The sequence below is a fragment of the Lathyrus oleraceus genome, chromosome 7, assembly GCF_024323335.1.
Source record: "Lathyrus oleraceus cultivar Zhongwan6 chromosome 7, CAAS_Psat_ZW6_1.0, whole genome shotgun sequence".
Taxonomy (NCBI): Eukaryota; Viridiplantae; Streptophyta; class Magnoliopsida; order Fabales; family Fabaceae; genus Lathyrus; species Lathyrus oleraceus.
The window spans coordinates 506,261,643-506,333,731 of record NC_066585.1 but is presented as its reverse complement, the minus strand read 5'-3'; the positions used below and the strand labels follow the sequence as shown (position 1 = coordinate 506,333,731).

At 37.1% G+C, this 72,089-nt stretch overlaps 2 protein-coding genes and 1 non-coding gene across 3 annotated transcripts; 1 reads left to right on the top strand and 2 right to left on the bottom strand.

Annotated features, from left to right (window-relative positions):
• Nucleotides 1–12,607: 12,607 nt before the first annotated feature.
• Nucleotides 12,608–12,714, bottom strand: LOC127108625 (small nucleolar RNA R71). Its single transcript, XR_007796151.1, has one exon. It is a non-coding gene; the product is annotated as a small nucleolar RNA R71 (small nucleolar RNA).
• Nucleotides 12,715–42,990: 30,276 nt separating this feature from the next.
• On the top strand, nt 42,991–43,716 carry LOC127104630 (uncharacterized). The gene is made up of 2 exons (XM_051041807.1): nt 42,991–43,361; nt 43,441–43,716. The coding sequence occupies exons 1-2, from the start codon at nt 43,221–43,223 to the stop codon at nt 43,714–43,716; spliced, it is 417 nt and encodes a 138-aa protein (XP_050897764.1). The 5' UTR covers nt 42,991–43,220.
• A 149-nt stretch (nt 43,717–43,865) lies between these two features.
• LOC127104629 (alpha,alpha-trehalose-phosphate synthase [UDP-forming] 6) lies at nt 43,866–46,856 on the bottom strand. Its single transcript, XM_051041806.1, has 5 exons — nt 46,779–46,856; nt 45,656–46,614; nt 45,158–45,431; nt 44,537–44,812; nt 43,866–43,931 (listed from the first exon to the last, which is right to left on the bottom strand). Exons 1-5 carry the CDS (start codon nt 46,854–46,856, stop codon nt 43,866–43,868), a joined length of 1,653 nt encoding a protein of 550 aa, XP_050897763.1.
• Between the last annotated feature and the right edge of the window lie 25,233 nt (nt 46,857–72,089).

Sequence of the window (72,089 nt, the reverse complement as noted above, 5' to 3'; positions counted from 1 at the left end):
ATGGTGATGTGCTTTATAAGAGGAATTTTGACATGGTTCTGCTCAGATGCGTGGATAGACACGAAGTAGACCTGTTAATGACTGAAGTCCATGAGGGTTCATTTCATACTCATTCCAATGGACATGCAGTCTGGCTGCTGCAAATATGTGAAGAAATGCCACAAGTGTCAGATTTATGCGGATAAGATTCATATTCCCCCGACACTTATGAATATTATTTCCTCACCATGGCCTTTCTCCATGTGGGGAATTGACATGATTGGCATGATAGAACCAAAGGCGTCAAACGGTCACCGTTTTATTCTCGTAGTTATTGATTACTTCACCAAATGGGTTGAAGCGGCATCGTATGCGAATGTGACCAGGTAGGTGGTTGTGAAGTTTATCAAGAACCAACTCATATGCCGATATGGTGTGTCAGACAAGATCATTACTGATACTGGATCTAACTTGAACAACAAGATGATGAAAGAGTTGTGTAGCGAGTTCAAGATTGCACACCATAATTCTTCTCCCTATAGACCCAAGATGAATGAGGTTGTTGAAGCTGCTTACAAGAACATCAAGAAGATTATTCAGAAGATGGTTGTTACGTACAAAGATTGGCATGAGATGCTTCCATTTGCTTTGCATGGTTATCGTACATTTGTCCGCACTTCAACAGAGGCAACCCCTTTCTCTCTTGTATATGGAATGGAGGTTGTGCTCCCCGTGGAGGTTGAGATCCCATCAATGAGGGTCTTGATGGAAGCCAAGTTGACTGAGACTGAATGGGTTCAGAGTCGTTGTGACCAAATGAATTTGATCGAAGAGAAAAGATTAACTGCCATATGTCATGGTCAGTTATATCAGCAAAGGATGAAGAAAGCCTTTGATAAGAAGGCCAAGCCTCATGCTTTCCGAGAAGGTGACCTCGTGCTCAAGAAAGTTTTGTCTTTCGCACCCGATTCCAGGGGCAAGTGGACTTCAAACTATTAAGGTGCATACGTTGTTAAGAGAGCCTTTTCAGGCGGTGCTTTGATGCTTACAACTATGGATGGGGAGGATTTCACCCGTCCTATGAATTCAGATGCAGTCAAGAAATACTTCACCTAAAATAAAAACAGAATAGCTCGCTAAGTTGAAAACCCAAAAGGGCGGCTTAGGCAAAAATGAGTGTCTCAGTGGATTGAAAACCCGAAAGGGCAATCCAGGCAAAAGTTAGAGACATAAAAAAAATGAATATATACATCCCGCTAGATTGAGTACCTCACCCTGGGGCAATCTAGGCAAAAATTAGGGATTTGGCAAGTAACTGCATCCTAACAAGACTTTGTTCTTCAACTGTCATCTATCAGAGATTCTCGCTCAGTCATCGTCAACTGAAGCGTCAAATACATTGGATTCAGAGTTGGTGGAGAAATGGTCATTACGTTCAATGTAGCCTTTTTTTCCAATATATATCACCAATTTCAAATTTGTAAAGATTCATGGAGTCTCGCCATTTGCGGGCTACCATTCTATTAAATAAATTTGAGCCTTTATCCAATTCTTGGAACTCTTGTTTGTTTCTGTTTAATAAATGTTTGCATGTTTTAATTGATAAATATCATTGTTTTAAACGAATAAAGTTTTTATAAACTGTTTTTAAACAATGTGAACATTCACAATGACTAAAAGGATAGTTGGAATGTCTTCAGTGCTCTCCCAAGGATAGTACGATCTCCAAAAGGTAAGACATTTGTTCATACTTCTAATATGTCTATATCCTCTTCATCAGCTTTTAGGTTGTCTCCCTAGCGAGTGCAGAAAGAACAAAACATTCTCAACTTCCCAGAGAGTTTGGAGTTTTTGCCTCGATCTTTTAGAGATGTGTATACCTCTACATCAGGCACTAGCCTTTGTGTTTTATCAATTATATGGTTGTCATCCCTTGTGTGGACTGACCTAAAATCCCTTATAGATTGGTAAAAGTTGATATGCTATCTATTCACGAGGAAGTTTGTCTTTCCCCAGTATGAGTAGAAGTCCTCGGTGGAGTAAGCATGTGTTCCCAGCATAGCTATCTTTCAGATATCTCCTCAGCAGTAGTTTCCTAGAGCAGTTGGTGAAAGGTTTGTTCCCCTTTTTCACCCCTAGCAGGGCACATGTTGATGAAGGATTCGTTTCCGATTCCCTCAGCCAGGGAAGTCTCCTTTGAGTTGTCTACAGTTCATCCCCAGTAGGGTTGTCAACAGACTATCCCCAGTGGAGTTTCCTGATCCTAGCTTGACATTTGTATCCCCTCCATGGTTGAAGATTTCTTTCAGTATTAGACGACGATGAGGAAGATGCGTTATTTCCTTCCCCAGCGGAGCAATGGTTCTTTCTTCCCTCAGCAGAGTTGGTACCTCCAGCAGTTAGAAGGGAGTGTTTGATTGATGAGTATCTGTTTGGCGGTTGTTCCCCATAGAGTTTCACCTCATCCCTTGATAAGATCCACAGTAGAGCTCTTCTACAACAGATCTTATTGGCATCCAGTCACCTGTTCCCGAAGATTGTTGGAAAATCCCTAGCAGTGACTCTGCATGTTCCCCACCTGAGACTTTGCCTATCCCCAGGGGTGGTCTGTGCCTCTTGGTTTTTTATGCATCCCCACCAGAATTGATTTCTCCTGTGGGCCTGGCCTTTCTCTTTTGAGATGTTATACCGGATGTCCGTTCATTGATTCTCGGACCTGTTTGTGTTAGATATGTTTGTCTATCATCATTAATCATACATAAGCCATCCATATACATGCATAATTATAACATTCAGATATTCATGTTGCATTCTTTGCCATATATCTTTGCTTGTTATCTCCTGCTATTGGTGAAATATTCTTCCCCAAGCAGATGTTTGTGTCTGATCTCTCCATATAGAGTCAGCCCCATAGGCATAAAGTGTCTATCTTTTCCTTCTTTATTCCCCACTGAGTTATGTCCTCGTGGATGATTATTGTTTCGGTTTCCTCCCTAGTTGTGTATCAGGATGGAATTACTCTCCTGAGTTATATCCTCATTGGGTTGAGTCTTGTTTGATCATGTCTTTCTAGTTTGTTCCTGGATTGACTTTCCTTTCTTGTTATTCCCCTGCAGTTTCCTGTGGTTTAGTTGTTCAATTGCTTAGTAACCAGTGATTGCTCATCCTTTTCCCCAGTGGATCTTTGTGGCTTTCTACCCAGTAATCGGTAGTTGTAAGTCCTATTTTTGTGGTTTTCTACCCAGTAATCGGTAGATGTAATCCCCTCTTTGTTGGTTATCTTTATCCAATATTCGGTATTGATATTCCTCCGTTTTTGAGTATACCACCCAGTAGCTGGTGATATATCTCCTGGATGATTGCTCTTATCAAGCAATTTATCCCCTGCCGAGTCATCTTTTAATTACCTTTGTTTGGTAATGATTGTTTCTCCTTTTGATTGGTCATCATTTTATACCCAGTAACCGGTATCCCGATATCCTTTCTTTTTGGTCGATTTATCCTTCATTAACCCAGTAACGGTTGTGGATAATCTTCCATGCAAGTATGTTATCTACGTTTTGAGGGTAATAGATAATATATTTCATGCGCTCTTCAGTCAAAGTCTTTTTCTTCCCCAGTTAAGTAAGATTCGTATTTCCTCGTGGAATTAAATGTCCATCCTGTAAGTCGAGTTTGCTTTTTCAGCCCTCTTTTCGGATGATGAGTGTCTTGGATTTGTTCCTAATTCACGCCTGGTTAGCCACCTATTATATGCTCAGTAACCGGTATCCCTGGTGTTCCTTCCTTCTGCTCCCTATTATGACTTTTTGTCCCCTGTGGAGTAAGATTTTCCTGAGTTGAGATGTGCATTTTAGGTCCTCCTCAGATGTTTCGGATGATTGATATCTCTCACACTTATACCGGTCTTAGATATTCGTTCTCCCTGAGCTTGTTGTTCTCTAACCCAGTAACCGGTGTTTTGATAACATGTCTCCCTTTGAGTTTATTACCCAGTAACCGGTAATATCTCGTTGTTTCTTCCTCAGCTGAGTCCTTTGTGAACATCTCCGTCTGAGTCCGGATTTTTATCCAAAGTATCCTTTATGGATAGTTTTAAGGGTATTGGCATATTCCCCAATACATGCATCTTTGCGTCAGCTCGAGTCTTTCCATCGATTTATTTCGTGGAATCCCTTCGTGTCTCCCAGCAAGTTTTCAAGTCGTGACCTGCTCACGCATTTTACCTTATTTTCCCCAGAGTCTTTGTCTCCCTAGTGAGTCTGTGTTACTCCTATGGATTTTTCAGTTTCTCCTGATTTCTTTTCCTTCGTGGGAATATTTCACCAGGAAGATTTTATTTTGCATGCATACATTTGTATCATGAGGTCTCTTAGGGACCAAAATTCATCTCTTTGTTATTATTTAAGCCCATTCTACCTCGTCGAGACGAAGATTTTAACCTTCATATCTCCGGCTAGAATGACCTTAAATAGGGGCATCTGTAAGACCCTAATTTTGACCCTAAGATCCCTCATGGCATCATATCATTTTCTCATTGCATTGCCTCAAGGATCATAGCATGTGTGGCTCCTTTACCCTAGGGGTGGGACTTGTGTGAGTTGTTTTGAGACCACCAAGCATGCTTGTATTGTATATTATTGCTTTTCTTATTCGTTTACTAACCAAAAGCACAAAAATATGTCACTAACTCTTTTTGTTTTGAAGCTCAAGTGGTCATGTGTGCCCTTGCTCCTATGAGGCTCATAAGCTCATTGAAGTGGCTAGATGAAGATGAGAGCAAGCATGACAATGGTCCACAAAGTTCCCAATCATCATATATGTCTCCCAAGTATCTCAATTTTCCAATTTGATCAAGATAACCCGAAGGGGCTTTAGGATTGTTTCCCAAGGAAACCCTAATTCAACTGTACATTAATTATGCCTTGCTCATGAAGCAACCTCAACCTATGATCAAATTAAATCAAGGAAAGTTCTTTGTTTCATTATTTTATGCATATATGAGCCTATGTGAGTATACTCAATCATTAATTCATCAAGATTTGAAGTTTGGCCTTGAGAAGTTGACCAATCAAGTCATCTAACTAAACTAAGGATCCCTGAGACCTAACGTCTGATGTGTTTGTCAAATGAAGATGACACCAAGAGAAAAAATGTTCTTAGGAACCATATGCACAACTTTAATGTTCATTAAAAATCCATTTTAAACTTGGAAGGTCATCATTCATTTCAAAACATTATAGGTCATTTTGACTGAAACCCTAATTTTGGGTCAACTTCCCAAGGACCTAACTATTTTATTTTTTATGATTTTTAGGTGAGATCAATTTAATTGGAAATATTAAGATGTCTACTTAAAATGTTATGTTGGACAAAATTTCATAATCCTAAAAGAAACACATGTGATAATACAAAACATTATGGGTCACTTTGGACCAAAACCATTGAATTTGAAAATGTTCAACTTCAAGTGCCCATAACTTTCTCATAAAAAATCCAAATGATGCAAACTTTAAGTCCAAATTGATCCTCTTGAAACGATATACAACGTTTATGTTGGAGATTTTTCCATTTGAGGCTTGCATAATTGAAATAGAGGGGCTTGAAGTGGCTTACTTTTGGCAAAAAAATTCAAAGGGTACCTAAACATGTTTTGTACCCTAAACTTCACCGCCAATTTTCATAAATTTCCAAACTCCAAATGAATTGTTTCCCAACATAACTTTTTTTCCTTATTCTACGAGCTTTCCAACCATTACTTACATGACCATTTTTGGATTTTCCATGTGGGAGTTTCGAAGAGATGAATGTTTATGGTCATTTTTGCAATTCACATCATAACTTGAAATGCAAGCAAATGCCAAGCCAGCTGCACGTCCAAATCACTTCCATATGACTTCAGCATGCATTTCCATTCATTCTTAGGCTTTGCAAGTGCCTGTACAAGCCCATGCATGAAAGGTCCAATTTTCATGCACACGAGCAAGATACCTCATTGCATCAGGTTCAACTATAAATAGAAGTGCAAGCTCATTCAAAACCAGCCTGAAGGAGATCTGGAACGCTGCTGAAGTGAAAACCCAACCCTCACCTAAAGGAATTTCAGTTTTCATTTTCAAATTCAATCTTGAATTTCAACATCATTAGTTGATCTTCAAGTCTTAATTCCTTAGCCTTGCATCATCATCACATCTCCAGATCAAATTTGGATCAAAAGCTTGGAGAGATTGTGTTGTTCAAAGCTGCATTTCAAAGGTATATCACCAAACTATTTTGATCTGGATCTTTCTATACAATGTGAATTGCTTGAGTTTGAACTGTTTTCTGAAGTCCTCGAGCAAGAGGCAGGCCAGTGGTGGTCTTAATTTCATGAATTGTGACATTTCAAATCAAACACCATGATCTTCAAGCTCTTGTTTCTCTCTAAATAGAAACATTGAGGAAGATCCAAGGTTACAGGGGTAATGTACATCACCCCAGCTTCATTTTGATAACCTACTTTTTTCATTTTCATTAACTTTTGAATCCCTGCGCGTGGTGGCCGGAAACAGTTAGCTGGCCGGAGAAGATGGTGGTTTCCACCACCATCCCCACGTGGATGCTTCAGGTCCCTTGGATCTCTTTCAAATGTTATAATCGTGGCCTTGCATTTGTTTGACTTATTTTAAAACAATGTGTGATGCGCTTGACCAAAGAACATGGTATGACCGCGTCTCTGAGCCGTGTGATAATGTCACGTCAATTAATGAGACAAATCCAATGGCAGCGCATTTTTGCTATTTTTCTATTTTCTGATTAAGTTCACAAAAATATGAGACCAATGCCAAAATTTCTCTTGAAAAATCTAGTTTCATATTTTGATTTTTAATTATTTTTGTGACTTCATTTAATATTTTTTGTGAATTATTTGGTTTTTGATGATTTTTAATTCATTTTAAATACTTTTTGATATCTGAAAATTCCAAAAATATTTTTTTAACACATATGGATCATGATAAGTCAATGAAAAATAGTCTCATCAATTTCTTAATTGGTTTGAGATTTATTTGAGATTTTAATTCATATTGTGTTATTTTTATTGTTTTTAATGGTTTTAAAATAGTTTCTGATTTCAAAAATTATTGAGAAAATTTGTCAAACCTTGTTTGACCATGTTAGACCTATGAGAATTTAATTGGACTTGTTAAAGTTGATTTGAATTGAATTTGAGGTTTGACCATATTTTGTCCATTTTATTTTTGCATTTATTTTTAATTCAAAAATACCAAAAAAATATGTTTGACTTGTTGACTACTAATCTTCATTTCTCTTCTGTTTAGCATTAGTTGATGATGATTTGATTCACTTTTGACCAATTGTGTTTGACACTTTATTTCTTTTTCCATTCATTTCATCTTCATCTCATTTCTTTTTTTTATTTTGGCCAAGGAGTTAATGTCTCATGGTTGGTATTGACATATGAGAGGTTTAACCTTCTTTGATCCAAATCAAACTCAACTTGATCCATGATCAAGTGAGTTGCTTTGTGTCCAAGATATGTTGCTTCTTGGTCAAGCAAAAAACCTAAAGTCCATACAAGGCATTTCTTCTTTTCTTTTGGCATGGCAAGTTGTAGGAGCTTGGCTTACTAGTCATGATCTCTAACTTGTATTTATTTGCCTATAGTTTTAATGACCGGCCTCAGATAGGTGTGACTACTACATTAGTCCACTTACGATTGCTTAACATAGCGCTAAGTTGTCTTATGACCAACTAACATAACCACTAATTACTAACTTTAATTCAAGCATTTAATTTCTTGCAATTTACTTTAATGCAATTTACTTTCTTGCTCATTTGTTCATATTGCTTTTCCCTTTGCTCACTTGAGCACATATTTTATGTTTATGTCATTTTCCTTTTGCTCATTTGAGCTCATTATTGTATATAAATATATTGTTGCTTTGTGGTTGTTTTGTCTTTGTTTGTGTGAACCCAATGCATAAAGGAGAAAGGACTTAGAATTAGGACTTACCCATGCTTAAAGGAGTTCAAGAGCAACTAGGCATCATGCCTTTAGAGTGCTAAACTTGTTGAAGAGCAACTAGGCCTCATGCCTTTAGAATGCTAAATCTTAAAGTTGACTTCAAAGGACTTCCTTTCCAAACTCATTCTTTGTCCATTCCTCTTATTGTATTGTGAACTTTTTTATGTTTGCTCTTGTGTGATAGGGATTCCATCTTGAGATAGTAAGAAGGACCATTTTCATGAGTAGCCAAGTTAAGAGAGACAAGCCAAATGGAGATCCTAGGAGCTTGAATCTAAATATTGTGTGATTGCTTATTGTTTGCTAAGTCCAAAGGAAATGAGCATCTTGAATCATCTCTATGATCTCAAGAAAAGGAACTCCAAGGGTTTTATCTTCTCTCTTTATCTTTGTATGCTTTAGGACTAGCCCTTCTCTTCTTCTCTCCACTCTAACCCAAGCCAAACTCTTTATGTGCAAACTTTGACTTTGTTTTCAAACTAGAAACCTAGGCCTTATGCCTTTGACTTTTCAAAATCTTTTCATTAATACTCATTGTAAATGAATCTTAATTCAACTTTGACTTTATTTTGTAATAATCTAACTTGTAAATACAACTCACTTCAAGCTGTTTTTGTGGTTCCAATGGCCACCTTTGTTAAAACTTTTCATAAACATTAGCCATAGGTTTGAGTTATCATAGTGGTTGATGTAAACCTCACCTTATCCTTAGTGGTTGGATCATAAGTCTTCCATACTTATTATAGGGTTAACCCCTCACTAGTATGTTGAAGCCCTCCTCACATGGTGGATTGTTGGTTTAGGTTGAGTTTTCTCCCTTTGATAACAAAGGACCTTAAGGCTCTTGACAAATCAATTCACCAATATTTTGTAATTTTTACCCCGAACTACGAGGTTTTGATCCTACCTTTGTGATGGTACGTAGGCAATGGGTTCATCCATTCAAACAACAAATTTTTAAATATAATATATTCTCTTCTCATCCCCCCAATCTTTTGCACATATTTTCACAAATACCAACCTACAACATACATTTGCAAAAAGAGGTTCCCTTAGAGTACTAAGGATGTTTTGGGTGCGTAAAACCTTTCCATTTCATAACCACCCCCCTTACCTAGATCTCTGACATTTTTATTAGTTTTTGATTTGATAAAACTTCTTACTTGGATTTTGTTCGCTTTTTAGCCTTTCCTTTGGACAAATAAAAGTGCGGTGGCGACTCGAATTGTATGTTTACTTTTGGTTTAGTCAATAAACCATAAGGTAACGAATACCCCGCTACAAATACGATGAGCAACTGGGTCATCCGTCCCATACCCAAAGATATTCATAATGAGTTAATGGAATTATCCACTCTTATTCATTCTCTACTTCTTAAGGCTCGTGCCGCACAATCTGAATTATGATTAATAAGTATTGGCACCTTTGTTGTGCTTGAGAAGTAGTCCACTTTGTCAGCTATGCTTGATTGATGTTGACTTTGAAGTCTTGATCTTGCATTTGAACCTTGAGGTTTAGGGCTCCTAAGATTCAACATATCCAATATAGCTTGAGCACGATAGACTTACTGTATCAAGTGATCAAGGGACTTTTGATCACTTGACTAGGCTTGCGAGATAAACACAATCACAAAGGATTTGGTTGACCAAAATGACCTTTGGCCAACACTAACCAATGGGATTGAAAAATAACAATTTAACTAGGTGCACAATAAACCTAATGAATTAATCACTAAGTGAAATCAGACATCTCTAATTAAAACCCTAAGCTAAGGGATCATGCATTAAAACAGAATTTCTACCTAGGGGCAAAATGGTCAATATGCCAAAATGGATTAATTAATCAATATTTGATCAAAATTAATTAATTCTAATTACATCTATTATGAAAAAATCTAAGTATTCTAATTATTCTAATATGACCTAATTAAGATTCAAAACTAATTAAAATCCTAAAAATTAATTAAGACCTAAATTTCCATTTATCCTAATATGACATTCTAATTAAATTAATTAACATTATAATTAAACATGACTAACCCTAATCATAAATGTTAACTAATTAATTAATTTAAAATAATAAAAAAAGGCTTAGATGTGATCCAGGCCCATGAATTGTGATGTTTTGGCTAGCAAAAATAGATTTCGCTTGGGCCTAGGAATCTTGGCCCATTGCAGATCCAAAGCCCTCAGAGGGGAGTGGGGTAGGTTCAAGAACCAGGGTGCACATGCCAAACAATCTATTTGGGCCTAAGGCCCAAACCGGACCAATACATAACTGAAATGAAATAGCGTGTAGGCATCGCATTTCAAATCAGCCAAACCAAAAATCTATTTTACACAAGCCGAATGGAAGAACATTTCTTCAAAAATGGAATCGCATTTTTGCATTTGTGCATGTAAGACCCCAATTTTGTCCCTAAGATTGATAACATGAAATTATATCATATTTTATGACTTAATTCAATTAAATTATATTATTATTTATTTCAATTTATTGCATTTTATTAGATATTACGCGGTATTTCCTTTCTATTTGTCTCAGATGTCTTATTTGAAGCACAAGTAAAAAAAGGAAGAAAAGGAGGTGCAAAAAGGAATGAAAAGGCCCAAATAGCAAAAGCCAAGCCCAGCCCAAAGAAGACACAGGCGTCGTGCCTGTGACGACCGCCACGGATGCTGTGACGAACGTCACGCTGCATACACTTATGTGACGAGGATCACACATGGTGTGACGGACGTCACACCATCCCCCTACATTTCTGCCTTCAGAGACGTTGAGAGTCCACGTTTACACGCTGAATCCTATTTCCACGGCGATGCATCTGTTACGTGAAGACTCCTTGACGCGGACTGCTTTGAAAACCGTTACGGAAAGCATCATTATAAATAGCAACTTTGCAAACCCTGCAGAGGTTCCACACTTCCCCGTTTCCACGCTTTTTCCAGATTTCGGCATTTTCCAATTTTATTTTCTTCAGCAGTTTGAGCATACCTTTTACATACCGCTTTGGAAATTTTTATTGTTTTCTCTTGCAACTCTATTTTCCTCTCTAGCACTTAATTAATTTTCACATAATAGTTTCCACACCGGAAACTATTGTGTAACCTTTTCACCGGATCTAACCTTACGTTAGAATCTAGTTTTTTTATTCCTTCGTTTTAATTTGTTGGTTAGTTGAAGAATTCAAGAACAAATCCTACCGGCTTGTGGTGGAGTGTTCAAGACTACTGTTTAAATTATTCAGGTTCATTATTGTTTAATGCTTTGTTTTGTTATTTATTTATATTATTTGCTTGAGATGAGTCTGTTTATGCATGATAATTATTTAAGTTCTTTTAGCATGTCTGGCTAATTCGCCTAGATATCGGTATGTAGAGTAAGCGGAATAAGGGATCAAAACTAAGTCGGTTTAATTAAATTTGAAATTAAAATCACTCTTTTTACGGTCTCAGTTTACAGGTTTAATAACAAAGTTTTTATACGAGAGTTTGAGATAAGGGTATTTAAACGGTTAGTGTTTTCTTAAAAAGAGTTTCTACGGACTTTATTGCTTTCAAAAAATGGTTTTTGACTTAATTATAAGTGACAGCTACGTTAACATAAAATCATGGTTTATTCAACAGAGCGAGAGTTTGAGATAGAACTTTTAATCAATAAAGTCAACTGAAATGATTTATTTTAAAACCAAGAAACCGACAAAGAATTGATTCCCTAATTACGACGAACTACATACCGATATCCGTTTATTTGATATTTAATTTAGATTCTATTTTTTTAAGTTTTAGCTTTTCCCCAAACAATCAAACATTATCCACCTTAGCTTTACGAAGTAACCTTAGATAACGGTATATCGATTCATAAGTCCCTGTGGGATCGATATCTTTTAAAACTACGCGATAGAACTGTGCACTTGCAGTTTGTACCCCAAATTCGACTCATAAAGTCACGATCAAGTTTTTGGCGCCGTTGCCGGGGACTTTTGTTTAGTCGATATCGTAACTCTTCCGTTACGCTGTAGAGACTAAGGTTTCTTTTCTTTTCTTTCTATCGTCGATTTGTATGCCACGCACTCGCTCACAAGGCGAACCGCTCTATTTACGAATCAACGATATCGAACTATATCTCCGAGTCTTACGACGAATTCGGGAATATCGTGCTGCAAACAATCTCCCTCCTGTCGAACTTCCTGATTTCAAAAACATTTTCCCTTCGATACCCGAGATGGCAGAACCAGCTCGTGCTCTTAGAGATTACGCCGCTCCATCACAAGATGAGCCGCATTCAAGTATTGCTCCGCCCGCAATCGAAGCAAACAACTTCGAACTCAAACCTTCATTGTTGCAGGCAGTGCAACAGAATCAATTCTCTGGAAATCCTACCGAGGATCCAAACCTTCATTTATCCGTATTTGTCCAATACGCTGATACTGTTAAAGCTAATGGTGTCACTTCAGAGGCAATTCGACTTCGTCTTTTTCCTTTCTCATTAAGAGATAGCGCTAGAAGATGGCTTCAGTCTCTCCCTTCCAACTCTGTCACCACATGGAACGAGTTGAAGAAAGTTTTTCTTGCCCGATATTTTCCGCCAAGCAAAACAGCTATGTTAAGAGCCCAGATAAATGGATTTAAACAGAAAGATAACGAGTCTCTTTTCGAAGCATGGGAAAGATACAAAGACATGATGAGACTTTGTCCACACCATGGTTTAGAAGACTGGTTAGTAATTCACACATTCTATAATGGTCTCTTGTACAACACAAGGTTAACAATAGACGCCGCTGCAGGTGGTGCACTAATGAACAAACCTTATGCTGATGCTTACCAGCTTATCGAAAGCATGGCCCAAAACCACTATCAGTGGGGAACCGAACGAACAATGGTGGAAAAACCTCAAACGAAAACCGGCATGTACGAGATAAGTAACCTTGATCATGTTAATGCAAAAGTGGATGCTCTGGTCCAAAAAATTGAAAGTTTAAATGTATCACCTCCAACCGCTGTGGTTGCTATAACTCAGAATTGCGAAGTCTGTGGGATCCAAGGTCACACTCCTACAGATTGTCAACTCTTAACAGGAATCCAAGCAGAACAAGTAAACTATGCTCAAGGAAGCCCCTACTCGAATACCTATAACTCAAATTGGAAGAACCATCCAAACTTTTCATATAAGAGTAATAATGCTTTGTACGCACCTGGACAGTCTCCAAATCAAGCCCCAGCTATACCTCCGGGATATCAGAAGCCGAACCCATCTACACATAACAATAACGCCCCTAGGAAATCCAACTTGGAGATCATGATGGAAAACTTTATAGCTTCTCAACAACAAACCAATAAAGATTTCTTAAACCAGAATGTACACACTGGTGAACAAATTAAACAACTAGCAAGTAAAGTAGATGCCTTGGCTACCCATAACAAAATGCTGGAAACACAAATATCACAAGTAGCTCAACAACAAGCGCCTACTGCTGCCCCAACTGGTACATTTCCTGGACAGCCCCAACCTAACCCGAGAAGCCACGCTCATGCAATCATATTAAGAAGTGGAACGGAAGTGGAAGGACCATCTGATCCAAGGATAGGAAACCAAAACCCTAAAAAGCCAACTGAGGAAGAAAATAGACCTAAGGAAAAGGAAGAGAGTAATAAGGAAACCATAGAAAAGAAGGAACCTTATGTACCTCCACCACCTTATAAACCACCTGTCCCTTACCCTCAAAGGCTTGTTAAAACCAAAGATGCGGGCCAATTTAAAAAATTTGTTGACCTCCTTAAACAATTAAACGTTACAATCCCGTTTACAGAAGCTATTACGCAAATGCCCTCATACGCCAAGTTCTTAAAAGAAATTCTTTCTAATAAAAGGAAACTTGAAGATAGCGAAACCGTTACACTCGCCGAATGTAGCGCTATAATCCAGAACATGCCTCCTAAACTCAAGGATCCGGGTAGTTTCTCTATACCCTGTCACATAGGAAAATTTGTCATCGACAAAGCCTTATGCGATTTAGGAGTCGGAATTAGTGTTATGCCTTTATCCATATGCAAGAGACTGGAAATGGGAGAATTAAGACCAACCAAAATGTCTGTGCAACTAGCAGATCGTTCTGTTAGATATCCTGTAGGAATTCTTGAAAACGTTCCCGTACGCATAGGTCAATTCTACATCCCAACTGATTTTACAATTATGGACATTAGAGAAGATGATATTACACCCATTATACTGGGAAGACCGTTCTTAGCAACTGTCGGTGCAATCATAGACGTAAAATGAGGACGACTCACCTTCGAAGTAGGAGAAGAGAAAATTGAGTTCATTCTTTCCCAATTTTTGAAAGCACCTGCAATAGAAGATACATGTTACTTCATGGATATCATCGATGAATGCATAAAAGAAACAGAGTTAGAAAAGGACAAATCATCCGACTGTCCTGTAGAAGACAAACTTAACCAATGTTTAGCAATAACACCGGACCCTACGCAATGCCTTAAGAAACCAACCCTAGATCTGAAAACACTTCCCAAGAATCTGAGATATGAATTCCTAGACTTAGAACTTGAACGACCTGTGATAGTTAATGTTGACCTAGGAAGACTCGAAACAGAAAAACTCCTGCATATCTTAAGAAAATATCCAACCGCACTAGGTTACAACATCACCGATCTTAAAGGAATAAGTCCTTCTATTTGTATGCACCGCATCATGCTAGAAAAGACTGTAAAACTTCTAGAGAACACCAGAGGAGACTAAATCCGATCCTGAGTGAGGTAGTGAAGAAGGAAATAACCAAGTTATTAGAGACAGGTATTATATATCCTATATCTGATAGCAAATGGGTTAGTCCTGTACACGTAGTACCAAAGAAAGGTGGTATAACAGTCATTGAAAATGAAAAAGGAGAAACTATAACCAAACGAATCGAATCGGGATGGAGAATGTGCATTGACTATAGGAAACTAAACAAAGCAACCCGAAAAGATCACTTCCCTTTACCATTCATTGACCAGATGCTAGAGCGATTGGCAAAACATTCACATTTCTGTTATCTAGACGGTTATTCAGGCTTCTTTCAAATACCAATTCACCCTGATGACCAAGAAAAGACAACATTCACGTGCCCTTTTGGTACCTTCGCTTATAGACGAATGTCGTTTGGCTTGTGTAATGCTCCTGCAACTTTTCAAAGATGCATGATGGCAATTTTCGCCGATTTTCTCGAAAACATCATGGAAGTATTTATGGATGACTTTTCCGTATGAGGACAAAGTTTTGAAGAATGCCTTGAGAACCTAGAAAGAGTTCTTGAGCGATGTGTAAAAGTAAACTTAGTACTTAACTGGGAGAAATGCCACTTTATGGTACAAGAAGGAATTGTTTTAGGACACATTATATCAAATAGAGGAATTGAAGTAGACAAAGCCAAAATAGAAGTAATCGAAAACCTTCAACCCCCTAAAACCGTGAGAGAAGTACGAAGCTTCTTAGGACACGCCGGTTTTTACCGACGATTCATCAAAGACTTCTCTAAAATAACTAAACCTTTAACCGGACTATTGATGAAAGATGCTGAATTCATAGTCGACAATAACTGTTTAGAAGCATTTCAAACGCTTAAGCAAGCATTGATCTCCGCACCCATAATGCAGACACCCGACTGGAATGTACCATTCGAAATAATGTGCGATGCCAGCGATTACGCTGTAGGTGCTGTTTTAGGACAACGAAAGGATAAAAAGTTTCGTGTCATATATTACGCAAGTAGAACTCTAGATGAAGCACAGATGAATTACGCCACAACCGAGAAAGAACTCCTAGCAGTTGTGTTTGCGCTAGATAAATTTTGTTCTTACTTAGTCGGAGCCAAAATAATAGTTTACACTGACCACGCTGCTATCAAATACCTCTTAACAAAGAAGGATGCTAAACCTAGACTCCTAAGATGGATCTTGTTGCTACAAGAGTTCGATTTGGAAATCAAAGACAAGAAAGGAACTGAAAACGTAGTAGCAGACCACCTCTCTAGACTTGAGAACCTTGAACCGGAAAGAACATCAATTAATGATGATTTCTCGTACGATAAACTTATAGCTACTTTGGAAGAGAATAACTCTGACAAGCGAGTAGAAACCACCTTAGCTATATCTATTACGCCATGGTACGCTGATCTCGTCAACTATTTAGCTGTCGGAATAGTTCCACCTACTTTATCCTACCAGCAGAAGAAACGATTCTTCTATGATATAAAACACTATTACTGGGATGATCCCTTACTTTTCAAAAGAGGCCCCGATGGTATTTTCCGTCGATGTATACCCGAAGAAGAGGTAGAAAATATAATCTAACACTGCCACTCCGCTCCTTATGGTGGACACGCAAGTACATCCAAGACCTGCTCTAAAATCCTACAATCCGGTTTTTATTGGCCAAGTATATGGAAGGACGTACATGCGGCTATTAAGGAATGTGACAGATGTCAACGCACAGGAAACATATCTAGACGTGACGAGATGCCACAAAAAGGTATTTTGGAAGTAGATATTTTCGACGTGTGGGGAATAGACTTCATGGGACCTTTTCCATCCTCTTTCGGTAACAAATACATACTCGTGGCAGTAGACTACGTTTCAAAATGGATCGAAGCTATAGCTTCCCCAACAAATGACACCCGAGTAGTAACTAGACTCTTTAAGAATATAATATTTCCGAGATTTGGCATCCCAAGAATAGTAGTCAGTGATGGTGGATCACATTTCATATCCAAGGTACTCGAAAAACTACTGTTTAAGTATGGCGTAAGGCATAGAGTAGCGACACCTTACCACCCGCAAACCAGTGGGCAAGTGGAAGTGTCCAATAGAGAGATTAAACAAATATTAGAAAAAACAGTCGCCACCTCAAGGAAAGATTGGTCATTAAAACTACCAGAAGCTTTATGGGCGTATCGAACTGCTTATAAAACCCCCATAGGGACGACCCCATTTAAGCTCATTTATGGAAAATCCTGCCACCTCCCGGTAGAATTAGAACATAAAGCCTATTGGGCTATTAGAAATCTGAACCTAAACTATAAGGCCGCCGGCGAAAAGAGAATCCTTGACATAAACGAATTAGAGGAACTCAGAAGAGACGCCTATGAAAATGCCAGAATCTACAAAGAAAGAACAAAACAATGGCATGACAAGCGCATATCAAGGAAAATCTTCAAGCAAGGCGATACAGTCCTTTTATTTAACTCTAGGCTAAAGTTATTTCCGGGAAAACTACGATCCAGATGGTCAGGTCCTTTTCATATCACTAACATCTTTCCCAGTGGAGCGGTAGAAATTAAAGGAAAATCCATAGAACCGTTCACCGTAAACGGGCAACGTCTAAAACACTATCACTGTGCGGAAACCAACGAAGATTCGCAAATCCTACACTTAGACGAAATGCCTCCAGAAATTATAGATTGTAATTGATTATTTTTATGTCGAGCTTGCGACATTAAACAAAGCGCTTAGTGGGAGACAACCCACAAATATTTTATTATTTCCTTATTCTATTATTATTTTTCTATTTTTTTTCCTTAATCATTCTTTTAATTTCTGTTTAGTATTCATTCTTAATTTATATTAATTTATTAAAAACTTTTCTTTTCTTTCGGCATTTGGCCAAACCCTGACTAAAACTCATGTTTTCTTTTCTCTAGCTAACACTAACCAGATGGGACAAATCGACCGTATGGGTATCAAATTCAGAGGAATGGCTCACAAACTAAAATTTGAAGAACTAGCCACGAGAGAGATGCTACCTAGTTTATATGCTGATGACTGGGCTATGACTGCCCTTGGACTAAGAGAAAGTGTCCTGTATTTGCTGAATCAGATAGGGTGGGAAACATCTCCTATCCTACGACATTTCGTCACCTACCGGAGACTAACACTAGAATTCCTTAGCTCCCTAATCTATCTACCCAGCCATGGGAAAGGAATTAGCAGAGGTTTTATCCAGTTCAGAATGTTCAACATGGAGTACCAATTTAATATTAGAGACTTTACCAACCTTTTGGGTTTCCCTACCTCCCTTGATACATTCACAGTGAGCCAGGAAGAACTTTTTGAATATAGAGAACTCGAACACTTTTGGGGTAGCTTGACTGGAAATGACGATCCCGAGGAACATGAGTTTCTCTCTGGAAACATACATAACCCGGCCCTCCGCTACTTCCATAGGATCCTGACCCACACCTTATTTGGACAGAAGCCATACAGTACTTCAGTTTCACGTGATGAACTCTTCATCATATTCTGTGCTTCCCAGAACCGTCCAATAAACGGTGTCACCTTTATGCTAGCAAATTTAGACCACCTTATCCAAGATGAGCGAGCACCTATTAGAGTAGGCGGTTTGATAACCATGATTGGTAATGCTATTGGATTACGTCAGCCTATGCTTGACTTAAGCCCCTTCTGTGGCATTACTACTATGAGTATACCCTTCCTCTTCAATGCCATGTTTATAGCAAACCAAGGGTCTGACGAGTTCGAGCTTATAATTAATGACCAAGTTCTTTGCCTATTCACCTTACCCAATCCCAGGACTAATGTTCATAACCGCAGTAACTGGCTCTACAATCTGAACGCGACACCCTCTCCTGCTAGATCCACTGAATCCATCCAGGACTATGAGATTTGTGATGACCAGATCCCTTATGCTGAATCTGACCCTCAGACACCATCTGGCTATTATGATATTGACCCTCCTCCTCAGCCTGTTCAAACCGAAGAATCAGCAATATCCGACCTCCGACATCATATGCCCGGAACTGATTATAACACCGCCATTGAAGCTTTGATGTCAGAACAAGGCGCCCTAAGAGAAGAGTTTACTAAAATGAGACACGAAGTTCTAGGATATTTGAGCAGTATGACACATCAGTTTCACGAGTTGCTATACCATGTTAACTCTTTTGCTCCTCCGGCCAGAGATCGTGCAGATGGATAGAAATTATTTTCTTAGTTATTTAGTTTTAAGTTAGATTATTCATTAATGTTATTTGAATTCATGTTCGCATTTGTTTCCCTTTCGCATTTTTTTGTTTTTTCCAATATTACATTATGATCATTTTATTGAAGCTATTTAGTTAATTTTATTATGCAATAGCTATTATGTTCTCTACTGTTGCTACCTATGACTTATTATTATACAAGGTAGAATAAGCATGCAGGAGAAATTAAATTGCAGAATAAATCAATCAGTAGCATAACAAACAAACAAATAATAATATATAATAACTTACCTGAAGGACGCTAGCTGAACATTAGCCAAACAGACAGTGTGACGAGCGTCACACATTCTGTCACGGACGTCACGCTAAGTACCTGTGACGCCCGTCATGCACCTGTAACGAGCGTAACGCCCTTCAGACTAGGTGAACGTTAAGGAGCCGTTGGAGACGAACGTTACACCCCTTCAACTTTTTACCTTCCCCATTTATTCACATTTACCCACAATTATTCACTTTTCAACCACCTATTTTTCCAACTTCCAAAATTTTTCCTATAAATACCCACCAAACCTTTCTTCATTCACCACAAACCACTTTCTTCTATCAAACACTTTTCTTTTCTTTCCAATTTACCTCTTTCAGTTCATCCATCAGTATGGCGGGTAACCAGAATTTCGGAAACATCATCTTCCGAACCGCAGATGAAAATTATCAAAGGGAGCAATACGAGTGTTTCCAACAGCGAGGCGTCGCCTCCACCAGGTATCCTGATTTTACTTGTTTACAACAATTAGGATTACTCCAAGGCATCGAATGGATGCTCCATCAAGCCGACTTAACCTTTCTGTGCATGCATAATCAACCCATTTACCCCTCCCTAACCTTAGAATTCTTAAGTTCATACGCATACACCACTCCCGCCGGTGAAGACGAATTCTTAACCGGTACCACAACCTTCCGTATGTTCAACACCGAGTACTCCTTAACCCAAAACCAATTGAGTACCATGCTACAATTCTCCACAGAAGGCCAAGTCTACCCCAGAATCCCTCCCGACCTAAACTGGAACACAGTTGCCGTTTTCACCCTTTTTAAGAAAATATCCGGTCTAGATGCCTACAACTGGGAAGAACTCCTTCTTTCCCACATACATAATCCAACCATCCGATATTTTATCCGCATCTCACAGAACACAGTTTTTGGTAGACCAAACAACAGCAAGGTCAACGCAAAGGAACTTTTCTTCCTCGAGTGCGTCTTCGAACCGCAGGCTAAGGTAAACGCTGCCTCTTTTCTATTTCATCATATCCGCACCTTATGTGCTAGAGGCCGTCAACCCTTTGTCATTGGTGGATTAATAACCACCATAGCACTAGGCTTAAACCTAGGGGACCGCCTCCAAACTTTAGAAGCTTTATCTCCCCTATTTATGGATATAGCCTACTGTCGATCCAGCCGCCTGATTAAGAACAGAGTAGGCGGAGGATATTATCTTATGGTGAACAACCAGGCTATTCCAAGCGTTGTTCTCCCCAACATTTCCCTAACCGATGTCACCAATCCCAACCGCCACCTCTATGATCTGAATGCTCCCGAAGCTACCGAGCCTTCGCATACAAACCCGCCCGAAGACGAGTTTGAAGACATGGAACAAGGTGATCCTACTCCTGCACAACAATCTGGCCCATCCTCACGTCGTCGACGACGAAGGCCTGCAACCAACGACGACATCGTGGATGCTATTGATGGTATGCAAGCACATAATCTCGAAATGATGCAACTAATGCGCCAAATGCAACAACAGCAGGCAGAAAGGAATAACATAACCGATCAGCGGTTCATTGAGTTGTTTAGCAGGTTCGACAACTTAGACTTACGTCAGAGATCACCAGGCCCAAGAACAAGAGGCGGAAGGCAGCCTTAGTTGTAGTTTCTTTTCCCTCTCCCTATTGTATTTCATTTCCTTAAAACATTGGGGACAATGTTTAATTTAAGTATGGGGGGGAAACTTGTTCTTTCTACTTCCTTTTTTTTTTACTTCCATTTCTTTTTCAAGTATGTACTTTTCTTTTCATTGTTATTTCCCTAAAAAAAAAATTATTATAATATAGATCTATTTTAAGTTAAGTCCCGAGTGTGAACAATTTCTATTATCTATTCCCTCAAATTTTCACGAGCCACAACAAAAATTCAACACCCAATAAGTATAAAGGTTGCTCATTCTATCGAACTTGAGACGAATTAAGACGAAAAACTACTACCGCCAAACACTCCAAACAAACCTCAACACGTTAGATTAGGATAAGTACCTATTGTACCAATCCCTTGAACTTTTAGTTTTATAGTAACCCCGAGTAGTTTATACAAGAAGTCAGCACCATCTTAATAGCAAACTACGTGGAGGGCCGATGAATATAAGTGAATGATTCCCAAAGTAACATAAAAAATATAAATATATCAGGAAATGCACTAAGTAAGTTAGGTGATCCTTACCAGATCATTTAATCTAAAGGTTGCAGATCATACAAAATCATAAGATGAAAGATCCATTATGAGTTGGTTCAGCAGGTATCTGGTACTGAACTTGGTAGGGCAGACTATGGTCCGATCCCCCGCAATTTGCAATGGACTGAATAACGAAGTTATCCGACTTATGTACCAGAACTTCAAGCTAAAAAGGGAATCAGAATCACTAACCGGTTACTCCACTATGTGCGCGAAAAGATAAAGGGCTTAATGTGATTTCGCTAGAATGAAAACGGGTGAAATAAGAGTAAAGGAACTAGGATAGCTATCATAATGTACTTGAACTGATTTGCATAAGGCAGGGTTATCTAGGTTGTGACGGTGGTTGTTATGTCGAGATTTAACTCAAGTTACCTCTAAACAAAGTTTACATGCAACCTAATACGAATTGACGTGTGTTTTGAAATTTCATCCGGCTAAAACCTTTAACGAGTTCTATACTGAATTTTGCTTGAGGACAAGCAAAGATCTAAGTATGGGGGAGTTTGATAACATGAAATTATATCATATTTTAGGACTTAATTCAATTAAATTATATTATTATTTATTTCAATTTATTGCATTTTATTAGATATTACGCGGTATTTCCTTTCTATTTGTCTCAGGTGTCTTATTTGAAGCACAAGTAAAAAAGGAAGAAAAGGAGGTGCAAAAAGGAATGAAAAGGCCCAAATAGCAAAAGCCAAGCCCAGCCCAAAGAAGACACAGGCGTCGTGCCTGTGACGACCGCCACGGATGCTGTGACGAACGTCACGCTGCATACACTTATGTGACGAGCGTCACACATGGTGTGACGGACGTCACACCATCCCCCTACATTTCTGCCTTTAGAGACGTTGAGAGTCCACGTTTACACGCTGAATCCTATTTCCACGGCGATGCATCCGTTACGTGAAGACTCCTTGACGCGGACTGCTTTGAAAACCGTTACGGAAAGCATCATTATAAATAGCAACTTTGCAAACCCTGCAGAGGTTCCACACTTCCCCGTTTCCACGCTTTTTCCAGATTTCGGCATTTTCCAATTTTATTTTCTTCAGCAGTTTGAGCATACCTTTTACATACCGCTTTGGAATTTTTTATTGTTTTCTCTTGCAACTCTATTTTCCTCTCTAGCACTTAATTAATTTTCACATAATAGTTTCCACACCGGAAACTATTGTGTAACCTTTTCACCGGATCTAACCTTACGTTAGAATCTAGTTTTTTTATTCCTTCGTTTTAATTTGTTGGTTAGTTGAAGAATTCAAGAACAAATCCTACCGGCTTGTGGTGGAGTGTTCAAGACTACTGTTCAAATTATTCAGGTTCATTATTGTTTAATGCTTTATTTTATTATTTCTTTATATTATTTGCTTGAGATGAGTCTGTTTATGCATGATAATTATTTAAGTTCTTTTAGCATGTGTGGCTAATTCGCCTAGATATCGGTATGTAGAGTAAGCAGAATAAGGGATCAAAACTAAGTCGGTTTAATTAAATTTGAAATTAAAATCACTCTTTTTACGGTCTCAGTTTACAGGTTTAATAACAAAGTTTTTATACGAGAGTTTGAGATAAGGGTGTTTAAACGGTTAGTGTTTTCTTAAAAAGAGTTTCTACGGACTTTATTGCTTTCAAAAAATGGTTTTTGACTTAATTATAAGTGACAGCTACGTTAACATAAAATCATGGTTTATTCAACAGAGCGAGAGTTTGAGATAGAACTTTTAATCAATAAAGTCAACTGAAATGATTTATTTTAAAACCAAGAAACCGACAAAGAATTGATTCCCTAATTACGACGAACTACATACCGATATCCGTTTATTTGATATTTAATTTAGATTCTATTTTTTTTAGTTTTATCTTTTCCCCAAACAATCAAACATTATCCACCTTAGCTTTACGAAGTAACCTTAGATAACGGTATATCGATTCATAAGTCCCTGTGGGATCGATATCTTTTAAAACTACGCGATAGAACTGTGCACTTGCAGTTTGTACCCCAAATTCGACTCATAAAGTCGCGATCAAAGATCCCTCATGGCATCATAACATTGCACTTGCATTGCCTCAAGGATCATTAGCATCTTGGTTCCCTTGGCCTTTGGGTGGGACTTCTTGAGAGTGGTTTGAGATCACCAAGCATGCTTTAATTGTATATCATTGCTTTTCTTTTTTTATTTACTAACCAAAAGCACAAAAATATGTCACTAACATCCTTTGTTTGTAGCTTGAGCAATCACAAGGTCAAAAACTTCAAAGAGATCATTGGTACAAAGATATGGCCAAAAGGAGATGAAAGCAAGCATGGTAATGGTTCCCAAAGCTCTCATCCATCAGATATTCCTCCCTAGCATCTCAACTCATCATTTTGATCAAAGCAAGTCAAAGGTTTTGAGGTTTGTTCCCCAAAGAAACCCTAATTCATCTGTGCACCATAATGCCTTGCTCTTGAAGCAACCTCAACCCATGGTCAAATACAATCAAGGGAAGTTATTTAATTCTTAATTTCATACATATTTGAACTTATTTGAGTATCCTAAATCATCAATTCATCAAGATTTGAGTCATGGACTTGAGAAGTTGATCAGTCAATTCATCTGACTATTTTGAAATGCATTGAGACCTAACTTTTTATGTGTTGGTCAAATGGAGATGATTCCAAAATGAAAATTGTTCTTAACGACAATATGAACAACTTTCATGTTCATCAAAAATTTGTTTGAAGCATGGAAGGTCATCATCCATTCTAAGACATTATAGGTCATTTTGACTGAAACCCTAATTTTGGGTCAACTTCCCAAGGACATAACTCATTCATTTTTTATGATTTTGAGGTGGGATAAAAGGAATTGGAAATCTTAAGGTGTCTAATTCAAATGTTATGTTAAACAAAATTTCAAAATCTCAAAGGAAATACATGTGATAATGCAAGACATTATAGGTCCTTTTGGACCAAATGCATTGAAAGGCAAAAAAGTCCAACTTCAAGTGCCCATAACTCTTTCATCAAAAATCCGAATGATGCAAAATTTAAGTCCATTTTTATTTTCTTGAGAAGATCTACAACTTTTATGTTGAAGGTTTTTTCATTTAAGGCTTTCATCATCAAAACAGAGGGGCTTGAACATTGGCCAAATTTGGAAACCTTGCCTTGACATGTTTTGCACATTACACTTTAAACTCAAAATTCACCAATTTCCACACTTCAAATGGATTTTCGCCCAACATAACAATTGTTCCTTACATCAAGACCTTTCCAACCATTACCCACATGCTTATGTTTGGATTTTCTAATTGGCATTTTCGAAGAGGTGAATGTTTAGGTTCAATTATGAAATTCACATCATAACTTCATGCACAAGCCAATGCAGCTCTAATCACACATCCAAACCATTGGCATTTGAGTACAACTTGCATTTTCATGCATTTTTGGGCTTTGCACGCGCCTGTACAGGCCCATGCATGAAGAGTCCAAGTTCCATGCACACGAATTATCTCCTTGCTTGCATCAGTCTTGGCTATAAATAACATGCTTCATTCTCTTCAAAAACCAACCTAATGGCGCCTGAAGCTCTGCACAAGTGAAATCCCAACCTCCATTAAAGGAATTCTGAGTTTTCCATTTCAATTTTACAGTTCAGATTTCAACTTCATTTGTTGATCTCTGAATTTAAATTCCTAAGCCTTGCTTCCTTGTTACCTCAAGAACACATTGCACAAAAGATTTAGAGTGGATCAAGATCTGTAAAGCTGCACTTTAAAGGTTGTTGTTCAAACTTATTTGCTTCGAATCTCTCATTTCTTTGATCTATTTGCCTGGCCAAAGTGTTTTCTGAAGTCCTCACTTGAGAGGCAAGCTAGTGGTAGCTTCAATTTTGTTTTTCTTTGATCTGCATTTTTCATACCTGAATCTTCCACCTCAGATTTCTCAACCTATAGGAATCTTGAGTTTAATTCAAGGTTACAGGGGTGATGTACATCACCCCGGCTTCATTTTGGTATAAGGATCGTGCAAAATGGTGAAGGTTTGAAAACCTGCAAATCTGGTCGGAATTTGGAAGCTCACCGGAGAAGAAGGTGGCTCCGGTGGCCGTCCATTGCCAGTTTGAATCTGGATCGTTGGATCTCATCTCCAGATTCAATCTCAGCCTTTGGATGTTATGACCTTTTTTAATTCTTTGTGTGACGCGTTTGACCAAGGTTCACCATGAGCGCGCGCTTCAGGACCATCAGATTGGCCACGTCAATTAATGAACGTGATCCAACGCTTCCTGATTTTCCACATTTTTTAATTTCTGATTTTATTTTCTTTAATTCCTTTTTATTTCAAAAATTCATAACTCTCTCATTTTTAATCCAAAAAATATGGGACCAATTGCATTAGTTTCCAAATAATTTCTAGTTTGTTAAAATGATTTTTAATATTTTTTATTTTGTCATTTGATATTTTTTATGAATTTTCTCTTTTATGGTTGTTTTTAATTCATTTTAAATAGTTTTTGATGTTCAAAAAATACAAAAATATTTTTCTAACCTATTTGAATGATGATGAATCTATGAAAAATATTATCATCAATTTTTTAATTGATTTGAGATTTATTTGAGATTTTAGTTCAATTAGGTTATTTTTATTCATTTTTAATTGATTAAAAATAGTTTCTGGCTTTTAAAAATGCTGATTTTTTTTGTCAAACTTTGTTTGACCTTGTTGAACTTGGGATAAATTACTTGGACCTTTCAAGGTTGATTTGAAGTAATTTTAAAGTTTGACCTTTCTTTTATTTTTAATTCAAGTTTGATTTTAAATATTTAAAATGCCAAAAAATATTTTGATCATTTCTTGACTTCCAATCTTCATCCCACTTCTATTTTTGATTGTTTGACTTTGACTTTCAATGTTATTGGTCAACATATGATGATTGGTACATTGTACTTCATTTAATGCATTTGTATTTTTGCCATTTTTATTTCCATTATCCATCTCTTTCTTCTTCTCCTTCTTTTTTTCTTTTTGATCAATGAGTTGAAGGTTGATAAGTTAGCATTGATTAGGGAGACTTAATCTTCCTTGATCCAAATCTAATTCATCTTGATCAATTGATCAAGTGAATGGTTTTGCATTAAGGATAGGTTGTTTTCTAAATCATGCAAAAGGCTTAAACCAATACAAGGTCAATTCTCTTCTTCTCTTTGGCATGGCAAGTTGTTGGAACTTGGTTCACTAATCAAGACTTCTAACTTGTGTTGTTGCCTACATTATTATTGACCGGCCTCAGATAGTTGTGACTTCTATATAAGTCCAACTACGATTGCTTAACATAGCGCTAAATTTGCCTTATGGCACACTGACTATTAACCACTAACAATTAACATTTATTTTATGCACTCTACTTTTATGCAATTTACCATTCTTGCACATATTATTCATTTGCTTTTTCCTTTTGCTCATTGGAGCACATGTTTATGTTAATGCCATTTGTCTTTTGCCCACTTGGGTATATAATTGTGTATATATCTTTTATGCTTGTGTTTGTCTGTTTGTTGTGAACCAAAATGCAAAGAATTGGACAAAATGGACTTAGACTTTAGGACTGTTAATACCTTAGGATTGGCATTAATTTTGTAAAACAAATAATGTAATCACCTCTGTTTTTTTAATATGTTGGGTTGAAGAAGTTCAACATCTGGACCAACATGTCATGTACGATGTCACGACATCATGACTGTGACATCGTACGTGTGTAGAAAACTGAATTAGTTAATTCAGGTTTATATTCTGGGATTAGTGAGGATATTTGGTGAATATCCTAACTTCCTTGTGGAGGTCTTAAAGACTCAAACAGAATATACAGTTTCTAAATATGGAGATATATATGGAGATATTTTAGGAACTAAAAGATTGAAGACCTTGATTGTAGCAGAAGTTTTCTGCTGACTTTGTAACAGCAAAGAAGAAGTTTGTTGCGATTTCTGAAGGCCCAAATCCAGTTGGGTGCTTAGGTTATAAATAGCATATTGTAACCTAGGTTTTGTGAGCCTCAAACAATGAAAAATTAGGGGTGTGTGTGAGGTAAACCTCCCAACCTGTGGGAAGGTTACCATGTGTTTCTCAGTGCTCAAAGCTGAGATTATTTATAACTCAAAGCCTGTAGGTAAGAGGAGTTATGGTCTTGAACGAAGTTGTGAAGCAAGTTCAATTTGTTTAGCATTACTTTGAAATTTTAGTGATAGGAATGGAAACTGGTGGTTTCTATCTAGGAATTCCTAGGTATAGATTTCATTGGGTAGGGATTAAGTGAAGAGTTGTAAACGGGGGAGTTTAACTCTGAATTAATACTACTGATAGTGGATCTTCTTCCTGGCTTGGTATGCCCCCAGAGTAGGTGATGTTGCACCGAACTGGGTTAACAATTTCCTGTGTTTGTTTTTCCTTCTGCACGTTATAATCCTGTCTGTTATAACTCAACATGTATTGCAGTCTGTTTATCAAGAGAATAACAGACCTGGTACATAGCATACTGTTTGAATGTCAATCAGAATGTTTTGACATTCATCATTGACAGCATATACTGAATAATATGGCAGGTTGGTTTTTCTGCTTCAGTTCAGTATTTATTTCAGTCTGTTCTTCAAGAGGATAACAGACCATGGCATAAGGCTCATTGTGGAAATGTCAAACTGGATGTCTTGACATTTATTACTGTAAGCTGATACTGAAGTATGGACTGGTTGGTCTTTTACAGTACAACATTTAGCACAGTTTGTTTTCAGGAACATAACAGACTTAGCATGTGGTATATGTTCTGGTCGTCAAACTGAATGTTGTGACATTCATTCCTGACAGCACATGCTAAATTGTAGGATGGTTAGTTTTTCTGTTTCAGTATTTTTCTCAGGCTAGTCTTCAGGAATCCAACAACTGAGCTAAAATCCAGGAAACTAACAACTGAGCTACAATTAATGAACCTAACAAATAGCCTATTTGTTAGCACCCTAATATGTGGAAATTAGGTTAACTTGCTTAACCTTTATTTTAGGAAATACAAGTACAAGGCCAGCAAACTGTAATACTGTAACAGGTGATGTTCAGATTACTATTGAGACATCATGTTGATAACTGTGCAGGCTCAACAGAAGTTAGTGCTATGTTTGATCTCTGCTGAGTCTTTGTACCAGATGGATAGAACTGGGTGTTCTTCCATTCTAAGGTAATGTAGTAGCAGATGTCGTGACATCTGTGAATGTGTGCACATTAGTACCAGGTGTTAATTGTATAGCTATCTTGCTGTATTAGTAACAATGTTGGATCAGATGTCATGACTTGGAGTAGAACATCTGAACTCTGACTACACCAGAATTTCAATTGGTATCAGAGCAGGCATCCTGTTCTGTTTCTGGATGAGATCCATGGGTGATACTTTCTGGTATCTTGCAATGAGTTATGTTAGTACTGATGTTGGAACCTGTGGAAGGTTCTGTGATTTCCCTGAATGGTCCCTTGATGTAGGTGGATGGACTATTCATGACAGGAACTGTGTGCACCTGCCTCTGGAGATTGGCAATTGGCCTTTGTGTGGGACAACTGTGCTAGTATTGAATCATATTCAAACTTGGTATGTTCTTGGAGGCTGATCTGGTGAAGTGTGTGTTCATAGGTTGAGTTGTATTATAATTTCCGCTGCATAATACCTGGCAGAACTCAAACTCTGATGTAGTTTCCCCTCTTGTGGATGAAAGGCTGCTGTATTCAAGATTTCATCATAATCTACTGAAGATGTCAAAGATACTTGAGTCTCCTCAAGTCCACTCATCATGGTAAGAATCACCTGATCACTGATTCTTTTACTCTCTTGGGTAGTGCATATGAAGACCTTGAAGACTTTCAAGGAGGGTTTGTTCCAAGGAGGTGGAACTAATGTTCTATGTGATGTTAGAACATGTTGTTCAACAAGTATGCACCTACTGGTTGAAAAGCAGATGTTTTAGGTGTCAAACAAAGGGATACTTTTGTTTGGAACCTACTCCTGACCTGGAAGAGGAGACATCTGTGTGTGCTAAGGTGACAAGGGTAGGGTCAACTGTGTGTATGCTCAAGAAGGTCACTTTTAGAAGTCTGATCTCTAGAAGTGGAGCTGGTTGAGATGTGACATTGTTCAATTCCTGTTGTTTGTCTTATTCATGTAGATTGATCAGGGTTGGATAAGTTGTTCCCTGAAGTACTATGGTGTGTTAGAAGACAAGTCCCCTGGATGTTAGAAGTCAATAATGGTGTAACCTGACTACTATTTCATTTAAGAGGATTGGGACCATGAATCTTGTTATTCAAACACCACGTTCAGAAGTGGCAGTTCTTTCAAGGAGTGAGAATATGAAGATTCAGAGTTGGTTGAGGTAGTATGCTCTGGCAATGCACATCTACTATTGACTGGTGTTGTTTTGTTTTCACTAGTACTTATGGTCAGCTGGAGGTTGATTGGTGTGATTGGAGTATGTATAGGTATAACTCATAGAGTTAGTTGCCACTGGTATGGATGGTGTGTGTCATGTTGAGACATTTGTGTACAATACATGGAGATTGGTGTGGAGTTTCCATGATTGTTAATTTAAGGGGGAGTTTTGGTTAACCGCCTCACGTTTGGTCAGCCTAGGGTCTGGTTGGCGGTTGAACTGTGTCACATGGGTTCTGATTAATGTGTGACACATTTGCAAGGAAGGATTCATATCTCTCATTCCTAAGGGTGAATCTAATTTGGAAAGATTCTCAAAACGGTTGAGGTGCTTGCAAGCAGAAGATGTTGACACATGAAGAGTGTTTTCAAAGTATTCTTATGGTGGAAGTATCTGAAAGGATAATTGGGAAAGGATTTAAGATCAATGCCTACTTGTGCCAAGTACAAGTATTTAATTGATTATCCTTGGAGCTCAAGATAACTGATGTTCTTAAAGATGGTGGAACATCTCTTCCTTAAGACCCTGTGCAGAATCACATGAAGGATAGTACATTGGTTTATGATCTATCACTTTGGTGGCAGCAAAAGCATATGATCTCTGAAAAGGTTTACTGGCAAGAAACATGTTCAGCCTTGGTGTGTACAAGAAGAAGAAGACATCATAGTCTTGATGGTGGTTACTTGGATCAGTTTATTTCTGATCTAGGTAAGGAAGTGCATTGGCTAATGCACATTGTGGAGTTAAGAACAAGTGGCAGCATTCTTGACATCATGGGAACAACCTTACTTTAGGAAGTGGAATCCTTGGTATAGCTGAAGGGTTAGTCTCTAACTGGTCCTTCTGAAGACTCATGCATCAGAGTGTCTGATGTCTTTGGAGAAGAAGCATGGATTCATCAAGGTGTGAGCTTGGATGACTTAACTGCAAACCTGCAGGATGGAGGTTGTTTACTCAAACTTGGTTCCACAATCAAGTCTATGAGAGCGTTAAACTCTTGTTCTATGTAGGGAGGAAGTTCTTTCAAGTGGCAGAAGAAGGAGCTGAATTCAACAGCTAGATGTTAAAACACAATGTTGTGACATTTGGTTCAACATCAGAATCTCAGTTGGTGAAGTGGCACATCAACTTAAGATAGAAGGGACTACAAAGTTGTATATTGGGTACTTCAAAAAGATCGTTCTCATTGCAGTTCTTCGGAGTTGCTGGATGGAGAAGATGTTACATGTTCATGTCTTAGAGAATCTAAGTTTTGTTTAACATGTAGCTTGAAGTTCAAGTCTCACTTGAAAGGTCATAATATCTTTGGGAGAAGTCTGATAAACTTGGAGAGGTCAAAAAGTGGCATTTGACTTTTTCATATGAGGATTCATGAAGGAGGTAATCAACCAGTGGCAGTTGGTCTGTCTCAGAAGTGAGTTCGAAGAATCAAGATAATCAACATATGGCAGCTGGTTACACTTGAGGAAAGTCTGAGACAAATTACTTTTGAGCAGAAAAGTAGTAAGTTGAAGACAAAAGGAGGTGGTTTCTATTCATCTCTTGGAGCTTGTGGTAGGAGTTCTGAGCTATCTGTGGAAGATTATCTCTTGTAATGGGATGAGAATGTATATATCCCAATTTATGTCTGGGTTCTTTTGGATCAAGCTGGTGACTCAGTGATATCTGAAGATTATCAGATGGTGTTCTTTGTTATGTGGTGAAGGATGTCCTAACTAATGTTAGAACATTTTGTGAAATGACTTTTTGTTCTGATTAGAAGAGAGATTGACACAGAGTGTGGATTTGTTTAGCCAAGAAGGTTGAACAGAGGGAGTGCTCTTGAAGACATGAAGATGCGTCTTATGTTTTCCATTCATCAAGTGGTCTGAGTTCTCTTTGAAGCAGGAAGTATGGGAAGGTCCAACTTAGGGGTGTTGGATATGTTCATGTGTTACCTCCAGGTTTCAAGAGGAGAGTTGGTTTTTCATGACAGGGGGAGTTCTGTCTTTGCGCCGCAAGTAATCATCAAACTTGTGGTTTATGTGTCCTCAGATAACAAGGTATGGACCCTTGTTGGTTATTGGGATGATGTGGTGTGTGTCAAGGCTGAGTGAGCAGAAGAATGTCTGATCGGATGTCATGACATTGCCTTGGACAATATTATTAGTTCCTTCTGAAACGTGCAGTCATAAGGAAATATGGGTGTGGTGTAGTAGAATAAGCCTGAGTGTTACAGTTGTGTGGTATAGGGGGAGTAACCACCTACTGGTGTGTGTGATTTTGGCTTTAGTGGTGCCAGCTGTCAAACTACTACTGGAGGTACGAAAGTAGTCTTATGAAGAATACATGAAGAATACAGGCAAAAGCCGCATTGAATGTTAAGACATCGCGTGCAACGTGTCTGACTGCATATATGGAATAGTCTCCATGCACTGGAACTGTTATTTCGGAAAAGAAACAGTCAAGAGCTATAAAAGGTATTCAAAGATAGTCTGAGATTTTGTTGGTGATTCTCTGACTGTTTCTCAGCAAATATTAATGAATCTTGACCAAGCATTTATTCCTACCGTTAATTCCTAAGCACGGGCTGGACTATTTAAAGGATGTATCAGCACTCCTCTTCTCACAAGAGAGACATTACATTCCCTCTAAACCATGGGGTATGTTAAGGTTTGGGCAAACTGCGCCTGGATCTGGTTTTGTGAAGGGTTCATTTATAAATATTTAGCTAAAAAGGGGGAGAGAAACATAATCCTGAGAATGCACCAGAAGCAAGCAAAATGTGGTAGCAAGCAGAAGTTGGCTTCAGGCACAAAAGTCACTAACTGGGTATATCACTTGTGTCTTGTGATCTGAGTTAAGAGGACAGTTGTGTCTTGTGATCTGAGTTACATTATCTATGTACTCAGCATTACATATTCTTCAGGAAGCTCTACTGTTGAGGGGAAGGGTTTTGATGCAACTGATTCTTGTACATCTACTTCCTCATGTACACCAACTTTGGTGTTTGTGGTGGTGGAGATAACGACAGAGAGGAAGTGCATACCCAAACTGGGATGTAGTGTCTAGTGTAATGGTTATTTGTTTTAGCTAAAATTTGCCAAAGGGGGGGATTGTTAATACCTTAGGATTGGCATTAATTTTGTAAAACAAATAATGTAATCACCTCTGTTGTTTTAATATGTTGGGTTGAAGAAGTTCAACATCTGGACCAACATGTCATGTACGATGTCACGACATCATGACTGTGACATCGTACGTGTGTAGAAAACTGAATTAGTTAATTCAGGTTTATATTCTGGGATTAGTGAGGATATTTGGTGAATATCCTAACTTCCTTGTGGAGGTCTTAAAGACTCAATCAGAATATACAGTTTCTAAATATGGAGATATATATGGAGATATTTTAGGAACTAAAAGATTGAAGACCTTGATTGTAGCAGAAGTTTTCTGCTGACTTTGTAACAGCAAAGATGAAGTTTGCTGCGATTTCTGAAGGCCCAAATCCAGTTGGGTGCTTAGGTTATAAATAGCATATTGTAACCTAGGTTTTGTGAGCCTCAAACAATGAAAAATTAGGGGTGTGTGTGAGGTAAACCTCCCAACCTGTGGGAAGGTTACCATGTGTTTCTCAGTTTGTAACTCAAAGCCTGTATGTAAGAGGAGTTATGGTCTTGAACAAAGCTGTGAAGCAAGTTCAATTTATTTAGCATTACTTTGAAATTATAATGATAGGAATGGAAACTGGTGGTTTCTATCTAGGAGTTCCTAGGTATAGATTTCATTGGGTAGGGATTAAGTGAAGAGTTGTAAACGGGGGAGTTTAACTCTGAATTAATACTACTGATAGTGGATCTTCTTCCTAGCTTGGTATTCCCCCAGAGTATGTGATGTTGCACCGAAATGGGTTAACAATTTGATGTGTTTGTTTTTCCTTCTGCACGTTATAATCCTGTCTGTTATAACTCAGCATGTATTGTAGTCTGTTTATCAAGAGAATAACAGACCTGGTACATAGCATACTATTTGAATGTCAATCAGAATGTTTTGACATTCATCATTGACAGCATATACAGAATAATATGGCAGGTTGGTTTTTCTGCTTCAGTTCAGTATTTATTTCAGTCTGTTCTTCAGGAGGATAACAGACCATGGCATAAGGCTCATTGTGTAAATGTCAAACTGGATGTCTTGACATTTATTGTCTGTGACATCGTACGTGTGTAGAAAACTGAATTAGTTAATTCAGGTTTATATTTTGGGATTAGTGAGGATATTTGGTGAATATCCTAACTTCCTTGTGGAGGTCTTAAAGACTCAATCAGAATATACAGTTTCTAAATATGGAGATATATATGGAGATATTTTAGAACTAAAAGATTGAAGACCTTGATTGTAGCAGAAGTTTTCTGCTGACTTTGTAACAGCAAAGAAGAAGTTTGCTGCGATTTCTGAAGGCCTAAATCCAGTTGGGTGCTTAGGTTATAAATAGCATATTGTAACCTAGGTTTTGTGAGCCTCAAACAATGAAAAATTAGGGGTGTGTGTGAGGTAAACCTCCCAACCTGTGGGAAGGTTACCATGTGTTTCTCAGTGCTCAAAGCTGAGATTATTTGTAACTCAAAGCCTGTAGGTAAGAGGAGTTATGGTCTTGAACGAAGTTGTGAAGCAAGTTCAATTTGTTTAGCATTACTTTGAAATTATAATGATAGGAATGGAAACTGGTGGTTTCTATCTAGGAGTTCCTAGGTATAGATTTCATTGGGTAGGGATTAAGTGAAGAGTTGTAAACGGGGGAGTTTAACTCTGAATTAATACTACTGATAGTGGATCTTCTTCCTAGCTTGGTATTCCCCCAGAGTATGTGATGTTGCACCGAAATGGGTTAACAATTTTGTAGGTGTTTAATTGGCTGCATTGTATGGTAAAACACTAGCTGGATTCTAATGTCTTGACTGATGTCATGACATGGTGTGAAGGTGTGACTGCATTGTAGGTTAGAATATCTAACTGTACTCTGATGTCATGACTGATGTCATGACACACTTGAGTAGTTTACTGCAGGATTAGCTAATACAGGATTTGTTGAATGTCAAATTGGATGTGGTGACATTCATCCCTGTCAGCAAATACTGAGGAATAGAACAGTTGGTGTTCTATTAGAACTCAGTGTTTATTTCCAGTCTGGTTATCAAGGAAATACCAGACCTGGCATAAGGCTTACTGTCTGAATGTCAAACTGGATGTTATGACATTCATCATTGACAGCATATACTGAACAATAAACAGAGTGGAGTTCTGCTACACTTCAGTATGTTTCTGAGTTCGTTCTTCAAGAGGAAAACAGAACTGACTTAAGGCTAAATGTGTAAATGTCAAATTGGATGCCTTGACATTTATTATTGTAAGCTGCTACTGTAGAATGGACAGGTTGGTCCTGTACAGTTCAACAAATTATGTACAGTCTGTTTTCAGGAAAAACAGACTTAGCATATGGTCCTTGATGTCAAGCTGAATGTTGTGACATTCATTCCTGACAGCATATGCTATATTGTAGGTTGTTTAGTTTTTCTGTTTCAGCATTTTTCTCAGGCTAAAATCCAGGAAACCAACAACCAAGCTACAATTAAGGAACCTAACAAATAGCCTATTTGTTAGCACACTAATATCTGGAAATTAGTTAGAATCCTATGTGGCATTATTTGTGGAGGTCTTGGAATATATATAGGCTCAAAATAAGGAGATATATATGGAGAGATTTTAGGATTGAAGACCTTGTTTGTAGCAGAAAGTTTCTGCTGACTTTGTAACAGCAAAGAACAAGTTGCTGCGATTTTCTGAAGGCCCAAATCCAGTTGGGTGATTAGGTTATAAATAGCACTTTGTAACCTAGTATTTGTAAGCCTCTTAGAATGAATTTTTAGGGGTGTGTGTAAGGTAAACCTCCCAATCTGTGGGAAGGTTACCATGTGTTTCTCAATGTTCAAAGCTGAGAGTATTTGTAACTCAAAGCCTGTAGGCAAGAGTGATTATGGTCTTGAATGAAGCTGTGAAGCAAGTTCAAGTCGTTTACCATTACATTGTGATTGTAGTGATAGGAATGGAAACTGGAGGTTTCTATCTAGGAGTTCCTAGGTATAGATTGCATTGGGTAGGGATTAAGTGAAGAGTTGTAAACGGGTGAGTTTAGCTTTGAATTAATACTACTGATAGTGGATCTTCTTCCTGGCTTGGTAGCCCCCAGACGTAGGTGATGTTGCACCGAACTGGGTTAACAATTACTTGTGTTTTTACCTTCTGCATGTTATAACTCTGTCGGTTATAAAATAAGGTCAAACTGTAATGCTGTAACAGCTGATGTTCAAATCAATGTTGAGACATCATGCTGATAACTATGCAGGCTCAACAGAAGTAAGTGCTATGTTTGATCTCTGTTGTGCCTTTGTACCATATGGACAGAACTGGGTGTTCTTCCACTCTATGGTGATATAGTAGCAGATGTCGGGACATCTGTGAATGTGTGCATATCAGTACTAGATTTTAATTTGTATAACCGTCTTGCTATATTAGTAACAATGTTAGATCAGATGTCATTACTTGGAGTAGAACATCTAAACTCTAACTACACCAGAATTTCAAATTTGATGTGTTTGTTTTTCCTTCTGCACGTTATAATCCTGTCTGTTATAACTCAACATGTATTGTAGTCTGTTTATCAAGAGAATAACAGACCTGGTACATAGCATACTATTTGAATGTCAATCAGAATGTTTTGACATTCATCATTGACAGCATATACTGAATAATATGGCAGGTTGGTTTTTCTGCTTCAGTTCAGTATTTATTTCAGTCTGTTCTTCAGGAGGATAACAGACCATGGCATAAGGCTCATTGTGTAAATGTCAAACTGGATGTCTTGACATTTATTACTGTAAGCTGATACTGAAGTATGGACTGGTTGGTCTTTTACAGTACAACATTTAGCACAGTTTGTTTTCAGGAACATAACAGACTTAGCATGTGGTATATGTTCTGGTCGTCAAACTGAATGTTGTGACATTCATTCCTGACAGCACATGCTAAATTGTAGGATGGTTAGTTTTTCTGTTTCAGTATTTTTCTCAGGCTAGTCTTCAGGAATCCAACAGCTGAGCTAAAATCCAGGAAACTAACAACTGAGCTACAATTAATGAACCTAGCAAATAGCCTATTTGTTAGCACCCTAATATGTGGAAATTAGGTTAACTTGCTTAACCTTTATTTTAGGAAATACAAGTACAAGGCCAGCAAACTGTAATACTGTAACAGGTGATGTTCAAATTACTATTGAGACATCATGCTGATAACTGTGCAGGCTCAACAGAAGTTAGTGCTATGTTTGATCTCTGTTGAGTCTTTGTACCAGATGGACAGAACTGGGTGTTCTTCCATTCTAAGGTAATGTAGTAGCAGATGTCGTGACATCTGTGAATGTGTGCACATTAGTACCAGGTGTTAATTGTATAGCTATCTTGCTGTATTAGTAACAATGTTGGATCAGATGTCATGACTTGGAGTAGAACATTTGAACTCTGACTACACCAGAATTTCAAGGACCTTACCCAAGCAAAATGGAATTTGAAGAGCAACTAGGCCTCATGCCTTTAGAGTGCTTAAATGTCAAAGAGCAACTAGGCCTCCTGCCTTTAGAATGCTTAAAGCTTAAGGATGAACTTTGAAAGGACCATATTCTAAACTCCCTCTTGTCCATTCTTTGATTGATCATAGAACTTTTTGATGTGTGTTTTCTTGTGCTAGGATTCCCAATTTGAGCCTAATTGAGGAACCATTACCATGAGCTCCTAAGAGAGAGAGATTCAAGATGCATTGAGGAGTCTTTCCAAGGATTCATTCATTGTTGATTGTTTGAGTTATTGCTTTGTGATTGCTTATTCCAAAGGATGGGAGCTACTTGGATCATCACTATGATCTCAAGAGAGGAACTCCTTGTGTGGTTTTGTTCTCTTTCCCCTCACCTCTTGTATGCTTAGGACTTAGCCATTCTTCTCCTTCTCTCCACTCTAACCCAAGCCAAAACTTTTTGTGCAAACATTTAACTATTGTTTTCAAACATTAGAAACCTAAGCCTTAGGCTTTTGATTTTGAAACCTTCTTTTCATAACACTTATTTTGAATTGAATCTTTAAGTCAACTTTGACCCTTTTTGTATATGCTTCTAATTGGTAAATATAACCCATTCAAATGTCTTTTTGTGGTTCCAATGGCCACTTTCTTAATCAAATTTTCCATAACCTTTAGCTATTAGGTTTGAGTTATCCTTGTGGTAGATGTAATACTCACATATATCCTTAGTGATGGACAATGAGTCTTCCATGCTTATTATAGGGTTAACCCCTCACTAGCATGTTGAAGCTATCCTCACATGGTGGATTTGTGGTTTTAGGTTGAGTTTTCTCCCTTGGATAACAAAAGACCTTAAGGCTTTTGGACCAATCAATTTACCAAGTCATTTTGAGATTTTTACCCCGAACTACGAGGTTTTGATCCTAATCTTTTTTAAAGATGGTACGTAGGCAATGGGTTTATCCATCCAAACACAAAACGTAAATAAACTTGTATATTCTCGTCTCATGTCTTCAATCATGTTTGCACAAATAGATTTTCACAAGACAACAACCTTGCAACAAATGTGAAAAGGGCTCCCTAGGAGTACCTAGGATGTTTTGGGTTCCTAACACCTTCCCATTGCATAACCAACCCCCTTACCCAGATCTCTGACTCTCTTTTATTAGTTTTTGTTAAAACTTTTAGGTTTTGTTCGCTTTCTAACCATTCCTTTGGATAAATAGAAGTCCGGTGGCGACTCGACTTGTATGGTTTACCTTGGATTTAGTAAATATCTCTAATGGTAACGAATACCCCGCTACAGTGCAGCATCGCGATTCGGTCTCAATCTTCGTCATGTTCGTGAATCCAGAAGAAAAAATCATGCTCTTCAACTTTTGCGTTCATCAGTTGCGGTGGATTCAATCTTCATCATGTTCTTAACATCTTGGATTGGCGCCCGAGTTCAAGGTATTCATCAGCCGTTTTAGAACCTCCATGGATTTATGTTGAGTTCAGGGTATCGCGTTCGGATGCAGCTTGAATATAAATGCAAATGGAATCGAGAGTGGACTTACTGACGACAGAAACATGTACAATTTGCTTCATCCTTCCCCTTGCTTATCCTTGATTCTTCTCTTTAGCTCTTCTGTGCATGTTGTTGTGTTGCATTGCGGTGTGTGAGCGTGAATTTGGCGTTTGTTGCAAACTCGATAGATTCTGAGAGTTGTGGATTTGAGAGAAAAATGTGAGTTTAGAAGAGAAAACGAAAAGCGAAACACGGAGAAGGAAAATAATAGCTCTTGGATCGTGAACTGCAATTGATTTATAGGGTTAGATTTCTTTTTTAAAATGTATGTGAAACTCACATGAAATTCAGTTGTTAGTTACAAAATGAAAATTATGTTAGAATGAAATGAAAATGAATCTGAGTTAGTTGCTAATGTGAATTTCAATTAGATGTTGGTTTTTGATTCTCTACACTATTTATGTGAGTTTACGATGGGACTTGATTTTGTGCTAATGAATGAACTTACATATCTCTTTTAATTTTGACTGTTAGTTCATAATTTTACAGGAAACTCATTGAGTGATGATGCAAGTGGTTGATGTGATTTTGCTTGAATTTCCAGTTGAAGGATAGCCTTGTCGGTAATAGTTGATGCAACCATATTAACATCAATGTGACTAGAAAGAGCAACACCTTCCAAGCAAACACGACAAGAGGTAAGTTCCATGGGATGATCTGACCAGCACTTCCAATTGGTTCTTACAACGTCCGAACTTGATAGGTTCCTTCAGTTGGAACTGTGAGGCCATGAATCTTATATGCCCAACCGTCAAATTAGGAAACAAAGCATGTTAATCCCTAAGTCACAATTCTTAATCATATTATCCCTAGTCAATTAGTGAGCTAACCTAGAGAAATCTAGCTACTCACGCTGAAATTAAGCAATACCGATAACATAGATACAAATATCATAAAAATCATTGAAGGTGAAGCTCTCCAATGGCTTCAATGGCCTCCAAAAGCTCTAAAATGGCTATAAAACGTCACTTTCCGGTATTGGTAATCGAACCCCCCTCTCTCTCTCTCTCTCTCTCTCTCTCTCTCTCTCTCTCTCTCTCTTATAAAGTTGCTGAAAAACATGTCAGGCAAAAGATGTAACGTGGGTCTCTTTCTCTCTCTCTCTCTCTCTCTCTCTCTCTCTCTCTCTCTCTCTCTCTCTCTCTCTCTCTCTCTCTCTCTCTCTCTCTCTCTCTCTCTCTCTCTCTCTCTCTCTTTCTCTCTCTCTCTCTTATAAAGCTGCTGAAAACACATGTCAGGAAAAAGATGTAACGTGGGTGTGTTACCTTTTAATGCAGGCGCATTCAGTTTGGGCATGTTAGAGGCAACGTGGGCGCGTAAAATCTAGGGGCGAATTAGTGTGTTTTTGTGCTATTTTCACCAATTTTCTCACTAAATGCCTATTTTTCACCCAAAAGTGCTTTTTCTAGTTTTTTCACTTAAATGCTTCTAACTTACTCAATTCTTGTCAGAATTCGATGGTTTTTCTTACTAAATGATGTGCACTGATAGCCATTCATCATCCATAAATTGGCATAATTCTCATTTAATTTTTGTTTTTGCATGTTGTGACTCTATTTGCATTAATTTGCTATAAGGACAATTAATACCAAGCATATAAAGATTATCATTCAAAGAACCATAACGAACAACACTTGAATCATATGAGATACTAAATTTATTATTTCTAAATGAAGAAGCATAACCTGATTTGTCTAAAATAGAAATAAAAATTAGATTTCGTCTAATAGACTGTGCAACAAAAGTCTCAACCAAATCCAAATGAAAATCAATCTTTAATAATAATCTAAAAGTCCCTATAGCCTCTACTGCAACTTTATTTCCATCGCCCACATAGATGAACCTTCCAGCATCACGTGGTGGACGACTCCACAAGTAATCATGCATGGACATACTTATGTGAGTAGTAATATGAGAATCCACCTATCCAAGCATCCTTAGGTACATAAACTAAATAAACTTTAGAACAAAAAAAAGTGATAAAATTACACTTCTTTGCATACCGTGTAACGTACTTGGAACATTCCTTCTTCATGTATCCATCCTTTTTTATAAAAGAAGCAAGTGACATCCTTAGGTTGTTCCATTGCCTTCTTATTTTGAGAAAAATTTCACGTAGTCTTCTTCTTTTTATTTTGAGAGATTGTAGCCAAGTGAGCACTTTTAGTCTTCTCTGTCTTTAATTTTTCTACCTCTTGCACACAGTGAGATATAAGCTCATTGAGAGACTATTTGCACTTCTGACTATTGTAACTCACTTTAAATTGTTCAAAGTGCGCCGTGAGAGATATGAACACCAAGTGCATAGTAAAATCCTAAGGAAGTTATAACTTTAGTGCCTTGAATTTCGATGCGAGATTAGACATCTCCTTGATCTACTCCCTTATGTCCCCTTTACCTTTATAACTCATTTAAATGAGTTTGGACAATGTACTACTTGTCTTAGCCTTATCATTTTTATAAAATAATTACTCCACAATTTCAAGGAACCTCTTGGTGTTTTTGCTCTCAGCAATCGAACCCCCAATAATTTCAGGCATTGATCTTTTGATCATCATAAGGCATATTCAGGTATATCAGTCCCATTTTTCTATTTTAGTTTCATTTTCATTCTCAGCAACGGCGGTTGGACGCTCTTCGCTCAGGGATAAGTCTAAGTCCATGCATCTAAGCAGGGTTGTCTCAAGTTTTTGGAGGCCCTCTATAGGTTAGTTATAGTTTAACCATGACAAAACAAATAGAGACCCTAATTAATCACGATTTTACTTGGCAGAAATTTTATGAGTCACTATTTACCTATAATTTAACCACGATAAATTTGAGGCTATATGCGGTAACCCGTTTTGCAAACCCTCAAAGATGACCATGTATCTAAGAGTGATCTCCAGAGATTCTTTCATGGATTTGAAGTTCATCCCACTCAGCATATGGATAAAGTTAATATGAGCAGCACGAATTGGAGCGATAGTAGCGACAACTGGATCAATTAAAAGAATAACAAACATACAACAATAATAATAGGCATGTCAACTTACAATATAGACACACACAATATTCTTTAAATGCAAATTAAATAAGACATTTACAAGATACCAAAAACACCATCAATTCTCAATCTTTGATTGTAAGAATTAATTGTAAACGATACTCTCAGACAATGATCAAATATTAGTAATAAGTCATGTCTGTTAATGGACGTCTTTAACATCAATCATCAATCATATGGATAAACTCAATAATTACTACATATTTATCATCACAGACATGCAATTATTCTGCCAAATTGTGTCTTCTTTTTGGGCGACATAACTGCTCGCATAAACAAGTACACACTACATCTTTTGTGATTCTTATTTAATCGAATTTATACAACAGAGGTTACTTTTGCAACTTGTTGTTTCAACCAACTAAATCAAAGTCACTAGACATTTTTAATTTAATAAATTAAATGGGAAGGTCTTAAAATTCATATAAACATTACTTGCAAATATAATGCCAAAATTGTATGTTTATCTGATCGTTTAATAATCAAATGATTATTAAGCTATCCTAATTAGGCAAGAAAATACTAGCATAATTTAAAATTGGAAAATTAAACACATAATTGTGTTTATATATGTCATGTGCATACCAATATAATAAATTGATTGCACTCGAAGAATGTGAAAGAAAAAAAATTAAAACCGACTTGGATACCATTAGTTAGAATTAATTTATGGGTTAAATACACTTTACCCCCCTGTAATGTTAGCGAGTTTAGGGTTACCCCCCTGGTAAAGTTATTTTTTCAATACCCCCCTTATGTTATGTAGATTCCTTCATAGAACCCCCTAATATCCAGGTGGCATGGAATCTTGGTTTTTTATTTCAGACGTGGCTTTTTAATTTTTTTATTTTCACATGTGAATCTTCATTAGGTCTCCAGCATGGCATAAACTAGAAATTAGGGTTCCAAATCCATCCCTCTCTCTCTTCGTGAAATCCATCCCTATCCCAAATCCATCCCTCTCTCTCTTCGTGAAATCCATCCCTACCCCAAATCCATCCCTCTCTTCATCTTCGTCCGTGTCCCCTTCATCTGGGTTATGGGTGGCAGCAAGGCATCTTCCACGAGTGAAGTTGGAAACGGCTTACCAAGATGTGGATGCAATGAAACCATGAAGTTGTTGGTCTCCAAGTCAATTGAAAACCCCGGTCGCAAATTTTGGAAATGCAGGAATTATATGGTGAGCAATTTTGAAGCATTTTATTATTTTGAGTTTGATTTCGAAATTAATTGTTGGTGGTGTTTGTCTCAAATTGCAGAATGGGTGCGGTTTATTTTTGTGGGATGATTTGGTCAGTGAGTTTGCAGTGAAAGAAACCAATCCGTCCGGATGCCGCCAATGTGAAGTCAACAAGGCTTATTTGATTGAATTTGCTAAAGAGATTGTTGAGGAGATAGATTGCAGAGTCGGAAAGCTTAACAAGTTAGAAAAACTGAAGAAAAAGATTGCAATGGAAAAGAGGAAAAATTTATGGTTAATGTTTGTAATTGGTCTGTCATGGATGTTGATAGCAGCTATGGTTAAGTTAGTCTAATGAGTCTGTCATGTAATTGTTATGTCATTAGTGTTTTTCAGCAATGTAATGTTGAACTTGTAATGTGTTCATCAATGAAATGTAATCTGTTCATCAATCTTAAACTGTCAGTGCAGCATCATTATTTGATTAAACTTTCAGCATTCAATCTACCAATAATGACAGAAAAAAGTTATATCATAATGAAAGAGCAAAATTGCAAAATCATCAGAAAACTACAGAACAATTTTATAGTCAGTAATTCTAAAGAAAATATGACATAGTAAACATATAAATAAATTGAAATATATTAATGTAGTCTATCTCTTAAACTTTTTCAGTGCAGAATTCAAGGTGAATGTAATTAAATACTTTGGCTTTTTCTTTAGGTCCTGCAGAATTCATGGTTTTGTTGTAAGATTAGTGCACAGACTAGCCATGGCTCTCTGCAGAATTCATGGTTTATGAAAAACAAGAAAAAAATGTGACAGACTAGCCATTGTGTTTTATAGACAATACACACCAATAATGTTAAACTGATACATTAGAATTGATCATCACAGTAAGTGCATATGTTTGTTACAAAAGGATTACAAAATACATGTCTTCAAAGATCAGTTGGCATTACAAAAGAGTTTTCCAAAAGGATTACAAAATACATAGCAGAAACATAATAATCAGTCCCTCATTTTGAAGTGGGTATGTCTTCATTTTCTGGTAGGGTAATTGGTTTGTCACTAGATATTCCTTCACATGTTATGGGTCTTTTAAACCAACTCAACTTGATCCTCTCACTTTGCCTTCTTTTGATGATAGGTTTTTTTTCATCACAATGAATTACCATTCTTTTAAGTGCATTGGGATCCTGAGTGGTAGCCTTACAAGTCATAGCATTGTGACCAAAATTATCACATTTGGTGCACTTATATGCAACACCAGATCTTCTCTTCCTTGCACCATCCTCTCCACTTTCTCTTATCCTAATCTTCTTAGGTCTACCAGATCTTATATGCAACACCAGATCTTCTCTTCCGATACACAAGACAAAACCAGGTGACAGTCCCTTTTCTTGCATGGTCGAAAGTAGGCGTTTAGCTACAAGTCCCTTGTTCACACCCTGCAAGTGTATGTATACGTATGTGTGTAAGTATCAGATTAACAACTACAAGCCCGTGTAGGATTGGATTGGGGGACTTCAAAATATTCAACTTAAATAAGTGCTTATTCAATAAGTGATTATCGTATAACTTGTATATAACTTCTCTGTTTCTATAATCAAGCAGAAATTAGTTTAAGCTCTGCAACTTTGCATAAGCTGAAAACAGCAATTTGCTTATGGATTCTAAGTTTTTGCAAGTTCTTATTAACATTTATGCAAGTGCCAATGTCATATAATAAGCTTAAACAGAATCAAATACAGAGAAAGAATATATCACTAGTATTCGACAAATGTTATACGCACCTGTGGTTTAACCTCTATATTATTCAGGCTACTCTTCACTGTTACTGGTTCATTTGCAAGCACACTTTCAAGATGATTAAGAAGTTCTTTAGCCTGGCACGATCCAAAATCTGGATCTGCATCCTCGTAGCACCAAACAAGTGCGGTCTCTTTATCTTCAATTGTGGATCCATCGGTTGTTTCGGTATAAAGCTTCATGACAGGCTCGGCAATTTGTTTCCAACTGGAGTCTGTTACAGGTCCGCAGGTTTCCCATTCTGCATCCCTCCTAAGTCTGAAACCAGACAGCCAGCCGTAAGTTATAATCTAACAGAAGCATCAAACCATGCAAAAGTTGTAATTAGATTGTCTGCATAGACAAATTTCCACGCAGGCAGCACATCGACAGCTTTTAGATAGAGTCAAATCTGTCGATCTTGATCCAACAGCAATCGATGTGCTAACTGCGTGGAATTTGCGATTACAGGCTGAAAAGGTCAAAAGACCCAAGCAATTTACCTTAAAAAGTAACCATGTTCGGCAGCAATTCCCAAATTTTCACAAGCAGAAAACCACTCAGCAAGCTTCATTCGGCCTTTAGCACTGATGAGAAACACCATGTTGTTCTCATCATTACACAAACTATTAAGCATTTTAATGGAATTACTGGTTGGGCTCTTATCAATGGAAGCCTGAGGCATTAGTGTACCATCATAATCTAGAAGGATCGCCCTAGTTTTTGTCCGCTTGTAAGCCGAAACTATGTGCTCCATTGATAGCTTCTTGAAGTTTGGATCAAGTGCTACAACTCTAAAACTCAATCCAAAACCAATCCCCCACCACCTTCTCCTCACATGATCACTACAAGTCCTTTCCAAATCTTGCAAGAAGCTACGAGCCCAATAACCGACATCATGAGTACTAACATATCGATAATGCTTCTCATGCCTAAGCTGTTTCTCTGAATCAGCCATTTCCAAAGCCAAGTCCATCGCATCTGCTACCGCATCAATATTCCATGGATTCACTCTAATAGCTCCACTTAAAGACGGCGAACAACCAATAAACTCAGACACAACCAGCATGCTTTTCTTAAGAGACGAACCTATTCCCAAAACTTTATCCAATTTTTCAGTTCCTTGACGACTGATTATATATTCATACGGTATGAGATTCATTCCATCCCTAACCGCAGTCACTAAACAACACTCGGCCACAACATAATATGCAACTTTTTCATAAAACCTTAATGGCTCCTCAATCAGAATGACAGGATCATAACCAGGTTTACCAAATGCTTCATTAATCCGCTTCGCCGTCGCCTTAGTGTCTTCTTGAACTTCCTTCACATCCCTCCCTTTCCCTCTTGCAGGATTGGCTATCTGAACTAACACAACCTTTCCATGCCACTCAGGATGCTGAATAAGAAGCTGCTCCATGGCTAATAGCTTCAAACTTATCCCTTTGAAGATATCCCTCTGTATATAATTTCTTCTTCAAAAACCCTGTAAAATTCACCCCCATGGTGGAGTGTAACACTAAAGTGTTGTGAATCCTGTCAATATATTATACCCACATGTCAAAGATTGTTGATTTCAAAATTTTACCCTACGACATTGATGAACTTCAAATTTTTACTAACCTCGGACTTTGGACACTTCACTGAGCTCGTCTTCACTGAGCTGGATCGCTTCTTCGTATTCGCTGAGGTTGTCTTCATCTTCGTCTTCACTGCGGTCGTCTTTCTCGTTTGCTTCGTTCCCTGCATTCTTCTTCTTCGTCTTCGTCTTCCCCTGGAAATTTCGTCTTCGTCTTCCCTGCTATGTTCAGAACCCTAATTTTCTAAGGGGGTATTTGAAATTAAAAAGTGTAAAATGACACATAATCACTTTAACAAAATTAAAAATATGCCAGGTGTAGGACCTCTTATTAGATTCCATGCCACCTGGATATTAGGGGGTTCTATGAAGGAATCTACATAACATAAGGGGGGGTTTACAAAAAATATTTTTACAGTGGGGTAATCCTAAACTCGCTAACATTACAGGGGGGAAAAGTGTATTTAACCCTTAATTTATTAACGGTTAATTAAATATTCATGCTGAAACGAGATAGTCATATATAATTAAAGGACCTGAAAATAAATTTTATGAAACAAACAACGAACACTTGATGACTTGTGTGGTTTTTTCTTAACCGATTCTCCTAATACATTGAATGTTTTTTAGATGGGGAGATGAGGTAAATTATTTGTGTATGGTATATTGCGGAATATAGCATATTTATAGAGTGATGACAATTAGGATTTCCATTGTTCTAAAATAATGGCAATTAGGATTTTCATTGTTCTAAAATAAAATATCCAAACATCGATATCTATTCATATTTGAGCTCATATCTAATTAATTAATTTCTAAATAAAGCTTAATAAACTTTTTAACTTTAATTAAATACTTAATTATTTAAGACACTTAATTTAATAAAATAATTAATATAGTTATAATATATTTACCACATAATAATAATAATAATAATTATTATTATTATTATTATTATTGTAATATTAAAATAATATATAAAAATATTCTAGCATTTTTTCTACTTAATTCTTAAAAGTTAAAAAATAAAGAGATAATTTTTAAAATAATTTTTTAAATTAAATAATCAAACAAATTTTATTATTTTCAAATTTTAAAAATTAAAAACAATTGAATCCTTATCCTTTTGGTCTCACCAAATTAATACTATATAAGTTGTTGGAGGAATCTGGTGAGAAATGAAATGTGAAGAAATGGACTACATAAGAATATGTACGTATGGACCAAGACTAATTTTCTGTCATTGTTGCTGTGAATTTATTGGAATCAAACCTGTCGGTCACACATTTATATCCTAAATTTAATGAAAGACAGCATGTCTTTTCTTTTATCGTACAAGCATACTGTGTATCTTAGTCATCTCTATATGTAACTACTAACTACCATCAAAATTATATTTATTGAGAAAAATAACTACCATCAAAATTATAAAACAGTCATTTTACACATTTTTTACTTCAATACATGTGTCCAATTTTTAGGATACATTTGTAATTGTAAAAATACAAATTATGCCATTTTACTATAATACCCAAACTACTTATATAAAATTAATCTTACTTAATTTTTTGTCACATGTCCATTTTTAATTATTTTTATTATATTTTCATTTAGTCTAAAACATAATTAAAATGTCATTTATCAATTTATTTTTTTGATTTATGTCTATTTTTTATAAATGCGTAATTAAAAGTCGTTATACTATATATAGTTCAGTTTGTTTGTCATCGACTAATTAAACTTATTTTTTTTTATATTTTATAAAATAAAAATATGAATAATTCTTATATATTAATTTAACTTTAATGAATAAAATTGTATGTGGAGACTAAATTTTTTAATTAAAAAATTACTTAATTTTTTTAATATATCAAAATAAAAGTAAGAAAAATTATAATACTTAACATTAATTTTCTTCTCACTATTTTTAATTAAATGGTTTTTTGAAAACAAATCAAAAGTTGTTGAAGTGTGCAAGTTATCTATAAAACAAATATTTATAACTAATGAATATTTTAATTAAATTTAGATTATTTTTGACATCTTCAAAATAAAAATAAAATATTTATTATATACTAATTTGAATCTAATATGAGTTTAAGAGAAAATGATCACATACTTCATGGTAAAAAAAATTATATATTTTTTAAACTATGACATCTAACTAATGTCATGAATATTTCAAACATTATTATATATTTTTAACTACCAATGCATTACAAAATAGTATTTTATTTTTCTAATTTGTCCAAAATACTTATTAATCAATTTGAATATTACAACTTTAATTTACACAAGTAAGCATAACTCTATGTTAGGTTCATCAAAATAAAATAAATATTAATATAAATATTTGTTATTAATTAATATAAAAATAAATGATAAATATTTGTAACTAATAATTATTAAAATAAATAAAAACAAATATTTGTCAATGATACATAAAACATGAGACACAAGACACATATTTTTCATTAATATGTATTTAATAAACACGAAAAAAATACTTAAAATTGATACATATAAAAATATAAGACACATATTTTACAGTTATTAATATAAAAAAAAACATGATAAATAGTTATATGTGATAAATATATAAAAAAATACTGAAATTGTATTTATTGTTAATACATAAAAATATATCTAATATTTATTAATGATTAATATAAAAAGAAATCGGAGAAAAATTGGTCATCAATAAATACATTGAAAGATTATGAACTAAAAAATCAGGGTGCTAATATTGCTACAATTTATTGATCTTGAGTCTTGAATTTGGCGTCTCCTCCTCCCAAATCTATATTATGGTTAGCATGTCATGATTCGGTTTCTACATTATCGTTATTGCACCAACTTCAAATTTATATCCTCAATGCATTAATTATGAATCTATCACTTCATCGAATATGATATTTTTATATTTCGCTCTGTCTTTAGGACTCTCACTTTGTCTCATGGTTGACTCTCTAATTCCTCTTAATTTAGTTGTTGTTTTTTGTTTTTCTTTTTCATCTTAACTTTGTAATTAAAAAAAAACCATGCTAACCATAATTATTTCATTGTAAATGCTTAGCCATTTGATAAGAAAAACTATTCTACTATTTAAATTGTTTATTTTTAATATATAAATCAAATACCTTAATAATTCAATAAATCATATATAAAGGAATATAAACAATATTATTTTTATTTAATTAATTATATATATTATTTAATTTATAGTTTATTAATATTTAACATAAAAAATACTTATTTCAAATTCGAATTAAAGCACGTGTATATCTAAAAAAAGAAATATTAATATGGGGATAATCGATTATAGCAAGGTCAGAACTCATCCAAATAGCAGAAAAGTGGTGTTTTTGTTGCTGTAATCGGTTAACTTATTATGTTAACCGATTACCACTGAAGAAGATTTAATTTTCATGTCAAGTGTAACCGATTAATCAAATGATATAACCGGTTACAAGCCCGATTTTTGTACTTTTCTGTTACTTTACTTGGTCACTTTGTTTCCTAATTATATTGTAACTCATGTATAAATGTATAAGATGCATTCTCATCTTAGTTTAATGCAATCATAACTTCTCACTTTAAATTCTCTCTCTCTCTCTCTCTCTCTCTCTCTCTCCATATCCAAAGTTTCTCCATCATTCTTCATCAAACTTGTTGTGTCTTGTTCCAATATTTGACATCAAGAGCCCGGTTCTAATCCACAAACACCTAGTGTGTAACATGAATTTTGTCTCCAATAAAAGAATCCATGCAAACCTACCTATCCTTGACACAAAGAATCATGAAAATGGTGCAAGAAAATAAAGGTGTTGTTTGTCTACCAAGATGTTCTTGAAGTAATCAAGAATGGTGTTACTCCTCTTGTCCAAAATGCAATAGAGGCACAACAAGCAACACATAAGGAAGAAAAAAGAAAAATTTTAAGGCATTGTGTTTGATCCATCAATGTGTTGATGGCGACAACTTTGAGAAAGTTGGTGATTGCGACTCGTCGAAGTAAGCGTAAGAGATCTTAGAGAAGGCATATGTAGGGACTGACAAGGCAAAGATGGTGAGGTTACAAACTCACAAACGTTAGCTCGAATTGATTCAAATGAAGGAAAAAGAGTTAATCAATGATTTCACAACAAGAATCAATTGATTGGCGAATCAAGTGAAGGCATGCAAAGAATTTATTACAGAGCAGTATGTTGTCACTAAAATTGCGTTCTTTAACACTAAGATTTGATAATGTAGTTGTGGCGATTAGTGAATTGAAGGATCTTGCGACGATGAGCAAAGAGGATCTACAAATCTCTTTTGAGGCACATGAGTAAAGGATGTAGGAGACAAATAACGATAAGGCAAATGCGGAGATCGCTTTCCAAGCTCGTTTCAATGAGAAGGACAAGAGATCGAAAGGAAATGGCCCATGAAGAGCAAAGGGAATTTTTCAGAATTTTGGTGGAAAAAAGTCCTAAAATCAAAGAATTCAACTTGTCAAAGGGATGAGAGCAGATGCAACAAACATGATGGTCAAGGCAACTTTAGAGGTGAAAAGAAAAGGTTTGACCAGAGCAAGGAGCAGTGCTATAAGTGTCAACGGTTCAGTCATTTTGCAAAACAGTGTAATGCAAACAAGAAGGAATCTCTAGGGGATAAATCCAAGGTTGCAAAACAAGAGTTTGATGGAAAGAATACACTTTTGGTCATGATCATAGAAGGGGATTCCAACAAAAAACAGTTGCTGGACAGCAGCTACAATAACTCAAAGAATTTTGAAAATTTGAGTTATGGTCGGTTAAATGATGCAGTTAACCAGTTGCATGAAGAGGAAGGTGCCATGATGAGTCTGAAAGGAGTTCAATGCAACGAGGAGTGATATATGGACTCGGGTTGTTCAACTAATATGAGGGGGGGGATTGGTTTGTAAAAATCAATTGTTTCATGAAGAACAAAGTAAAGTTCATGGATGACACTGGGATCGGTGATGTTTTGATCATGAGGAGGGATGGTGGACATTCCATGATCAAAGATGTATTATACATTACGGGAATCAAATGTAGCCTTTTAAGTATTAGCCAATTGCTTGAGAATAATTACAAGATTCACATGGAAAACAAGGGGCTACACGTTATGGATACAAAAAGAGCTTTGAACCTTCAAGATTGAGTTGGAGGTTATAGAGCATAGATGTCTTGCTATTGCAGTAAATCGTGAAGAGTGGATGTGGCACTATCATCCTGGGTATATCAATTTTAGAGATCTCAAATACTTGCAAAAGAACGGAATGGTAACGGGGGCTTGCATCAATCAACATGCCAGTTGAAATTTATGAAGAATCTGTGCAAGCGAAGAAACATAAGGGTAAATTCAACAAGGATGCATACCTTAGAACAAATAATCACCTTGAGGTGGTGTATTCGAATGTGTGTGAACTGATGCAAGTAGACTCCATTGGTGGCAATAAGTACTTTGTCATATTTATCAATGATCATAGTAGAAAACTATGGACATACCTAATCAAGAGAAAGGATGAGGTATTTAAAGTGTTTAAGAAGTTTAATTCCATGGTTGAGAGGCAAAGTGGTTAAAAACTCAAAGTGCTCAAAACTGATGGTGGAGGCGAATATGTCTCAAATCACTTTGGGAGATTTTGTGATCAAGAAGGGATTGTACATGAGGTAGTACCATTCTATACACCGCAGTAAAACTGTATGGCCAAAAGGAAGATTTGATCGATCATGAATATGGTGAGAAGCATGTTAAAAGGGGAAAACTTTCCGAAAGATTTATGGAGAGAAGTGGTATCCACGGTTGCCTATTTGTTGAATAGGTGCCCTACAAAGAAGCTTGAAAATGTAACACCTGGTTGGGATTCAAACTGAATCTGAACCATTTGAGATTCCTTGGTTTTGTTACATACTGACATGTTCTGGGACAACTTAGAAAGAAGTTGGATGATAAGGGAGAAGTGATGATACTTGTAGGGTATCACTCTACCGGTGGTTCCAAACTGTTTAATATTGTAAACAGGAGGATCATGATCAGTAGGGATGTCATAGTTGATGAATTGAAGCAAGTACACCAGGGTGTAACCGGTTACCAACAGATGTTAACCGGTTACATGCATTCATTAACCAGTTACCAGAAAGTCGTAATAGGATACAACTTCATATTTTCCAATTTTGAAGAAAGGGGAAGTGCAGAACAGCCCTTTGTCGAAGCCCGAATTGAAGAAAATGTCAGAAGGTCAACAAGGCAAAGAGGTTTGCCTCAAAGACTCCAAGATTGTGAGTTATTCCAGGACAACAAAGTCAGTGATGATGGTGATTTTATCCATTTTTCACTTATGATTGAATCTGAACCCGTTAATAAGGAAGAGGCTTTAAGTGATCAAAAGTGGATTTGTGCTATGAAGGATGAGCTGGAATCCATTGAGAAGAACAATACTTGGGAGTTGGTTGATCTACTAAAAAGAAAGAATCCAATTGGTGTGAAATGTGTGTTAAAAGTGAAAGCAAATCCCAAGGATGAGATAATCAAGCATAAGCCTCGATTGGTGGCTAAGGGATTTTTGCAAAGAGAAGGCGTAGACTTTAAGGAGGTATTTGCACCAGTTTCTAGGATTTAAACTATTAGGCTTATTGTTGGTATTGAAAATAACCAAAATTGGCCCATTTACCAAATGGACGTCAAATCTGCATTTTTGAACGGACCACTCGAAGAGGAGGTATATGTAGAACAACCCTCATGGTTTTGTTATGAGAAACCAAGAGTTGAAGGTCTATAAGTTGAAGAAGTCATTATATGGTTTAAAGCAAGCTCCAAGAGCTTGGAATAAAAGAATTGATGGTTTCCTAAAGGATGTTGGCTTCAAGAAATGTGTATCCGAGCATGGAGTGTATGGGAAGATAAATACGAGTGAATGAGCAATTATCCTTTATGTATATGTAGATGTGTTTACCTTGAAAATCGGTAAACAACCGCTGATCTTCCAAATTTCTAAATTTGGTTAGTTACATGATCGATCATATTGGTTTTAGGATATATGCTAATTCTTTTGAAAATGAGTTTCAGTAATAACGAACATTCCAATAATAAGCGCAAGATTGGAGTTTGAAAACGAATAAAAATGATTGATATGAATGAGAGAAATTGTAAAGGACTTCTAACGATAAACAATTGACAAGAGTAAATGTTGAAAGTAGAGAAATCTTAAGATTGTAAATGATGAAGTAAAAGAAAAGTGTTTGGAATGAAGCAATAAAGAAGTATATTTCTGGAAGGAAAAAAGTAAAGATAAATTTGTATTGCTCTGAAGTAACTATCAATGGTGTAAACAAACGTACATTCTGTGATTTACGATTCTTCTTCACACGAGTACTTGGTAAATTTATAGGTTTTTGTACATACTTTGGCACACCCTTTTCTAACACTACCATATATTTATACTGGATCGAGATAATCGTTTCTGATGGTTCTTCAATCACGTCGAGACACATGGCGTCTTGCATGTACACAATTATCTACTATGCTCCACGTGTACTCTCAACGGTTTCTGATAAGGGCGAAGTTCCCTCCCTTATTTAAATTTTAAATCTTTGATCGAAAACCGTTTTCAACCATTTTTTAAGAGATCTTTATGGAGTCTCAATTGTATGCTGATCCTTAGTACCCTTGTCCAGTCGAATCACCCTCAGCTGGTCGAATACCACCTCCTGGTCGAAAAACAGTTGTACATATGATTTCCCTTTTTGGTAATTCTTAATAGGCGTCGAAAATATGAGCTAACAAATTGCACCCCAAAAATGTTATTTTCGACACTTGTGAGAAAAAGACATTTTTTGAGACCTTGTTTCGACGCCTTAATAACTCTGACACTGCACCAAGTGTCCCAATGTTAGCAAAACTTTTTAGTTTCTCCAACTTGTCTGGTGACGTCAGAGTCATCATTATCTTTTTCCTACCCACATCCTTTCATCCCATAACCAAATCTTTTCACTCATCATGTTTCCTAGACTCTAGGAAATCATGGGCTGCAACATTAATTGGCATCTCCATCACACTACCCAAGAAAGACACGTGTCCCACTAACTTCTCAACCATTAATACTTACTTGAAACGCTCTTTCTTCCAAGTGTGCATATAAAACTCACCAACTTACCCATTTCAAATTTTTACGCCTTATGAATTTCTAAATACTCTAGCTTTTCTTTCTTCAAACACTCTTCAATTAAACTCAGATTTCCTTCAAGCTCTAACAATGGCAACCTCAAGCAAAGCTCTTAAGGGAACATGTGTCTCCGTCAAAACCACCACCAATAGGACAAAAGCTCCAAATAAGATCTCCGAACTTCCTCCATTCGCCACGTTGTTTGCTCCACTCGCGGTTGGCAACCGACAATATATACCAGAGCCCCAAACAGAAGAACAACACAGAATTTACGTTTCTCAGGTACTCATTCTTGTTTCTGTTTCTGAAAAAAAAACTATGCATTATCTGGACCCTTAGCTAATTTAGATGATGATTCTAGTAAGAGTAGAGAATTCTTTCCTTCTTATCACAAATGTAAGCCCATAGGGCAAGCTAGAAACCCTAGAACTGAAACCACCTCCACCAAAAACCCTACGGTTGGTGATATTATAGATATAAGATTTATGAATAATGGTTTCAGAGCTTTCCGTGCTACTCCCACCTTTAAAGATCCTACTGATTATCTAAACTGGTTAACTAAAGTAGAGAAAGTTAAGGCCCAGGCTTGGAAAGACATAGGAATTTATGACTTGATTATGTTGTCGAAGTTGAATTTAGAGTACATCGCTCCTATGTTGATTTCTTCGTTGTACTTCTGGATATTACACATTACACTTTCCACCTTCCTTGTGGTATGGCCACGCCAACCCTTTTCGGCATGATCGCTATCACAGGGATGAAGCCTACTAGATACACTTATGATCCCGACATTGACTCTATGGACACCATCGCCTTTTCGACCACCAGAGTAGCATACTCGACCCACATTTCTCATTACCATGATAAAGATACTGACGTTGTCTCCGACGTGGAGCATATAGCCTTTTTATCCTTGTGGTTGTCCCACTCCGTTTTTTGTTCGAAATCCCTACTAGTTGCCAAGAAATACCTCACTTTGGCGAACCAACTACACGATGGGCACGATATCTGCCTAAGCGAGATGACCTTGGCGAGTCTTTATGAATCTTTGAGTGATGGAGTGGCTCAACTAAAGAATTTGGGGGACAAAGGGAACCTTCTCCTGTCTGGCCCTTTCTGGCTATTGCAACTTTGGCTAAATGCCACTTTCGAGGCCAGTCTGCCGAACAAAGGCCTCGTCGATGAAGATACTGAGGAGATCAAGAATAGAAGGGTCGAAGGCACGAGGCTAACTCAGTTGACTCCAAATGATGAAAGACAAGCCTTCCAACCGACTTTCATGGGCTATATAATGATGTTTGCTAAGCGCCATGTTTTCACTTCGAGCATGACCCCATTCTCCTTCAAAAAGCACGGTCCCAAATGGTTTACCAGGACCTTCCTATCTCCATCCAAGAAACAGGAGACAAAATATTTGTTGATTTGGGAAGCCTTTTTGACCCCCAGGATTTTAACCCTTCGACTCAACCCTTCGAAGGTTCAAGTTACTTTGATAACCTATCAACCCAATCTTGTCGCTGGACAATTTGGGTTAGTTCAGGTCCTCCCAAAGTGCCTGCATGACAAGAAGGGTAGTCTCCTTCTCCATAATGAAGTCCATAACGAAGTTACTACCCTCAAACAAATAGCCAGATATACTGGCAGAACCCAGCTTACTCCGTTCATCTTTAAGCCCAACTTCCTCTGCAGTCGAGAGTTTGGGAAATGGTGGACTAAGTATTACGTCGAAGAATTATGTGATGTCACCTCTTTCATTCAACTATTTGACAAAGTTTTTCTTCTTGTGCAGGAAAAGACCAAAAAAGGTACTTATACGCTTATAAAAGAAATCCAAGTTTTTCAAAACTACTTTGAAACTGCCTATAGGCTTGATGATCTTAGTCGAACCATCCACGAAGCAGATGTCACGCTTAAAGAATTTTTTTCAAAGAAAATGGAAAACCTAAAGATTCCTTCATATGTTCCTCATGATAAATGCTATGAAATAGCTCTTGAATTGTTTCCCCCAAAGTTTCCTCCACTGCCTAATGCTGACTTCGGAGTGGCCATTGCCCCTCTATTTCCATATTGGTTTATTTGTGGAGATTCCATTAAAATACTTCGACAACAATCTTAGAAAAAGGCTCAGCGGGTGGTTGCAACTAAGCATACTCTAGACAGTTTCAAATAGCATCTTCATATAGGGATCGAGGATGTCTGAATCGAATCGGACATATATGAAGGTGTGACACAAGAGGTTTCCCTCGAAGTACATTCCCTTTGAAAGCCATTTACTCTTAGCTAACACTAACTATTTTATGTTGTTTTCATTTAGCTATCAAGGTTCCACCTAGAAAACCCACCTCCAAGAGACCAGTCGAGTTGAAGACTGAAGGAGGCAGCAAGCCTGTAAAGGTATCCTTTTGCTTTCTTGTTTCTTTTTCTTTTGTTGTGTATTAATGATGCTAATATTCCCATTCTGAAATCAGGATGCTCGAAAACCTCCAGTAATCCCCCTAAGAATCCAAAAACCTGTTGACATCCCCGTCATAATAGAATCTAACGAAGAGGATTTGTCGCCGGTTCTCGACCTAACTTCTAGGAAGAGGAAGCAACAGCCAAATGCCATTGATGCTTCAGACCAGCCTCCAGCCAAACTTCCAAGGAAAAGGCCTGCTGCACTTGTTATCCAAGAGCCTACTCTTGAAGAAATGGCGAAGATAGCGGCGACCCAAAGTGAGAGCGACAACTCCAGCCATGGGGTCGAAGGTGACAAGGTATAACAAACTTCTCTCTACCTTACAGAACTTGTCTATTGTGTTTCGCCGTTTATAATTTTCAATCGTATTGATTTCAGGGTGGCCTAAGCACTTTCGTTCGAACCAAGACTACAACCTCCTCTGTGCCTGTCTCTACATCAGATGTTTTAAATAGTGCTGGAGAACCCACTGATCAACCATCATCTAAAAAAAGGTCTATAAGTGAGATTAACCAACCTCCCTCTGGTGACCTCGACGCTTCGCCACCGAAGACTGCCACTCAACAGTCTCAAACCAGCTACTCTGGTCACGAAATTGATTCAATCGAAGAAGGTGGGGCTGGAGGCAATCCAGAACCCATGGTTGCGGATGAATTAGCTGAAGACGAAAATGCCCCTGGGTATGATTTACATAAAGCTGAAGGAACGGAAAATCCTCAGGGAGAACGTGGAGATGTCGAAGATACGATTATGGAGGAGGAGAATGAAGGCAACCCCACCACAGTCCCTGATAATGACGAAGGCTTTGAAGGGGAGGAGGATGATGCAGGCGAATAGCAAGCTCAAACTCAAACTCTTGCCACTCCAACAATGGCAGATGTTCCAACGGCCAGAGTTTCGACGAGTAGCACTAGGGGTCTTTCTGCAGAAAGATTGGTTATTCTGAAATGAAGCCAACCCCTTGAGTATTTTAAGGCTATGTTAAGTTGTAGGGAAAGTTCCTCTGACAAAAGTCTTAGTACTTCGGTGTCTGAAGATCAACCTTCGAGCACTCTGGCAGACGAAGTACTTTCTAAGATAAAAGACAAAGTCTTCAAAGGTGACTTATTTTTGTTATTGCTGGTTGATCCCTCTGCCCCTTTGACTCTAAAGGCTCTTCTCAGCCAAGTCTACCTGTTGGAAGCTTCTCCTGAAGTGGTCAATGTAACAACCCAATTTTAGTAATTATTTCTTATATTATTATTACTATATTTTATTTTATTTATTTGGAGTGGTAATTAATTAATTGGTTGTTAGGTGGTATAATAATTGATTATATTAATTAATTTGGTGTGTTAATTAATTATTTAATTGATATGAGATAGAATGAATAATTGAATTAATTAACTTGGTGTGCATATTGAGTTGGTTTAATTTATTTTGAAATAATTAGAGATATTTAAATATTAGGTCTTATTAGGCCTATTAATTACACTAGAGGTATAACTCTTTAAGCCCAAATAGAATACTAGTATATAAGAGGTGAGGAGAGTGAGAATTAGGATTCATTTGATCATTTGAAGGCAATAGAGAAAAAGAAGAGGAAAAGTAAGGAGAAGAGGGAAAGAACAAGAGAGAAGCTAGGGTTTCCAGAAAATTGAAGAGGTAAGGGGCGAATCCTTATTATTATGGGTTAGTATGATCGGGTCAATGGGTAGATGTATGTTTAGGTTAAAACCCCTAATTTGCATGGTTTTGGAATTGTTAGGTCTTGATGAGTATTCTCGATTTGTGGTGATTTGATTGTGTTAAAACTGTAAATTAATGTTATATACTTAGCGTATTATATGAGTCATAATTTTCTGAACGTTTGGCTTTTTACGGAATCGAAATCGGAGGTCCGAAAGTCCTCCAACGATGAAAAACGCAGAAAATTCTGCATTCTGTTTTACAGTAACCGGTTACTCACCGAGCGTTAACCAGTTACTTGCTTAAAAATCTGCCAATTCTGTTTTACATTAACCGGTTACCCACCGAGCGTTAACCGGTTACTTGCTCTGTTTTATGTTAATCGGTTATCCACCGAGCGTTAACTGGTTACCACTGTTGAAAATTGCCAGGAAGTGCATTCTGTGTGGCGTTAACCGATTAACCATATACGTTAACCGGTTAACACTGTTTGAAAAGTGAAAAATTGATATTTTAAATGTTGTATTCATTTTGGAATGAAATCTATGTGCGCGCATTTGATAGTTAGCCTATATTTGTGAATGATATATTGTTATGAATGTGTATATGTACCATTGGTGGATTGTGAATGATATATTGTTATGAATGTGTATATGTACCATTGGTGGATTGTGAATGATATATATTGTTATGAATGTGTATACGTACCATTGGTGGATTGTGAATGATATATTGTTATGAATGTGTATATGTACCATTGGTGGATAATTCGTAGAGTTGAACTATGGTGATATGTGGAATGTTAAGATGGTAGAGATGATCTTAATTGCATATGTATTGGTATTTGTATATTCATTCATGGCATGGTCGGCTTCATAGTGGAAGCGGTGAAACTGTGGGTTCACATGGTAGCACACGTTGATCCTTAATTGGAAATAGGCGTGGTAGACAGACGTTGATCCTTGAATGGAAATAGACGTAGCACACGTTGATCCTTAATTGGAAATAGGCGTGGTAGACAGACGTTGATCCTTGAATGGAAATAGACGTAGCATACGTTGATCCTTAATTGGAAATAGGCGTGGTAGATAGACGATGATCCTTGATTGGAAATAGGCGTAGCACACGTTGATCCTTAATTGGAAATAGGCGTGGTAGTGGCTTTGATCTTGTCCGGATCGGAAGCGTGGCTTGGATTCTAGATATTGAATCGGAAAGCGGTGAAACGTTGGGTTCACATTAAGGTACCGCATGCATAGAGTCACATGTCTTGCATTGAGTCACATTAGAGTCATGTGATAATTGAATGTTTGCATTGATGTGATTGTGAGGTGTGTATGAGATTTAGTAATTGAATTTGGTGATGTGTGGATACATAATTTGGCAAAATATGTGATTATGTGATAGTTGTAGTGGTGTGTATATTTATGAATATAATATTGGATTCGAATATTATACTTCTTGAGTTTTGATGGATGTTTGAAACATGTGAAATAAATATTGGTTAATATTATTTACATGGTTATACAAAGTGTGATGAATTCCTTTAATTGTTGATTTAATCATTGTGCTTTATTATACTTCTTCATAATGATTTGAATTCTCACCCTTTCTATTTGAATGCTACCTTTACATGGGTATCGTGCAGATACTCAGGAGTAGTATCGCTGAAGTAAGTGGACGGTAGCTCGCTCGAGATTAGCCGGAGAGTTTCCGTATTTTAGTTGAAGACTAGGTAATGAGTCAATGCTCTGTTCATGTAACACTGGGTAGATTAGTAGTATTGAACTCGTATCCTATTTGGATAAGTCTTACGTTATTACTTGTGAACATGCTTATCTGCAATTGCTGTTGAGAGACCATAGTGCCAAATATTCTAATTTTGGTTTTAGTTTATTTTGAAGAGATTATTGAGAGAGGATCATGGTATGGGACATGGATCATTTTATGAAATGCATGAGTATTCATTATTTTCCGCTGCGAACGCATATTCTTGAATATTCATGATAATTGAAATGTGCTATTTTAAATGACCAGGTGTATTGTATATTGATGATGAATGATGTTGGTTTTTGAAAGCTTTTAGTTTTTGAAAATTTCGATGTGACGCCCTTTTGTTTATATGCGTGCTTATTTACTCTGATTATATGTTAAGTTTTTTGGGGTAGAAAAAGGGGTGTTACAGCCAACGTTATCTTGGAGGTAGGAACTATGATCGACCAAGTTGTTGTGCATCATAAGTTGTTACCTCAGCTCACAGAGGAAATTGATAAGAAGTCTGGTTCTGAGGCTGCTGCCACCGAATCTACCAATAAGGCGATGGAATTGGAGCAGACCAAACAGAAAAATAAAGAAAAGATCGAAGGTCATAACAGTAACATTGCTTCCTGGAGGAAGCAAATAGAAGAACTTCAGACGAAGATTTCGGATGCTGAAAGAAGTAAAGATCAACTCTTTGAGTTTGATTAAGCTTTAATGGCTCAAGAGCTATCATTTGGCATGGAATTTGTCGAAAAGGCTCAACAACTTGAGTCTGACATCAAACTCATGCAATCGAAGAGATCTTTGTGCGAGAAACGTCTGGAGATTCTTAAAGCCAAGTATTTTCAGATCAAGGCCAACGTTCCTTTCTAATTTTTCTTTGTCTATTTTGAAATGTAATGATAATTTTCTTTGTAATGAATATTGGTCCTTTAGGCCTTCGAATTCAATATAACCATCTTGGATTTTTACCATATTGGCTTTGTTTTACTTATATAACTATTCGTCTCTTATTTTTATCTCTTGGAGTACTGGTTTATATTTTTTCAAATATTTCACATTCACTCTTAGAATCCTTTTATCTTCATTAAGCTCGTAGATTTCATAGGCACCATTAGAGAATACCTGCAAAATCTAAAAAGGGCCTTCCCACTTTGGGGACCATTTCGCCAAGGCTCTATCCTTTTGATCCATTGGAATGATCACTTTCTAGACCAAGTCTTCAAGCGCAAAACTTTTGACTTTTACCCTCTTATTATAACAGATTTCTATCTTCTTCTTTTGTCGTTTTAACAACTCCAAGGCATTTAACCTTTCTTTATCTAAGTCAACCAATTCATCCAACATCGTGCTCCAATATGATTCTGTTGTAAGTTCATGGTGCCTTTGAATCCTTATGGATTGTAGGTGAATTTCTACTGGTAGAACAACATCATGGCCAAAGGTTAGTCGAAAAGGGGTTGACTTAGTGGCCTCTTTGGGAGAGGTACAACATGCCCATAAAACCTGGTCCAAAGTTTTAAGCCAATTCCTAGTGTTCTTCCTTACATGTTTTTTAATCAAACCAATGATCACTTTATTGGCAGCTTCGACTTGTCCATTGGCCTGAGAATAATAAGGTGTCGAAGTTAACAGTTTGAAGCCCATTTCTTTGGCGAATTCTTGCATTTTCCGACCAGTGAATACTAACCCTTGATCTGTTGTAATCGTCCCTGGGATTCAAAATCTGTAAATAATATGCTTTTGGATAAATTCGATCACATCCTCTTGATTCACATTTGGTAAGGGTATAACTTCAATCCACTTCATAAAATAATCAACTCCCACCAATATATATCTTTTATTTTTAGATGATGGAGGTCGAATTTCCCCAATCAAATCTAAAGCTCAACCTCTAAATGGCCAAGGCTTGATGATAAAATGTAATTCACTTGTAGGGACGTGTTGTATGCCTACATGCATCTGACATTCTTGGCATCCCTTTGAGAATTCAATACAATCTTTCAACATAGTAGGCCAATACATCCCTTGGCGAAATAAAATCCATTTCATCTTATGACCAACTTGGTGTGCCTCACACGCTTCACTATGTACAGTCGAAAGGGATAAGTACGCCTCTGACTCACTAAGGGACTTAAGCAAAATTCCCTCAGGAGATTTTTTAAACAACTCTATACCCAAAAGAACATAACTCAATGCTCGATACCTGGTTTTTCGATCAGTAGACGCCATTGGATTCTGCAGATACACCACTATTGGCTTCCTCCAATCTTCATCCGTCAAATAGTCTATTGACAATATTTCTAAATTCCCTTCGTCAGCATATCCCAGCTTTGTCTTTTCTAAGTCCAGGGGTATTAATCTGGTTGCCACAAACTTTCCTCTGACTTCAATGACTTTATGCAAATTTTCTTTTGAAATTTTATACCCATATGCAATCTGAGCTAAATCGTTAGCCACTTGATTTTCTAGTCGAGGTATGTGTTGAATAGTAGCCATTTCAAATCTTTTTAGCAGTCGACTGGCTATTATGAAGTACATAATTAAATTCTCCTTAATACATCTATATTCCTTTGTGATCTGCTTTATGACCAACTCTGAGTCACCCATTATTTCGACTCGAGTTGCCCCCAATTCCAACAATATTTCAAGTCCTGCTATGAGGGCTTCATATTCAGCCTCATTGTTTGAGCATATACCTTCTACTTTGTAATTGAATCTTGTTGGAATTTTATTAGGAGAAATAATTACAACCCCTATGCTTGTACCATACTTGTGACTAGACCCATCGAAGTACAACTTCCAAGGTTCCAATTCGAGATAGTTCAGTGCATTTGTTTCTATAGAGTGGTCGACTATCAAATCTGCTACCACTTGTCCTTTAGCAGCTCTTAATGGCATGTATGTTAAAGAAAATTCAGTTAATGCTAACGCCCATTTCCTAATTCGACTATGCAAAATTGGTTTGGATAACATACGTTTAACAACGTCGAAATGAGATGAAACATAAACATCAACAGGTTTTATATAATGCTTCAATTTTGTACAAGAGAAATACAAGCATAAACATAATTTTTCAACTATGCTATACCTAGTTTCTGCATCATTTAAGACTATACTGAGGTAGTAGATGGCTCTTTCGACACCATTATCATCCTCTTGAGCCAACATGCTCCCTAAAGTCTTGTCAGATGCAGATATATACAATCTCATACTTTTATTTCTATAAGGTGGTGTTAAGATTGGTGGATGACTCACATATGCTTTAATCTTATCAAATGCTTCTTGTTGAGCCTGCCCCCACTCGAACCCTTCCTTGTTAAGTCGAAGTAATGGTGAAAAAGCTTGTGTCTTCCCACTAATGTTTGAGATGAATCTCCTTAGGAAATTGATCTTTCCTAGTAGTGACTGCAAACCTTTCTTCGTTGATGGTGCTTTCGCTTCCATGATGGCCTTGGTCTTATTCTGGTTTACTTTGATCCCCTTTTTGTGGACCACAAAGCCTAAGAAATCCCCAACTTGCACACAAAAAGTGCATTTTAAAGGATTCATTTTTAGACCATGTTTTCTCATCCTCTCGAAAGATATTTGAAGATGGTCTATGTGACTATTCCCTGAGACAGACTTAATGACAATATCATCTATATAGATTTGCATAAAAGGTTCTATAAAATCGTGGAAGATCGAATTCATCGCTCTTTGGTAGGTTGCCCTAGCATTTTTCAAACCAAGAGGGCATTACCATCCATTCGTAGGTGCCTAAGGCTCAGGGGCATCAAAATGCTATTTTGGGGACATCCTCTTCAGCAATAAATATTTGATTATACCCAGAATATCCGTCAAGCATGCTTAAATATTTGTAGCCTGTAACAGAATCGACTAGCATTTCTTCCACTGGCATTGAATATTCATCTTTTGGGGTTGCAGTATTTAAATCTCTAAAATCTATGCAACCCCTTAAAGTACCATTCTTCTTTACAACTGGTACAATATTAGCTAACCATTCGACATACCTGGCCGTGCGAATGAAATTGCAGCGAAGGAGCCTTTCGACTTCTTCTTTAATCTTCGAAAGTATTGCTGGAGCAAATCGCCTTGGGTTCTGCTTCATAGGCTTCTTTACAGGCTTAATCGACAATTTCAATTCGACCAACTCTCTACTCAAACCAGGCATTTCATCATAGTCCCATGTGAAATAGTCCTTAAACTCTCTCAGGAATTGGACTACTTCGACCTTGAGTTGAGGATGAATATTGGCACTGATGTAAGTTGGCCTTTTTATCACTCCCTCTCCCAAATCTACTTCTTCGAGGGGATCATGATCCAACATTTTAATGTTTGTTGCTAGCGGATCCTTCTCAAAACCCAAAGGCTCATCATCATAGATCGCATCGAGCCTCTGGTCTTGCTCTTCATTCTGACCCTTGTCAGGTGGCATTGGGTCAAAGTCCTTTCCAGGACCTATCGATTGAGAAACTTCACTGGCTTCGACAACCATATTTTTGACTTCGGCCTCTAAGGTCGAATGTTGTTTGCTTTCGGCTATGCAAGTCGAAATCCTCTTTAGTGCTGCAAACTCAGTCATCATTACTGAATTCACTTCCCCATCCTGTGGGGTCGATTCCAGTCACTCCCAAATATTTGAAGTCGTCTTCTCCTACTATCTCTCTGTCCCAACGAAAACCATAGTGAGGGTGGAGTGACAGGGAATAATAAGCGTTGTGATCAGGGGTAAATGCAAACTCATCCGAATCACAGGGAGCTATGGTGGCCAAATGCTTGTCAAATTGGCGCCTGTCGACATGATTGATAAGGGTTTTAAAGTACCCCTGATCCGCCTCTATATTTTCAACGATGCCATCTGGGCGCCAAATTATTATCCTCTTATGCATTAAAGATGGGACAGCTCCGACCCCATATATCCACTCCCTTTCAAGCAATAGATTGTAGTTAGCCTTTGTTTCCACAATCATAAACATTGTGGATCTTGTGACTGTCCCTACAGTAAATTCGACTTGGATGACTCCCATAGTGGAACCCACTTTACCTTCATAGTTGGTTAGCACCATATTATGAGGTTTGACATCAGTATCATACTTGCCAATTTTTCTCAGCATGCGGTGAGGCATTAAACTCACAGATGCTCCACAATCCACCAATATTTTATTAACTGGCGACGTCTTCGACTTTTCTAGTGATGAAGAGGGGGTTTAAGGTGGCTCCTCATGGCTTCAGTGGGCCTCTCAAAGAAGGCATTTTTCTCTTCAACACAATCGTTATTCATCACATAGTAACACACTGGCTTATGAGCAGCCATCTCACTCTCTCTCTCTGATATTGTCGGTGTCTTCGACTTCAGTAATCCGATCGAATTCCCTTGGCATCACGGATACCACCCCGATTATGATGTCTAGGGAGGCTTCCGACCCTGAGTCGAAGTTGTCAGTCAACATTTCATCTTCAGCGGCCACTTGATTGTATTTTTCACTGGCCGTTTTGACTGGAGTATTAAGCTTTCTTTTGACGAAGCTTGGGTCTTATCTTTTCTTCGCAACCACATTGGTACTCGACTCAGTTTGGTCTCTCTCAACAGTTTATCTCTGGGATTTTCTCCTTCTTTGTTCTCTTCTCCATTGGGATCTGGTCATATGTTTTTTTCCCTTATAGTTCTCAGACACATGTGAGGTCCTTTTGTTTGCTCGAAATTCCTTACGTAAGCCAATGACGAACCTCTCTCGACCTCAAAGTTCTGCCATTTTCAATGACTGCGTTTCCTGCCATCAGTTTGCTTGACCCACTTTCCGTTTGACCCTTCGACACTAGGCTTGAAGGAAATGGGTTTGATATTTAGCCCTGCTTGCTTGGCTTCACCAAGTTTCACCATGGGCCGTCTTGGATCAGGATATCTTCTGGGGTCGAAAGCCCTTGTTGGCTTACCCACCTGATGATTTTGGATGGCTTTAAGACCATCTCGGTGATTTACTCTCCTAACCCCTTCGAGATTTTGAGCTGCCTTCTTATCGAATACATCATTGCACCAAGGGCATATCATGACTTTCGACTTCTTTTTCTGACACCTTCGGAGGAAGTCAAACAGTGTTTCTTCCTCTTGAGGGAAGGCGGCTTTGTTATACTCCTCCTGTCGACATTCATCGTCGACCTCCATAGAGGTCTCTTGAGATACCTTGACCATATTGACCTCCATGTGGATATTTTCAGTGATATTCAACTTCTGGAATTGTATTTGAAGGCCCTCATTAGCCTTGTCCATCTGGACGAAACCATCAACGGTTTGTTTGGTGATCATCATTAAGTTTGAACTTTCAGCGTCCTCGGCATTAGAGGCATCAACATTTTTGCAAGTGATATCTCCTGCAGCCTTTTGAGCGAAATCATCAAGAGGCATTTGCTCGAAGTATTCATGAACCTTTTCCATAACAGGTCCATTGACGAAGTCCTCAGTGACTTCAGTCATGTTGAAATCTTCAGCGACTTCAATAAGGTTCACTTCTTCTGGTTCAGTATAATGGGCCTTAGCTACTTTTAGCGGATCAGAGTCGATCTTCATCTGGATCCGTGTTTTGTCTCCGAACTTGAGTCTTCCTTCATAGATGGCATTTTGCACAAGATCCATGAAAAGAAAACATTGAGACGTTTTATGGCCCAGAAAATCATGGTATTTGCAAAATCCTCTTTTCTTTCTTTTCTATAAAGGGGGTACTTTAGCACCCAGAGGTACTATCATTTGACCATCTTTGACTAACAAATCAAAAAATTTGTCATATTTTGTAACATTGAACTTTAAAGTTTTCTTAGGAAATTTGTGACTCTTTTTTGGTTCGACAAGATTTTTCCCATTCGAAGAGGATAAAACTTTGCACGCATATAGTGGCCTTTACGTCAATTCAGCAAGGTCGATCTCGTTGTCGTTGAAGTCTGAAAGTCCATGACAGGAACCTTCATCATCACTCCTGAAATCGACATAGGCTACTATTTTACCTTTATTTGCCCTATCATTTTCTTCCTTCAAACGTTCCAACTGTCGAACCCTATCAGCCAATTGGGCCATATCCCTTAGGTATTGAGTATCTAATTTGTTCCTAATCGAATAGTCGAGGCCCTCATCGGCTATTTCAACCAGTTCATGCTCTGGTATTTGTGTAAAACACCTAGCCATGAGTAATCGAAGCCTATTTAGATAGTCATCAATTGGCTCAATGAACTTTCACTTGATACTAGCCAATTCCTTCAAACTTATCTTCGTTTGCCCCATGTAAACCTGTTCATGGAGCATTCTCTCCAGTTGGTTCCAAGTGTGAATCGAACTTTGGGGCAAGGTGGTGAACCATGTGAAAGAATTCTTTGTGATAGAGCTTGGAAAAAAATTTATCCTAAGGCTCTCATTGTTTGACATATCTCCAGCCTCAATTAAATATCTAGCCACGTGCTCGACAATGGACTTAGTGGTATCCCCAGAAAACTTAGTAAATTTGGGGATTTTGGTTCTATGGGGTGCTTCTGTCTACAAGATATACTCTGACAAAGGTGACGTATAATTTGGCCTTATAAGGCCGAAATTTACCCCATTTCGAACCATAATTCTTTCGACCATAGCTGCTAGATTATTATCTGCTGCCACATCGTCATGTCGAACTTGCCGTATGATATCATCAGCAATTTGGTTTCTATTCACCATTAATACCCTTGGTTCCCTGGGTATTTGTGGTTCGATCCTAGGGGGTACTGCTACTCCCCATTGGTTTTGTGGGATCTAGTTAATAGTGAGGTCTTCTTCAAAAGTGGCCTCTTGATTTTCTCTTACCCAATCTCTAGGAGGATGTCGTTGGTGCTGAGGTACACCAAGGAATTAAGACATTTGTGCCACCTGTGCTGTCATATGTTGATTTGACTGAGTCGTATTTTGAATCAGAGGATTCAATACGGTGGTCAAAGTCTGAGTCAATATTTGAACCATTTCATGGTTGCTTTCGTCCATTTGTTGCCTCCATGCTGTCGTGGAGTTATTGGTAAGAGTAGGTAGTTGTGTTGGGTGTCTCAATCCAGAAGATTGGCTAGTTCGACCCATGTTAACCCCAGACCCTTGTACTGGAAAATTTATGTCAACCACTGGTTCTGAAAAAGTAGAACCAATATTTTGTAAATTGGCCATTATTGAAGTTGGCATTCCATATGGATGTTCTCGACTACCAACTGGTATTGAGAAACCAGGGGGTACCAATGGCCTATTCAGAATATCTCTAATTGGTGGGGGAGTGTGAGGAGGTCCTATAGGCCCAATGTAGGTTAAAATTGGTTCAGTATGGGAGATCGAATCCGTAGGCATCAAACTCACCATAAAGGGAACTACTTCAGACACATGCGCTATGGCCGTTTTGCCCCTATCGAAGAAGAAAGGGGTGTTATGTTACTGGTTGATGGATTTTGAGAGTTTTGGGTATCTGGGACATTCACATTTTCCATCCTCGTATGAGATTCTCTCCCTGTTCATTGTTCATTGTGGTTGGCTATTTTACCACTTCTTAATAACATACAACGAATCTTTTCCCCCCCCAAAAAAACTTAACAACCAGAACTACACACAATTCGTAACATTAGCACTGTCCCACTAGGCATGCCAATTTGTTTACCTTGAAAATCGATAAACAACCGCTGATCTTCCAAATTTCTAAATTTGGTTACTTGCAGGATCAATCAGATTGATCCTAGGACATGTGCTAATTGTTTTGAAAATGAGTTTTGGTAATAACGAACATTCCAATAATAAGTGCAAGATTGGAGTTTGAAAACGAATAAAAAGGGTTGGTATGAATGGGAGAAATTGTAAAGGACTTGTAATGACAAATAATTCACAAGAGTAAATGTTGAAATGAAGGAAATCTTAAGACTGTAAATGACGAAGTAAAAGAAAAATGTTTGGAATAAAGCAATAAAGAAGTATATTTCTGGAAGGAAAAAAGTAAAGATAAATTTGTATTACTCTGAAGTAACTAACAATGGTGTAAACAAACGTACATTCTGTGATTTACGATTCTTCTTCACACGAGTACTTGGTAAATTTATAGGTTTTTGTACATACTTTGACACACCCTTTTCTAACACTAAGACTCTATATTTATACTGGATCGAGATAATCATTTCTGATGGTTCTTCAATCATGTCGAGACACATGACACCTTGCATGTACGCAATTATCTATTATGCTCCACGTGTACTCTCAACGGTTTCTGATAAGGGCGAAGTTCCCTCCCTTATTTAAATTTTTAGTCTTTGGTCGAAAACCGTTTTCAACCGTTTTTTAAGAGATCTTTCTGGAGTCTTAACTGTATGATGATCCTTAGTACCCTAGTCCAGTCGAACCACCCCCAGCTGGTCGAATACCACCTCCTGGTCGAAAAACAATTGTACATATGATTTCCCTTTTTGGTAATTCTTAATGTGTGTCAAAAATATGATCTAACAAGATGACTTATTGATCATGAGTAGCAACTGAAAGTGCATTTCAAGGTTCAAGAGTGAACTTATGAAAGAGTTTGAGATGACCGGTCTTGGCCTCATGACATACTTCCTTGCCATTGAATTCCACAAGTCCAAAAGGGGACTGCTCATGCACCAAAAAAGATATGTTCTTGAGATATTGAAGAAGTTTGAAATAAAGAATTGCAATGTTTCCATTTCTCCAACTGAACCAAGGCTGCAATTGTCGAAGAATGAGGATGAGCAAGATGTTGATCCAACTCAATATAGGAGGTTGATTGGATCCTTGTGTTACTTGTGCAATACGCGACCAAACTTGGCGTTTAGTGTCAGTATTGTGAGTAGATTCATGGGAAGATCGAAGGTGTCTCACTTGACAACAATCAAGAGGATCCTACGATACATCAAAGGTTCTGTTGGTTGTGGAATTCTCTTTCCCACAACAGATACTGGCGGAAAATGCAATTTACTATGTTTTACCGATTCCAATTGGTGCGAAGATAAAAAATGATCGGAAGTCAACGGTCAGATACAATCACAACACAAGAACATAACATGGAAACTCCAAAGCAATAAACAAAATCACGGTCGTTGTCAATAGACAATCAGGGAATAATATTATGTAAAAATTATTACAACACATAGTATATCATCAACTAACTCAGACTCATAGTACACCCACAACCTCCAAAAACAAATATTTAAGTACATCTCACAACACTTTAATAGAAGAGCATAAGAAAACAAAGACAGTCAAATGCAGACTTAAAGTATTTTTGACTGATGCATTTTAGAATAAAGAACTTGAATTCTATATATAGTCTTGGACTCCCTATTCCTTCACAAAACTAAGCAATGTGAGACTTCTATTAATCAACTCCAACAACATTATTGTTATTGTTAGAATAAAAAATACATGATCCATATTTTCTACTAATCAATATAAAAAAACAGAGAACAAAAATTTATATTGATAAATATATAGAAAATATGGTATAAATATTTGTCAATAATCAATACAAACAAAAATAAAATATTTAATTTTTGATAAATATTTTTAAAAAGGAAATTAAAACAAATCAACATATTATATCCACTTAAAATATATAAAAACTAATTCTAACAATTTATTAAATACATTTAAAATCAAACTATAATGTCCATAATTCTTACACATGTGTAACTGTTGCTAAAAAAAACAAATATTTTAGTATTTATTTTGTTTAATTTCAATTATAATATATTAATTTTATATTAAATTTCTACAATTAATTAAATATATTAATTTATTATAGTTAATATATTATTTTATATTAAATTTCTATAATCAAATTAACTTGTAATAATGACTAGATGGTATAAGTGTCTTACAAGTCAATATTGTGGGGATAGGCTACCGACCTCTTTTTTAAGGTAAAAAAATAAATTTTTATTTTTATTTTTAAAAATATATTTTATAAAATCGTTTTTAAAAATATTATAAATTCTTTTATATTGAGTTGTTATAAGTTGAAAGAGTAATTTTGACATTCGATAATATAAAGATATATTATTAAAAATCAAAATTACAATTTTTTTTTAAAATTATATCTTAAAAATAAACTAGTCCAAATTAAAAAGTAGTACAAATTTGGTAGAGAAACACACTGGTAGTAAATAATACTAGTACAAATTTGGTTGAGAAACACACTTGTAGTAAGTAGTAAGTAGTACAAATTTGGTTGAGAAACGCACTTGTAGTTATTTTCTGACGTAGGGCATTTCATTGAAGGTGATACTGACCCCAACCCATAGTTAATT

Excerpts from the sequence above, each read along its gene's own strand:
- LOC127104630 (XM_051041807.1), top strand. The coding sequence starts at position 43,221 with ATGGGTGGCAGCAAGGCATCTTCCACGAGTGAAGTTGGAAACGGCTTA. Across the intron at positions 43,362-43,440 it reads GGAAATGCAGGAATTATATG|AATGGGTGCGGTTTATTTTT; the intron begins GTGAGCAATTTT and ends CTCAAATTGCAG.
- LOC127104629 (XM_051041806.1), bottom strand. The coding sequence starts at position 46,856 with ATGAAGACAACCTCAGCGAATACGAAGAAGCGATCCAGCTCAGTGAAG. Across the intron at positions 45,432-45,655 it reads GAACATGGTTACTTTTTAAG|ACTTAGGAGGGATGCAGAAT; the intron begins GTAAATTGCTTG and ends GTCTGGTTTCAG. Across the intron at positions 44,813-45,157 it reads ATATAGAGGTTAAACCACAG|GGTGTGAACAAGGGACTTGT; the intron begins GTGCGTATAACA and ends ATACACTTGCAG.